Source organism: Saccopteryx leptura, chromosome 4 (genome assembly GCF_036850995.1).
Source record: "Saccopteryx leptura isolate mSacLep1 chromosome 4, mSacLep1_pri_phased_curated, whole genome shotgun sequence".
In the NCBI taxonomy this organism is placed as follows: domain Eukaryota; kingdom Metazoa; phylum Chordata; class Mammalia; order Chiroptera; family Emballonuridae; genus Saccopteryx; species Saccopteryx leptura.
The window spans coordinates 5,471,804-5,542,887 of NC_089506.1; the positions used below are offsets into that span (position 1 = coordinate 5,471,804).

At 48.0% G+C, this 71,084-nt stretch overlaps 3 protein-coding genes and 1 long non-coding RNA gene across 5 annotated transcripts in view; 3 read left to right on the forward strand and 1 right to left on the reverse strand.

The window, feature by feature from the left end:
* The first annotated feature begins 1,034 nt into the window (after positions 1 to 1,034).
* LOC136404029 (beta-defensin 107-like) lies at positions 1,035 to 3,411 on the forward strand. Its single transcript, XM_066383514.1, has 2 exons — positions 1,035 to 1,104; positions 2,856 to 3,411. Exons 1-2 carry the CDS (start codon positions 1,035 to 1,037, stop codon positions 2,996 to 2,998), a joined length of 213 nt encoding a protein of 70 aa, XP_066239611.1. The 3' UTR covers positions 2,999 to 3,411.
* Positions 3,412 to 13,228: 9,817 nt separating this feature from the next.
* LOC136403587 (ubiquitin carboxyl-terminal hydrolase 17-like protein 6) lies at positions 13,229 to 14,659 on the forward strand. The gene has a single exon (XM_066382486.1). It carries the CDS (start codon positions 13,229 to 13,231, stop codon positions 14,657 to 14,659), a length of 1,431 nt encoding a protein of 476 aa, XP_066238583.1.
* A 9,313-nt stretch (positions 14,660 to 23,972) lies between these two features.
* LOC136404034 (uncharacterized) lies at positions 23,973 to 60,659 on the forward strand. The gene is made up of 3 exons (XR_010751217.1): positions 23,973 to 24,327; positions 47,246 to 47,327; positions 60,117 to 60,659. It is a non-coding gene; the product is annotated as an uncharacterized lncRNA (long non-coding RNA).
* Positions 60,660 to 69,834: 9,175 nt separating this feature from the next.
* LOC136404030 (zinc finger protein 705D-like) overlaps positions 69,835 to 71,084 on the reverse strand; it is a 12,348-nt gene continuing 11,098 nt past the window's right edge. The window contains exons 5-6 of one of the 2 annotated variants that reach the window (XM_066383516.1): positions 70,950 to 71,032; positions 69,835 to 70,488 (exon numbers count right to left, since the gene is read on the reverse strand). In XM_066383516.1, the coding sequence (XP_066239613.1) occupies positions 69,886 to 70,488; positions 70,950 to 71,032 (686 nt within the window). In that variant the 3' untranslated portion in view covers positions 69,835 to 69,885. Of the gene's footprint in view, positions 70,492 to 70,949; positions 71,033 to 71,084 lie in introns of both variants that reach the window. The other variant, XM_066383515.1, reaches the window with a different exon arrangement.

Here is a 71,084-nt window from a genome sequence, read left to right on the forward strand (position 1 = left end):
CGTTTCGGCGTGTGCCTGGCCGACGTGGCCACGTGTTCTTTCCATCTTTCTCCGTCTCATGCAGAAGCCATCCGTTAAGGAAAAAAAAAAAAAAATCAGTGGAGTAAAAAGATAAAGAGATATTCAAACTGTCTGCTAATTTTTTGTGTCAATTTCGGTTAGGTTGAACTTTTGAGGGAATTTTTCCATTTGATGTTAGTTGCCAATGCTTTCGGTGGGGAGGTGTTAACGATACTCGTTTTAGTCAGGGAAGGCTTTCTCATGTGCGTGGTCTTTGACCACCATCAGCTGCATAAAAATGAATTCAGGGCATTGGAGCCCTTCCTTACCAAGAGATCAAGAGCCCACAAAGCCTGTGCCAGGATTCTCAGCTCGTGTGGGAGTCTCTTGTCTTACTTTAGGCCCAAAGAATGCTCCTTTGTCTTTGCTGGAGTGTGTGTGCGTGTGTGTGTGTGTGCGTGTGTGTGTGTGTGTGTGTGTGTGTGTGTGTGTGTGTGTTGAATGGCACCCAGCCAACCCTGCTGTTGTGTCTGTCCTCTGCACAGAGGGGCAGGGTCCCTTCCTCTACAGCATGAGATGGTGTCTGTCGCCCTGCACTGGCCAATTTCTAAGCAACGGTTATTCCAGGCACCGATTAGTAACTGCCCGGCAAGTTTGGTAAGAGAGTAAGTCACCTGGGACATATTAGATAAGGAGAAAAGGACCGGTGGCTATCGATCTTACAGAGACGGTGGTACTTGGGGTGGGGCTTGAAGAAAAAGTAGAAGACGCCTGGGCAGAGAGGCAGACCAGAGTATTCTAGGCGAGAAGGCAGGGTGCTCTGCCTTCCTCCCCCACAAATGTGATGCAGGTAAAACCTGGCCCGTCGGCCCACACGGTATTTAATGGGGCGTGCAGAACAGTTGATTCTCACTGACCGTTACAGACCCAAGTTGACCCCTCGCCCTTTGGGAGCCGTCAAACTCATTTTAATCAACTGCTTGTGAACAGAGCTGGGTTCCGCCTCCAGCGCCTCCTTGACCCTCCGTCCACCGATGCCGGGCGCCATGAGGATCTTTGTCTTCACGGCCGCTGCCCTCATTCTTCTTGCTCTGACTTTCTCAGGTAAGAGAGAAATCCTTAGAGATGAGAGGAGGGCAGTCTGATCAGGCTCTTCTGTCCTTTGAGAAGGAAGCTCAGCTTTTAGAAAAAATGCATGACTCACCCCCTGTTTTAAAAAGGACCCAAGATGAACCAGTTACTGGGAATCCTTCCCTGAGCTCAGACAACATAATGGGACCGGGCTGACCCAGACCATCCGCAACCAGACAGGATCTAGTTAATTTCCCTAAAAGCTCCACAAGGAGCTCCGACTTCTTGCCACCGAGAGCTCATTCCTTCTCTGTCATCTCCTCCCCACCCCCCACCCCTACCTTCAGTGTCTGCCAAAGGGATTGCTGTAAAATGAGAGACAATCTCAGCGGCTAAATTCCAATTTGCTATTCTAAACGTGTGACTATTTTATGCACTTTTAAAGATGCTCTAACAGGAAACACTTACAGGTAAGTAAAGAATACTAAAAGTAAACAAACAAACAAACAAAACACTACGTAGAAACAGCTCACCTGTTTTCACTTCTCTCATTGGTCCATACAGACACCCAGCGCCAGGAACTGATTAGATAAGTACCCACACGCCGGGCTCAGGCCCAGAGGTTCCTAGAACTAAAAGTCGGGAGGGAAAAATAACTGTTTGGGGCCAGTTTTAAGAACCTCTCTGCTTATGTCAACTGCTTCAACAGTGCCACACGTATCCTCTGTGCTCTGATCCTTAGCTAGTATTATTGTTTTCATTGTGATCATGATGGTTCTTACTATCTGCCCACTTCAATGTGTAAACACCGTATCCATGTTTCGTGAGCTGACTGCTCAGATGCCTGATACGTTTCAATGATCTATATAACTCACAATGTCCCAGGTCAACTTTGGACTGTTTAACCATTTTCCCTCTTTCACTGAGTAGAAATCTGAGTCTTTGTAATTCTTTTTCCATTGGTCCGAGTCCTAACTTGGACATTAACAAGCCTCATGCCTCTTCAACATGATGATCTCTCATATATAGGACAGCTAACCCGCACCCTTCCCCTCCCAAAGTTGTTCTTTCCAAGAATGAATATTCCTCTTTTAGAGGGTAACTTCCACTGTCTTCGACTATTTCTCCTCTGAGAATACGTGATCACCACTTTTCTCCAATCACTCCTCTCTGAAATATTCTCATTCTTTTCCACTTAGTCCCTTTGTTCTGAATGAACACACATTGCTTCTGTCGCTCTCGATGTGCCTCCCTGGGCTATTCTGTGGACCCTCTTTGTAGAGGGGGCTCGTCTCATGTTCCTTTTATCTTTGGACCCGAAACTGTGAAACTCCACAGCCACACACCAGTGCGTATGGTTCATCCTTGATCCGCCAACAACGTAAATACCATATCATCTCCACTTTTTGCTAAATACCAGAGATGATTAATTTGGAAATATGAAAAAAAAAAAAGGCATTTATTGGAAAGTTTTGTTTATTGAAACTAAAAGTATATTGTTTCTTTCCGAAAAGAACCATTCTGTTCTTATACCCTAGAAATGAGTAGGACAGAGGGAACTTTTTTTTTTCTGTGTGTCTGTTTTTCCTAAGAGACTGTCCAGCCAGGACACTGCAGAGATGGTGCAGGGGTCTGAGCTCAGACACAGCCGTTCAGGGGTCATCTGCAAACTGGAGGGGTCCAGTCTGTCTCCAGCGGCTGCGTCGTCGGGGGTCTGGCTGCTGGGATGTGTCTCGCCGCCATTAATTACCGGGTCACTGAAAACGGTTGCTTTCTCCGCTTAGCCCGGGCGGGAGTGCACAGACAGCTGCTCTGTAAGAAGATGCACGGCCGCTGTGAAGCCAGCTGCCTTACCTTTGAAGATAAGCTCGGCGGCTGCAGAGCTGACCTGACACCGTTCTGCTGCAGAAAGAGGCAAAACAATTGAACGGTCAGCAGCAGCTACAAAACAACGAAGGCAGAGACGCTCCGGTGGCCGTGGGCTCCTGGCGGCGAGCCTCCCTGGGCCTCTCCTCCTCGACCTCCACGCCGTGGACTCCGGGACGCGGTCGGTCCCCTTCCCAGCACTGCGAGGACTGCCCTTCCCGGGTGGCGGGCGTCTGGGGGGGGCGTCTGGGGGGTGGGGGGGCTTCATCCTGCTCGCCGGTGAACCCGCAGCCGCTGGTGGACGGCCTACAGACTATTCGATTGATAGAGGGAGTTAGAGGGTTAAGGGATTAGACAGATAGGTTGAAAATGTTGACCTGACCTGGCACTGAGCGGTCAAGTTCTCGTCCTGGCTTCAAACACCTGTGTGAGCCGGGATGTCTCTCCCGAGAGTCTGATATCTGTGATCTGAGGAAATGAGGCGACTGCCTCAGCAACAGTACGTCCTGCACCCTCCCTTCCTTCAGCAGGTGTTCCGATGGTCCCCAGCAGGTGTTCCGATTGCCCCCCCCCCCGTTCCCTGTCTGATCTAGAGCCTGGTCAGGCTCCAGAGCGACACCGGCCCACGTCAGAACCCCAGCTGGCCCTGGACGGAGGGGCCCCTTCCCTCTGGGCCCCTGCAGTCCGGATTAGTCAGAGTGCACGGTCCCCAAGACCACTGCGTCTCACACTCTCGTCCCAGATGGGGAGACCCGGGCTCAGGGAGACCCCACAGTCACTGGCTTACTGGCTCTAGAGCAGTGGTCCCCAACCCCCCGGCCACGGACCAGTACCAGTCCGTGGGCCATTTGGTACCAGTCTGCAGAGAAAGAATAAATAACTTACATTATTTCCGTTTTATTTATATTTAAGTCTGAACAATGTTTTATTTTTTAAAAATGACCAGATTCCCTCTGTTACATCTGTCTAAGACTCACTCTTGACCAGGGGTCCCCAAACTTTTTACACAGGGGGCCAGTTCACTGTCCCTCAGACCGTTGGAGGGCCGGACTATAAAAAAAACTATGAACAAATTCCTATGCACACTGCACATATCTTATTTTAAAGTAAAAAAAAAAACAAAACAGAACAGGAACAAATACAGTATTTTAAATAAAGAACAAGTAAATTTAAATCAACAAACTGACCAATATTTCAATGGGAACTATGCTCCTCTCACTGACCACCAATGAAAGAGGTGCCCCTTCTGGAAGTGTGGTGGGGGCAGGATAAATGGCCTCAGGGGGCTGCATGCGGCCCGCGGGCCATAGTTTGGGGACCCCTGCTCTTGACGTTTGTCTCAGTCACGTGATATTTAGCCGTCCCACCCTAAAGGCCGGTCTGTGAAAATATTTTCTGACATTAAACCGGCCCGTGGTCCAGAAAAGGTTGGGGACCCCTGTTCTAGAGTCAGGTGTGTGCTTTTTGCTCCGTGTCCTTAGCCTGTCCATAAAAAAGTGTGCCGGACATGGAGAGACGAGAAGGGTCCATTCCAAGGTAGAAGCTGAAACCAGCTGCAAAACAAAACAGACAAAACAGAAAATCAAACTGTCCCCAAAGCCCCCCGCCCCCACCGTGATCCTGTGATACTGGCCCCTGTGGGGCAATGGTAACAGCAAACTGAGGTTTGGCTTTGCCCTGATTTGCCTAAGTTTGGGGCTCAGTTTTCAGGCAGAGCAAAATATCTGCCACAGGCCATTTTCACTACGGCAGATAGCACACCCTTCAGAGTGAAAGAGAAGCCCCCACCTCAGTTCTGTGCTAGAGAATTTCCTTACCTATTTAATGAAGCTTGCTTCCGATGGAGACATCAGTACAAGAGAAGAAACTAAAACACCATTTCCTGGAACAAGAAAACACATGAAAGGTTTTAGAATAAGAAATTAAAATGTGCTTTTTAAGAAGCCGTGTCCCGCTGTTGCTGTCTGTCTGCACGGGGCCCGGTGTCTCCTGGCCGTCACGCAGGGGGACCCCGGGTGTGGAAGTGGAGGAGCTGGCCCGGGCCCTGCGGCTCCCCCGGAAACCCCCGTCCGTGGTTGCTGTCTGTCTGCACGGGGCCCGGTGTCTCCTGACCGTCACTCAGGGGGACCCTGGGTGTGGAAGTGGAGGAGCTGGCCCGGGCCCTGCGGCTTCCCCGGAAACCCCTCGCCCGTGGTTGCTGTCTGTCTGCACGGTGCCCGGTGTCTCCTGACCGTCACTCAGGGGGACCCTGGGTGTGGAAGTGGAGGAATGGGCCCAGGCCCTGCAGCTCCCCCGGAAACCCCTCGCCTGTGGTTGCTGTCTGTCTGCACGGTGCCCGGTGTCTCCTGACCGTCACGCAGGGGGACCCCGGGTGTGGAAGTGGAGGAGCTGGCCCGGGCCCTGCGGCTTCCCCGGAAACCCCTCGCCCGTGGTTGCTGTCTGTCTGCACGGGGCCCGGTGTCTCCTGGCCGTCACGCAGGGGGACCCCGGGTGTGGAAGTGGAGGAGCTGGCCCGGGCCCTGCGGCTCCCCCGGAAACCCCTCGTCCGTGGACTCGGGTGAAGAACCAGCTGCCTTCGACACTCTCAGTGTATGGAAGCTGCTCCCTTCCTTTGGCTCCCTTTCTCTCCTCAGTGCCACGTGCCTGTTCTGTCCCCAGTGTTTTCACACCCCTGTTTGCTTCAGGACCTAGAGAGATGTCCTCTGCCTGCATCATGCTTCTGGTCGCCGTCTTAATAAAGAGACCAGTGAGCTCGCAGCCACACCGGTCAGTCACTGTTCTCTCACTGTGGACGCTGGGACGGACCCCGGGGATGCTGGGAGCAGCCCTCAGCCGCTGGGTCCTTCCTGAAACTGGTTCCGCTGGACCCGCCTCCTGCTCCACTTCGCCCTCCCTCCGTCACCGCCAGGTCGTGTTTCTTCTCGTCCTTCCCTCATTCTCAGACCCTCTGCTCCCTCCTCCCACTCCCCTCGCTGCAAACTCTCTCCGGGGGGCAGGACTGCGGGTCGTCCTCCAGCTTCTCCGGCTCCAGCTTCTCCGGCGTCTGGGCAGACTCCCGAGCACCCCCAAAGGAACGGCCGCACCAGGCTCTGTCACCTTGGTCGTCAGAGGGCCAGCTGGGCTGTGATCGGCTTTGCTGTGCTCCCTGACTGTCCCGGGGCCTGCTGGTCCACGTCTCCTCCCCGGGGCCTGAGCACAGGCTGCAGGCTGCAGGGTGCCTCCTCCTCATTTGTCTGAGCCCGGGTCCCAGAGCCCTCCTTCCTGACAGGGCTGAGCATCCCTCCTGGGGTGCACGCAGCTCAGAGGTCTGAGCCCCAGCTGCGCTGTGTCCCCTACTCACAGGTCCAGCCTCCAGCTGCACGCCACTAACTGCCACCCCTCCGAACAGGGCCTCTCCCCAACTGCTCCTCCAGACCTCGAGGTGCTGACAGTACGGTACGGTTTTCATCTGCGCGCCCTATCAGCCTTCCCGTTCCAGGGTGGCCAATGCGTCGTATGGAATCCCTTCTCTTTCAAACACCAGCGTGGTCTCTGTGTCTGAAAAAGCCCCCGAACTTCCAACCCTGACTTCTCGCTGAAGGTTAGTAGGCGGCTGGTCTTCTATCGGCAGATTTCTGTAAGGCGCTTCAAAAGCAACTTGCCTGTATTGCAATGTGTCACTATCTTTCTCAAACTCATCTTCATTTAACAATCTCAATCTTCACAAATATGATTGTCCTTTACTGAGACACTCGGGTTAAAAATGGCTTACTCAGGAATGCTTACACCCCCTCAGAAAGCACACGATTGACTCATCACATTAATCCACATGCATGGCTCATTTACATTCACACACTGTGGTGTAATATCCTACCTCAGGACCTCACCGCTGTCAGCCCCAACGTTGCCTGCTCTGCTAACCTACCGGGGCCTCACGGCCATTATCGTCACTACAAGGTTCACATGTAATGTCGGGATTGGGTCTTACAAGGAGTAAGGAATGGTTCCACCTTCTCATGTTGCATACGTGTGCGTGCGTGACCACATGCATACACTGCCCCTGCGCACACATCATGCCCGTAGTTCAATCATACAAACCAATAATGAGATTCACACTCAGATATATCAGAATACTTCGGACTCTAAACCGCTAGAGCTGGACACAGCCTTGGAGAGAATCCAAGTCCGTGTGTCCAGAACGAGACCGATGATGCTTAAATACAATATTTCTTTAAAAAATCCGTGCTCTGAGCTCCACTCTAAACACATTCCCATTGGGGACCCTTAAAACTAAGAATCTGAATTTTAAAATCAACCCACGCAATGATGTTTGAGAGCTATCGATCCCTGAACAGAAGGGCGTCTGAGACTCAGTGGTGACCCAGCCCTCCATGAGGGGAAGAGACGGAGATTTAGAATTTCACACCAGTGACCTGGCCTTTCGGGTCCAATCATACTGCCCTGTCTTCCCCTTATCCGTCGGAAAAGGACACGCTGAGAGAAGACAAACAAAATGGCTCTCCTTCTCACTCAACTCAAGGAACAGACGCTCAGACGTGCGTGAGGAAGACGGACAGGCGTAGAGCAAACCGGCTTCCCGTGTGGCCAGCCTGACAGCCTCGTGGGACACCTGGGAATTCAGAACTGGCGTGGGGGTGACGGGTTTTGACTGGAGTTACTGGAACCAGGAGAGAGCTCACAGACTAACGTCCTGTCCTCGGTGAAGCTTGGATCGCTTTATACGTCTAGACTGCAACTGAAGGATTGTTGTTGATATGTGTCTGTTGTATTGCCAATATCTCGGGAGCTTCTGTTCCTATTTGACAATTATTTTAATTCAAAGCTGCCGCTTCCCATTATTCTGGGGAACAGAGCATCCTAAAGAACAAAGCCTGTCTGCCTTCTCTTGAAGACTGTCCCCTGCTCATGGGGGACCCCGCTGTCCCCTGGACATGCTTAATAAGGTGTTAAAGTGGCCTCATTATCCAAACAAAGACATTCCACTGGCCCTAGCCACCTGCTGACTGAAATGAAGCCATCTTCTGCCTCCTGTCTCTGTGGACACCGTCGCCCACCAGAGAACCACTGTCGCTCTCCTTTGCCATTTTATCCTTTTTTGAATCGAGTCCCAGGTAACAAAGAACATATTTATATCAGCCTTGGTACGTTAAGAGAATCTGAGAGCTTGAGAGACTCCTACACACAAGACAGCATTCCCAGGACCTGTACACACCAAGGAGGGACCCCCTGGCAAAGTCACCTCCCCCGGAATGATCTCTCCTGATGGTGTGGACCACACACGAGGCCAGGTGAACACTGACCTAGACACGATGCAGTGAGAGGCTCTGCAGGTGTCTGGAACCCTCTCCGTTTCTCCACTGAAACTGCACAGGAGCAGGGTCATGAAAAGTGGGCCATTTTCCTCATAGTTCTTTATCTCCAAAACTGCTCTGCGTGCATTCTCCAAGAGTGAGCGATTTTAAGCTCCTGGCCAGAGAGGGGCATGACAAAGCTCTGTGGACTCCAATGCAAGTGGTAGGAGCCTGCTTGTTGGGACCCCTCTGAGCTAAGAAGACAAAGCCAACGCTCCTGCTCTTGAGCGCTTGACTCTGTCCCTATGGCTTTACTTCAGCCCTTGGCTTTCCCCGCTGCCTTTTAGCCTCCTGTCTTTTCACCTAGAACCCACGCAGAGAGATTCAGGCTGACGCTGCCACAGGAAGCGCCCCTGACATTCCAGGTCCAGACAAGGACTGGAGGTATTCCTAGCATCCTTCCCAAACAGCAGCTTGGGTCGGACTTCCCGCTGGTGTCCGAGCAAAGGACTGAAAACACTAAAGAGCACAGGCCAATATCTAAAACTTCTGGCCATATGTGTTCCAGGGGGAATGAGCAATATTTCCATACCTGAGATAAACTGCCTGTTCGCTTTCCCGAGGGGCAGGGCCACAGGGCTTAGTGAAAAGTAGGTGGTGGACAGAGAGGTAACACTGGGGCTTAATTATTAATGGCAGTAATTCAAAAGGGGAGGAGAACGAGAAGGGTGGGGACGGTGGCCGTGGGGAGCCTGTTATCTGTCAGGTATTGCAGACGTACAGATAAGTGATCACAGTCTCTGCTCTGAAGGAGACTATGCATCTTCAAGCAAACGATTCTGAAGAAATCTCTATTTTAGCCGCCTCCCATTTTACTCAGCAAAAGGTATTGGGTTTATAAAGGACAAAGAAACTAGGGTTGGTTGTGGAAACTACAGGAAAGTGTTTCCATCAAGTAGGACAAACACAGTTTAAAGGAACGGAGGAGATGCCACATTTCTGGATTTGAAGATGCAGGAAGAGGAAGGCAGTTCAGACCCTGGAGAAGGCGAGAAAACAGATGATCCTGTAGGGCACCAGGGGGCGCTCTTCCCTGCTGATGGCCTTGAGGTTAGCAGCCCCGGAGGACTCATTCTGGACTTCTGGACTTCAAAGCTATCAAAAAGCCCCAGCTGGGTAAATCAGTTGGTTAGAGCATCATCCCAACCTGCCAAGGTTGTGGGTTCGATCCCCAGTCAAAGCACATACAAGAATCAATCAATGAATGCATAAATAAGTGGAAGAACAAACTGGTGTTTTATTTTTTCTCTCTCTCTCTCCCGTCCTCTCTCTCTCTAAATTAATTTACAAAAACATTTAAAATATTTCTCTGGTTGGAAGACAGTTTACAACAGTTACAGCAGCAGTAAGAAGCTGTACAATGTAGGAACGGGGGCTCCAGGGGGCACCGCGAGGGGAATGCCCAGGCTGAAGGTGACACAACGCCTCACTCTGACAGGCAGCCACGTGCACCCCAGGCTGAGGGTGACACAATGCCTCACTCTGACAGGCAGCCACGTGCACCCCAGGCTGAGGGTGACACAGCGTCTCACTCTGACAGGCAGCCACGTGCACCCCAGGCTGAGGGTGACACAGCACCTCACTCTGACAGGCAGCCACGTGCATGGACAGTAGCAGTTGTAGGCGTGACATTCAGAACCCTCCAGAGCCTAGTTCTACCAGAAGACGAGACGGACAGACGTACCTGATGAGGATGAACTTCTAAGAGGAGATTCAGACAGCGGGCAGAGAGTTTAAGGTCGAATTAGAAATAGGTACTTATAAAATTAGATATATTACAAACAGGAAAAGGATAAACTCTAAGGAAAAATAAAGTTGGATAGAAAAGGAAGTGTGAGGCAGAGCTCTGAACAGAATCATAATCGTTATAAGGTATACCCTGAAGCCTGGACCTGTCCTAGCAGACGGAAGGGCTAGGCTGGGAAGGGTTCTTGGATAATGTACCATGAGAGCCAGGGGCAGTGGACGCTGTGCCCAAGTCTGTGAGTTCTCTCTCCACACAGCGCTATGTGCTCTAGCCTCGACTCTGCGCAGAATCCCTCCCTCTCCTCAGTGCAGGGATTTCCTGGGTTGTGCCTGATTGCCCCTCTCTGAACCCATCCCAGAATCAGTCTCCACACAGCCAGCTGGGCAGCTGCAAAGCAGTCCTGGTCGACCAGAACCAGCACAAACCTTTCTAAATGCCTTGGGGAACCTCGGGACCATTCCCGGCTTCCTGGAGACGATGGAGAGTTTTCTACCTCAGCTCAGGACCTGAGAACCCACTTTTCCAAAAACAGAGACACAACCAGGATCCCTGTGACCCGACTGAGCCCATAATAAGATTTTCAATTCCCTTCCCAGCCCCAGAGAACCCTTGTGATCAGCTGGAAGACACAGGGAGCCTGTCCCTGGATGACCAGAGTCACCAAACTGCTGTCTAAGTCTAGCAGGGGACCGAGGTGCAGCTCCTTCGGTTTTTTTCCTTAGAAATTTCTACCTCAGCTCAGGACTGGGAACCCCCATTGGGCGTCTGTGGCAAGCCCGGGTCCCTGGAAATGGTGAATGTCCCCTCCTTACTCCGGGAAAGTCGGGAGATGACTAGAAGGCCCGGGAGGGCCACCGCCTGCCAACACCAGTGACCTCAGAATTTTCTAGGTCCTCCAGAAAGGACACTTGCATGTCTCGCAGAGAGAGGAGGTTGTGCTTCAACAGCTTTGATACTTAAACGAAGGCCAGCCAGTGCACAGGAGTTCCCAAGGTCCCGCAAGCCCTTGACCTGGCTGCTTTCCGGCTGCATCAGGCTGCCTGATTTTGCCTGGTGGGATCATTTTCTTTGTGAACAACTATGGCTCTGAGTCAGAAACGGCCTCTGCAGATGGCCTGGGTACTTGCTGTATACTTGGGGGGTGGAGTTGTACTCCAGTCTCTTAGTTAGTATTCGTGTTAATGTCATTGTCTTCATCCTATCTTTGCTGTTGTTGTTCCTCTTTATTTTTATTACTATCCCTTACTGTGGATTATTTCGGTGGTCGGTGTTATGTAACCGTGAATTCAGTCTCCTTGTTCCCCAGGAGGGTCCGACATCCTGGACCGTGGCTGATGCCTTGCTGGAGCCCTGCCAGAGCCCTGAGACTGCGGCTCTGCCCAGTACCTCATGGTCCCACTGCTGGGACTCGCTCCCTGACCCCCTCCTGCAGCCCATACCCAGCGTGCTGGCAGGAAGCCCCATGGATGGACAGTGTTTTCAGGGGGTGCTGAGCCTGTAGAAAGACGTCCGAGTGCCCTCCGGGGATCAGCAGCATCCTGTGCAGACCCGGAGCACCCAGTGAGGCCTCCTGGACACACGAGAACCCCCTTCCCCCCAATTTTTTTTCTAAATCCCACTCGGATGCCTGGGACTGCTCTTGCCACCCAGGAAAGGCTGGAAGACGCAACGCGTTATCAGCTGCCTAAGAATGCTCCAAATTGTCTACCATAGCCCAAAGCCTGGGACCCACTATTGCCAAAAGGGGAGGCACAGCACTGTTGTTCTGGGCCGTCTGAGGCTCTCTATGTATTTACTGTCCTCTCCTCGGCCCAGAAAACGGTCGTGCTGCCCCGCAAGGCACGGAGAAGGCAGCCCATGTCTGCCAGCCTGATCAGGCAACGGCTGAATTTTCCAAGTCCTGCAAAAGCTTGTGAAACAATTCCGCATGCCAGTGCCGCCCCCTGCTGGTCGGGGAGCACCACGCAAGGCTCCCTCCTGCAGCCTCCTCTGTGGAGTGCAGGTCCAGGTGTCTGGACTTCCACCCGCTTGGGCAGAACCCGGGGCAGAAGGTCCGCCCAGGCTGGCTGCCATAATGCTAGGGGCTCAATGGGAGCTTATGGATGCTGGCATTTAATTCAAGTCAAATCTTGTGTGTGTGTGTGTGTGTGTGTGTGTGTGCGCGCGCGCGCGCGCATGCGTGTGTTACTGCAGATGTAAATACAGGAGCAACGTGTTAGACACCAACATTTCTACAGGGTGACTGCTGTTCCTGGGACTTCCTGAGTCTCCTTTTCTTACTTACGGCTCAAGCTTGTATGTATCATTTGCATCTTACCCGAGATTCCCATCGAATCAACAGGAAAACTGATTCCATTTGAATGAATCATTTTTGAAAACTAGATGTCACAGAGGACGTCTTATCCAGGACAGCTTATTACTCCCACCAGGTGGCCCTGTTACATTACCATGAGCAAGGTGGCTTAAAGGGACAGAAACATATTCCCTCACAGTCCGGGCGCCGGAAGTCTGACATCAAGGGGGCGGCAGGGCCACGTGCAGTCCGCGGACTCCGGGGAAGAAGAGCCCTCGCCTGGTCTAGCTGCCGGTAGCTCCGGGCACTCGCTGGCTTAGGACAGCAAATTCCGGTCCCCGCCGCTGATGCCCAAGGCCAACTTTTCTGTGTCCCTCTCTCTGATACGAATAACAGTCTTTGGATTTAGGGTTCAGCCTAAATTCAGGATGACCTTTGTTGAGATCCTTCCATGAATTACATCTGAAAGGTGCCGGTTGGTCTCCCTGGGCAATAAGAACAACCACGCCCTAACCCTTAAATCCAATCACGCCCTGGAGATGCGTGATTGGTGGGCCGTGTTCCAGGTGTCACCATGCTGCGGGGCTATAAAAGGACCGGTGAGACGGCCCACCCCCTCATTTCGGGACCTTCTCAGCCTGGGAAGCTTCGTTCTTCAACTGGCGCTTTCAGATGGGAAATCTCACCGAGAGGACCTCCGCGGACATGGAGGCCGTTTCTCTGCACCCAGAGGAGGAGTCTCCGTTCGGCGTCTTTCCGCCACTCGAATCTGCTTCGTCCACTGCAGGTGGTGCCGAAGTCCACGGGGGACCGTGTGGAGCCGAGAGACCACCCCTGCCGTCCCAGGCCGAGTGCTGGGGGCGTGGTGATCTGGCTCCCACCGAGAACCTTCTGCACTGAATGAGACCCTCCGCGGTCGGGGCCGGGCTTTGGAACCTGGGCAACACCTGCTACGCGAACGCGGCCCTGCAGTGCCTGACGCACACCCCGCCCCTGTCCAGCTACATGCTGTCGCGGCGGCACTCGGACACCTGTCGGAAGCAGGCGTGCTGCATGCTCTGCGCCGTGGAAGCTCACGTGACCCGGGCCCTCCTGCATCCTGGCGACGTTATCCAGCCCTCGGAGGGACTTCTCATGGGCTTCCACAGACACGGGCAGGAAGATGCCCACGAATTTCTCATGTTCACCATGCACGCCATGCAGGAAGCGTGTCTGTATGAGTGCGCGCAGCTAGACCGGCCCTCCGAGGACCCCAACCTAATCCGTCAGATATTTGGAGGGACCTGGAGATCTCAAATCGAGTGTCTCCACTGCCACGGTGTTTCTGACACTCTGGACCCTTACCTGGACATTGCCCTGGATATCCAGGGGGCTCGGAGTGTGAGCCAAGCTTTGGATCTGCTGGTCAAGCCCGACAAGCTGGATGGTGACAATTCCTATCATTGCGGTGTTTGCCTCAAGAAGGTGCCTGCTTCTAAGACCTTGACTTTGCACACTTCCTCGAAGGTCCTTATCCTGGTGTTGAAGTGGTTCTCGGATTTCACTGGCATGAAAATGGAGAAGGAAGTGCACTATCCGGAACACCTTGACATGCGGCCGTACCTGTCTCAGCAGGACGCGGGGCCGCTGGCCTACGAGCTCTATGCCGTGCTGGTCCATGCCGGCTGGACTTGTCACAGCGGACATTACTTCTGTTACATCAAAGCCGCGGATGGCCAGTGGTTCAAAATAGATGACACTCAGGTAATCGCCTGTGATGTTTCTTCTGCCCTGAGCCAACGTGCTTATGTCCTGTTTTACATCCAGAAGAATGAATTGGGAAGAGACGCTGGAAGTGCCTTCCTAAGTGGGGAACCGAGATGCCGCAGGACTGAGCACAGAGTCATGGGTTCAACCCGATGGGGGCCTGCGCGCCACTCCCACAGCATGGGAGAGGGTTCGGGCAGACCCACCACCTTAGAGGAGTGGCGATTGTTCCAGAAACAATTCCGACCGAAGCCTGAATTCAACCTCAGGAAGATCGAATGTGTCCTGCCTGCCAACGTTGCTGTGATTCACCAGGGCACATACAGAGGTGGGATGCCCAGGTGCCGTTCTGCACAGGAAAGCAGTCTGCATGGCCATCCAGCCAGGGGCGTCCTCCCTCAAGGGACCAAGGACACTGGCCAAGTGCCTTGTCCCAGAGGGAGAGCCAGGGCTAACAAGAGGAAGAAGAAGAAGAGAAGAAGAAGAAGAAGAAGAAGAAGAAGCAGAGGTCTCTGGACACCTTCCAGTGACGCAGCCGCAGCTGACATGCACGTGCCTGGTGGAGAGCATCGGATCGATGATTGAGTCTGGGGACGTTCGGGTGGGCTGTGCCTGGAGGGTGGTGGTGAGTGGGGCACGAGGTCTTTGCAAAGTTGGATACTTTGAATGTAATCCAAATAGTAAATACAGAGTGCTCTTCATAGACGTGGAGAACGGAGTGTTTTTTTTCCATGTTTTCTAGGGGAGTGGGTTTTTTATGTGCTTTGGTGGGTCCTGGGTGTGTTGGCACAGGGGCCCCGAGGTGGGTGGTTGCAGGCGGTGGTTGGACTCAGCACATCTGTCCCTCCAGCTGTTAGAACAGGTTACTGGCCATGGGCACCAGAACCGGAACCGATAGAGGAGGCTGGTGCACAATGTGTAATTTCACAACATTGACCACTGCTGCCCCATTCGCGTGGGGCACAGAGACCCAACCCTGGTTTCATTTCCGGGATGTCCCTGACAGGGGTCTGAACGTCCCTCTCGTGTGCCGCCACGATGGTGAGATCTCTTACGGACACTGCTGTTGTCCTCAGATCAAAGGTTTCAGGACTGGGATCATTCGTAAGTAAGGTCGGGGTAGGCGTCTTCTTTCAGCCGCCCCCACCATGCCTTCACCCTACCTTGCACCCAAAGGGTCCTCTGTCAGGTGACAAAAGTGTCCCCCTCCGCCGGGTAATGAATCAAATTCTGGAAGTTCATGGATCTACACTTAATTTTCAAAGTCAGACTTTTCTACAATTTTGTAAAGATGTCATCTTCTAAAGCAGGGGTCCCCAAACTTTTTACACAGGGGGCCAGTTCACTGTCCCTCAGACCATTGGAGGGCCAGACTATAAAAAAAACTATGAACAAATCCCTATGCACACTGCACAGATCTTATTTTAAAGTAAAAAAAAACAAAACGGGAACAAATACAATATTTAAAATAAAGAACAAGTAAATTTAAATCAACCAACTGACCAGTATTTCAATGGGAACTATGCTCCTCTCACTGACCACCAATGAAAGAGGTGCCCCTTCTGGAAGTGCGGCGGGGCCGGATAAATGGCCTCAGGGGGCCGCATGTGGCCCGCGGGCAGTAGTTTGGGGACCCCTGTTCTAAAGGAAGTGATCTTCAAATGGATTTTTTTTTCTTTTGGTTAGATTAGCCCTGGAGGCCTGAGACAGCCACGTAATGGCCCAGGAAGAGCTAGGATCCCTGGTGGGTTCTCTAAGTCTCACATGTTAGGGACCAATAGAGGGGACAGATGCAGGGCCAGAGAAGAGAGATGCATAGAGGGACGGAGGCCAAGCAGGGGTCCTGGGGGTGGGCTTCTGCTTCTGGGGGCCGCCAGGCAGCACAGCAAAGGACAGGATTCAGGTGTGTGTGTGTCTGTGTGTCTGTGTTTGTGTCTGCCTGTTTGGGAAACTTCACCATCAGAGAGATAGGCAACCATCTCCCAGAAAAAGACTACTCAAAGTTTTGTAACCACAACCCCAGAAATAATTCCTAAGCACCGTGAGCAGAAACATAGTGATAAGTAACCAGAATAATGATCTAAAGGACAGAAGGAAATAATGTTAATAGTGATATCAATAATAAGCTAAGAAGATGAAAATTAGATTAAAAACTCCCTCCGTATAGAACAGTGGCCCAGTGAGGCGACTTCTGAGGTTTTTAGGGCTTAGTGTGCTAGGACTGCACCATGTCCCATGGTCCCTGGTGACAAAGCAAGCAGCAGGACAGTGGAGTCAAGGCCCTGGAGGACCTGTGTGGTGGGGACAGTCCCCTGCAAACCCCTCCAGCAGAGGCCTGGAGGGCCCAGGTGTCGGGCTCCCCTTGTCTTGCCTTCTGGGGGACACTTGGCGTGTCCAGCTGTGTTCTTGCTGTCTCAAGGGGGGACTCCCCACTGTGCAGGCAGGTCTCCTAAGCTGTATCCAACCCTCCCCCGGACTCGGAACTGCCCCCTGCATGGCCCGTCACACGTGTCGATGGACCTCACCTAAGGTGTCCTCACAGTCACCGTGGCACTCCCCGCAGACGAGGGACACCTGTGTACTCTAAGGCAGACAACAGAATACAGTTCTCGCCGTCCTCACAGGATTACATTTTCCCACCCCGCCCTACAGTGGAATAAGCCGCGGAGATGTTTTAGAAAAATAAGGACTTATCTGTTTCAACCAAGACAGGTGCTCACTGCCTTGGCCTCCGCCGAGCCCTGGGGGGACAGGGCTAGCTGGTGAGAGCACGGCTCAGCCCAGTGGGTCCCCGGAGCGGTTGCCCTTGGGGTTCAGGTTCAATATGGGTGTTGGTTGAAAGACAACATTTCTATTGCTGGGGAGAAAGGGGGAAAAGCTCCTTTGTGAGAACCTTCATTTTGCTTGGGGCAAGCAAATCCAATTAATTATTAAAGAACACAAAAAACAGCTTAAGAGGTGGCTGATGGGATTAGGGATTTACCACCTTCAGACTTATTTTCCCAGCAGCCCCTGGGCAGTGGTGGGGGAGGGGAAGCTATGTTCGCACCTGGGGAGACTGGAGGCTGTAACCTCAGGAATTAGCTAAGATACAGAACCTGGCCTGGAATTCACTGCTTTTCTCCCACAGCTCACTTTAAAGATTTTGAAACAAAATTCAAACAGCATTCTGTGGCCCAGGTGGGCAGGGCTGCCTGTCTCCTGTCCAGCGTTGCTGCTAGAGGCAGAGACATGGGCTGGAGGTCTCTGATCCTGCCCCGTGACCTTGCATAAGCAGGGACAGGCACTCTGAGACAGCCAGCACCTGGGGAATGAAGGTCACAGCTGGGTCCCCACCAGGGCTGACAGGGAGACAGGAGCCCTGGAGGGAAATGGATGAGGGAGGTGGGCTCTGTAGGAAGAGCTGGTGGAGGAAGGGCTGTGAGCACCTGGGGTCTGGGTCTCTGTCCACGGGCCCCGGGCACAGGCCTGAATGTGTGCTCAGAACCACGCAGGGACACCGGGCTCCACACTCAGCTTCAGCACAGGTTTTATTGTTCAAACATCTGCAAGTATTGTTATATTTACAAGGTTAGATTTCTTAGAGAATTCTACTGTGCATATAGCCAGCTCACTTTACTCTCCTACAATTTATGCCACATATTTATACACAAGTGTTTTTTCAAAGTCTCAATTACTTGCAGAGTTCTATGTTAAAGGATTCATTCACGAACTTCCACACACACACACTCAAACTTTCTGATAGGAAATGTAACTGAATTTTTCTCTGCTTTTATTTTCCCAACTCAGAGAGAAAATCTTACATTTACTACGCAGTGTGATCTCTGAAGGACTTCCCTTACTAACCCTGAGCGTGTTTGTACAATATGAGTCTTCAGGACAGCGCCTTGTTGTTCATGAGCAAAGGGTTTCTGATGATTTTACACTGAATGACCCCCCGGGGGATGGTTTGTGAGAATCTGTGGTTTTTCTCCTGACACTCTGATCTCGTGCTGGTGTTTCCCCTGCTCTGTGTCCCTGGTGCGCACGGAGCCCCTGAGGGTCCCGGGAAACTGGCGGTCATGGTGTCGGGCAGCACAGATCTGGATCTAATGTGAGCAGTTAAAATTGCTAATAGATTCAAGGCAAGGATGGAAAAGAAACCCAACTGGGAGGGTGAAAAAATATCGACACAACTTTAAAGGTCAACAGAAGCTTTGATGTGACTGTAGAAGTTGAAGGGAATGAGGCCAGCTCACATCCTAGTGTCCGGGGAGCTCAGCAGAGCCCAGCCCTGCAGGAGATGGTGAAGCCAGAGGGACGCTGAGGTCAGGTCCACAGAGCAGCCAGGTCCTCTCCTTCCAGTGTCCCCAACCCTTTAGTTTCTTCTCCTAGGGGCCACACATTTATCCTGAGTTCACTGTCATTTATCCTGGAAGACAGCTGGTAAATCTAATCACAGCTACACTCTGAGGACTCACACTGGCTGCACCCATGTTCTATCTGGTGTGGGAGCTCTGTGGGTGACATCACCTAGATACCCCTGTAAATGTGTGAGTGACATGGAAGGTGTGGACTGTGAGTCCCAGGGAGTGGGAAGCACAGAGGCAGGAGGGACACTGGCAGAGGGTCTGAGAGAGTGATGGTGCTTTGGTGTCTCCTTCTCAGTCTGAGGGGACCCCCGCCAGGTGTGGTCAGGAGTCCTGTCTCTCATCACGGGCCAAGCTCTGAAATCTGTGGGTGTCTCTGCTGCAGACACGTTCTCACCCGTTCTGTCCCGTGGCCTGTCCTGAAGGGAACCTTTGTCAAGTCCTTTTTTGGTTCTTCTCCTGTTTCTTTTCTTTTTTTTTCAGTAACATATTTCCTAGCAAACCTAGGGATCTGATCACCACCCACACCCTTAGGGGCCAACGGAGCTCCCTCACCATTCACTTAGGCCCTAAGTCTTAGGGGATTCTGAACCTGACCTCCACTGTTATTTTACTTTCAATATTAATATTAACATTAATATTAATAGAATTCATAACAGTGTCATTGTTTTAAAAATGGCCAGACAGGCTCAAGAATAAAAACCAAATATACTAAGCTTTTTGGCAGAACTGTATTAATCTTGTAAAGAACCGTAAAACACAACTTTAATATAATATTTCATAAACAAAAGGTACAAAGTCATGAGCAGACTCCTGTCCTGCTTCCCACTGAAGTCACGCAGCACAGACAGTCCCCTCAGGACTGGCGAGGTGACTGTACATGGGTCCCCCTGCTGGTCCAATCCCCGTGTCCTCAAGACAGGCAGGGCTCACCTCCTGCCGACCCAGACAGACCTGCCTGTTCACATGAGATTGAAGGGCTCCTTTTACATGTAGACTACTTTTCTATACAATTGATTAATTTTTTTATAAAACTTTTCACATGCTAATTCTATATATAAAACTATAGTTCATAAAAATAAAAACTACCATTTGAACAATCACTTCACCTACATAATTCAAAAGTTCAATAATTATAACTTCAGATAAGCATTTGAAAATATTCACACACAAAAAAGAAAAGAAGCCCTGGCCACTTGGCTCAGCGGTAGAGCGTCGGCCTGGTGTGTGGGGACCCGGGTTCGATTCCCCGCCAGGGCACATAGGAGAAGTGCCCATTTGCTTCTCCACCCCCCCTCCTTCCTCTCTGTCTCTCTCTTCCCCTCCTGCAGCCAAGGCTCCATTGGAGCAAAGATGGCCCGGGCGCTGGGGATGGCTCCTTGGCCTCTGCCCCAGGCACTAGAGTGGCTCTGGTCGAGGCAGAGCGGTGCCCCGGAGGGGCAGAGCATCGCCCCCTGGTGGGCAGAGCTTTGCCCCTGGTGGGCGTGCCAGGTGGATCCCGGTCAGGCGCATGCGGGAGTCTGTCTGACTGTCTCTCCCCGTTTCCAGCATCAGAAAAAAGAAAAAAAAAAAAAAAGAAGAAAAAAAAGAAAAGAAAAGAAAAGAAAAAACCCAGTTACATCACTACTTGGAATAACGCCCACACACAGAAGTTCATAGCAGAACATTTTATATACACAACAAAAAGATGCACTCATTGCACGTGTTTGTCCCCAACATGGTCTGGGTCTCCACCCTCTGTCCACACAGCCCTGCAGGGGAGTCTCTGATCACCAGCAGAACCTGCTCCTGGTGACGTCCCCTCCGCAGGTCAACAGTCACCTCCAGGTCACCCAGCCTAGAGAACAAGTCTTTGTGTCCCGGGGTGTCTCACTGGCCATCACTCTCTTCAGAGGAAGAGGACACCTGAAGGTCCTCACAGAGGACACTCAGAGGGACCCGGGTACAGGGTCCCTCTGCCTCGTCTGGGATGGACAGGCTGTGACCAGGAGGGGCTGGCTTCTCAGCGGGAAGGACGGAGGGAGCTGTTATGAACCTGGAGCTCCACAGGCCCCTGTCTGACCTCATGAAGACCATGCGGAGGGGCTGGCCGGGAATGTGTGGACTGGGTGTCACCTGGGATCCGTGGCAGGCCAGGACAGTCCTGAGGAGAGGGCCCTTATGGGGAGGAGGGCCAGGGCGCTGTCCCTGAGCAGGTGTCAGGCTGGGGTCCTGAGGTTTCCCTGCAGGTCTAACTCCAGGGGACAGGCAGGAGGATGGGCAGTCTGGGGAAACCTCACGTCTGGTCCCAATGAGCGCTTCTTGGGGGACAGGCAGGGCTGAGTCTGTGCTTCTTGTGGGGGTTCTGGCTGGTCTGGGTCGAGGTCTGAGCATCTATCTTGCTAGGAGTCTGGACCCTGAGTTTGGAGTTCTGGCCTAAACATTGTGCCACCGGATGCCGGATGGTCTGTGTGGTCACGTCCGGGTTTCTGGTCTGTGACCCACTGGTGAGACTGAGGTCTATGACACATCTCTTCTGCCTCATGTGTACGGGCGTCAGCCTGTTCAGATGCTCTCAGGGAACATAGCACACAGATTAAACATTAGGATCATGCACCATCAAGTACAAAATAAAATTTAAAAATGCAAAGCAAAACCTAAGAACTTAAAACAAGATATAGACAGTAAAGATGCCCCAGCAGTTCATGGAAAGATGATGAGATCCTTGACCTCAGTGCTGGACAGTACAAGGACATTACAAAGTCCCCTTGATACCTTTTCTGACATCATATAAAAACCCAGAAAACTTCTTACAAATGTCTCCTGTTAATGACGTTTGTGCAAGACACGCCCTTTAACACCCCTTACAAAAAATAGATGCAGTAATGGTTTTGGAAGGCCTTTTGAGGACTAACCAGTCTGGGCTGTTATTTGAGAGTAAGGTCTGCGATGGGAAGATGCCAGTTGTCCCCTAAGAGATGGGCCTTTGGAGGCATTGAGTGAGGACAGGCCAACACTTGCCCCAGCCTGCTGGGGGCACACAGGTAAGTGCAAGACAACTTCAGAGCCACCAAGAGCAATGACACAGGGACACTAAACTCTAGAAGCCATGTCGGTCCACACTGAAGGTTACCATCCCCTCACACGGAAATCATTGTGGGAAGTCAGAGTGATCCCAAAGGGAAAAAAGACACCGGAGAAGGGGGACACTCACCCTCACATAGTCACAGGGTTCTGTCTGATCCTTGAAGGAGTGCTGAGGCCTCCCGGGGGGTCTCCTGGGAAACCTCTAGACCAGAGCCTGTCTCTGCTGCTCCTCGTCCCTGCAGGACACGACAGGTGAGTGAGAGTCCCTGCATTTCTCGTTCCCAATGGAGAGAAGCTTATTGTCAGCCCAGAAACTTTGCCTGTGACCCTGTCATCCAGGGACTGAGGCCTGGGCCTTTGCCAGACTGGACTTCTCTCCCCAGCAGACTGGGGGCAGGTGTTGGCCTGTCCTCACTCAGTGCCTCCAAAGGCCCATCCCTTAGGGGCAACTGGCATCTTCCCGTCGCTGTCTGTACTCTCAAATAACAACCTAGACCCTTGCCTCCTCCTGGAAGTCCTCCACGATTTTCATGAAGTACTTCCATTTGGACTGCGTTGCCTCCTTACCTGCCATTGCAGATTCCCAGATGCTGCCTCCCCCTCCTCTGCCCCCTCTCCCATCACCCCCAGAGCCCTGCAGGATGAGAATGACCACCCGAGTGTGACCCTGGAGGACATGGCAGCTTCCCCAATCTCTCCATGTCCCTGGCTTTGCCCGGACGTGGTGATGCAGACAGTGTAGGAATGGAGACATGGGCTCCAAGGTTGTCACTGCCCCCCCCCCCCCCGGATTACGGCTCCACTCTCCCACATGCTCACCTGGGTCTCTGCTCCATCTCCCCAGCAGCCTGCAGGTCTCAGGGGGTCCATGGCTTGCGGTTCTCCTTCATCTCTTTGGGGCCCAGGGGTTGGGGTGCCTGGGCCCCACCCCAAGGCTTCATGGGACACCTGACACTGTTTGCCTTGTGCTCAAAGGCCCCGCAGTTCTTGCACTTCACCTGTAGGGGGAGCAAGCGGTCACGTCCCAGGCTGAGTTCTATGGGGACTTGGAGGACAGACTCAGGGATGTGAGTATGGGTGATGGAGAGGGACCTAAACACGGGCTCACTGGGCCCCCGGATAGTGAAGATGTTAGGGTGGATCCTGAGACTCATGTTAGTTATGGGAGAACACAGGAAAGATGATTGGAGGACTAAGTGTCAATAGATAGACACAAATAAAAATACATGGACACAAAACAGCTGGAAGCCACACTAGCTATGAAATGAGGTGGTTGTCCTGAGACACAGGAGCATCTGCCTGGTGAGGACGTCCCAAGGCGGGTGGTCCTGGGATGGGAGAAGACAGCTCAGTTATGGACGCGGAACTTGCCTTGTCCAAATCCCGAGTCTGTCGTCTGTGCCATCCCCCCCAATTCCTGACACAGCCAAGTCTCTACTCTTCCTCTGGTCGGGGGGCCTTGTGTGCCATGGGGATCCTCTGTTGCTTTCTCCCTGTCTGGGCCATCAAGGGTCTGCAAGGTCATACTGTAGAGAAAGACCTGCCATCTCCCACACCACCTTGGAAATGCAGGTCTCTTTCTCAGCTATAGAATTAGGAACTTCCTGAGAAAAAAGAGGGGAACAAAGTTTCAAAATCACACAGAGAAAGGAGTTCCTCATGGACCCTCTGTCCCAAATAGGGATGTAGGGATGTCATGACCATTCAGGAAGCACAGCTATCTATCCCCGGAGACTTCATTTCTAAACCTTTGACCATGCTCCCATAATTACGGCCCCCCAGGGCAGGACTCTAAGTGTAAATATTGGAGCTCACCTGGTGAGTTTGGATGAGTCATTTAGGGGAGTTTGTTTAGGTCCATCCCAACCCATCCAAGCAGGACAGAGCAAGACAGTATTTCTCAAGACTGACACCATCATCAGTGCTGCAGGAATACTGGGCCCCCCATAAAGAAGAGCAAACATATAGTATGCTCCCCTCTGGAAAATGGGAAGGTCCCATGGACAGAGAGGAGGGGACTTCCAAACACATATTCTCTGAGACAAAGCTGTTTTCTCCTCTCCTAGACAAGAAGCTTCACAGATGATGGTCTGGGCTATTTTTTTATTTTTCATCTTTCTATCCTCACTGCCTTCAATTAACCAGGTAGTAATGAATGTGAGATGAGTGTGTTAGAACGGAGTCTAAAGAACTCAGTCATTTCGGCTCTCCTGTGGCAAGGTTCAGGAAATGGTAACAACTGTTTGCAGAAATAAAGGTCATTTCTTCTGTTTTCTATGCTCTCTGCAACACCCACTTGGAAAATTTTATAGTTTCTTTGCAAACTTGAAAGCTAATCTAGAAACCACACGATGAACTGTTAGCAAAGGCGTGAAAAGACTTGAAAAATAGAGATGAACTACCATGATAAGTAACCCCTAGCGTGTGCTTCTGTGAAATAGCTTCCTGCACCAGCTGTGGTATAAAAACCCAAAGCTCTGGTCTCTAGGGGCTGCACTTTTGGGACTTCAACCCCAGCAGTCGAATTGTCTGGAATAAATCTCCTCTCAAATTTTCCTGCAATCCTGGTCTGGTGTCTCCTTAAACTCGCGGGCACTTGACAACATTTGGAGGCTCCAACGAGATGCCCAGCACTCTGTGTCACAGGGTTGAAGGCACCCAGGCCGGCTGGCCTGTCTAGGGGGTTGCCTGAAACCCGCTGGGTCTCTAGGAGAGATGCCATCTGAGACACCCCAAGGCTACTGCTATCCAGTGGGTCACGGACAACTTTTTGGCAGACACCCCCCCCCGGTCCAAGATTTGGCAGAGAACTCAAGGAACACAAGCTGACCACTGAAGGTAAGAAATGTAAAGGAGGAAACTCCTTTGCTTTACCGCTGAGAGCTCTTGGTTTTATGGGACCAGTCAAGGACTGCTGTGATTGAGGATCGGACGCGATCAGACTCACGCAATGAGACCTCCCAGGCCAGGGTGTTGGAGGAGAGTTTGAAGTGCCGAGCTCGGAGGAAGGAGTTCTGGCAGCCAGAGCCCGAAGGAAAGGGTTCTAGTTAGGTGAGGAATTCAGACTGACAGAGGGTTGTTCTCCTGGTCTTGGTTGTCAAAGCCTGCTTATTATTTGTCTCTGTCTTGTTGAGATCGCAGTGTTTATGCTGTAATTATCCGGTCCCTACAACCATGATCGGTGATCGGTGTGTGAGTGGGGATCCCTGGTTGCCTGCACCTGAGTTTCCAGTTTGTGGCTCCACAGTGCATAACTACGGAGTCCGAGTGGGCTCTAACCTGCGGTTCCGTGGCGATGCCCACCCGGCTGAGGGTGGTATCAGACACTCTCTGATCCCAGTCGGGGCTTTCTACCGACCCACCCACTGCTCAGAGGCGCCTAAGCTCCCGCGAGGGACCCAACCAGGCGCACACCTGGGAGGCTCCTCACAGGGCACCTGCTTCCCTTGTCCGTTGAACTGTGTTCACAAGCCAAGGGGAACGGTAAATGGTAAATGGTTTGCTCTGTAGGCTCTCTTTGTTCCTCAGAGAAATCTCTTGCGGCATCTCTGAGGTCGGGTCGCTCTCCGGGACCCGCCAGATCTCTTTCCTTGGAGCCCAGACCTCTGGCTACAAGGCCTGTCGGACCTTTCCCCAGACCAGACTGGCCTCTGGTCTCGGCTCCCCTCTCTGCCCCTGCGTGATGCTTGGCACCTCTGTACTCAAACATCCTTTGTTCTGGGTGCTGTTCTTGTCTGTCTGCTCCTCCTTGCCCTTTATTGGTGTACTGATTCCTGCCTCTTGTCGGACGGTTGTCATTTCGCAGGACGGGACCCTAGACCTTAAGAGGGCAAGTGCTCAGAGGCCTCCCTGAGGGTGCCTCCTATGACATTTCAGAGAAGCCTTTAGAGACGAGGGCGGGTATGGAATTAAGTAGTCAAGGGAGAAACTACAGACTGTGTCCAGCCGCCCCCTGGCCTTAGTGCTCCAGGGACTGCCCAACGGGGGAACTTCACACTCTTTGTGAATCAGAACACCCACAGTTAGGGTGGGGTAGCCATAACAGGGCTCATCAGATCCTAGAAATATCGGAGCTATACAAAATAACTAAGCCCCAGGGCCACCCGTTCCAGTTCCCCTAGGAACAGTAGAGGCCCGTGTAGAAAATCCCCTCCCTAAAGAAAGGCTGTGCGCTCAGGGACCGTCATCCTAAATCAAGAAAGAGGGTCCCTATCTTTTTTTTTTTGTATTTTTCCGAAGCTGGAAACGAGGAGGCAGTCAGACAGACTCCCGCATGGGCCCGACCGGGATCCACCCGGCGGCGACGGCGATGCTCTGCCCCTCCGGGGCGTCGCTCTGCTGCAACCAGAGCCACTCCAGCGCCTGAGGCAGAGGCCACAGAGCCATCCTTAGTGCCCGGGCAAACCTTGCTCCAGTGGAGCCTTGGCTGCAGGAGTGGAAGAGAGAGACAGAGAGGAAGGAGAGGGGGAGGGGTGGAGATGCAGATGGGTGCTTCTCCTGTGTGCCCTGGCCGGGAATCGAACCCAGGACTCCTGCACGCCAGTACGACGCTCTACCACTGAGCCAACCGGCCAGGGCCAAGGGTCCCTATCTTACAAACTGTTAAGGAGGATAAGGCGGACTAAAAAGGAAAAGGAAGAACTTTTTCTTGTTTACGTCCCTTTCTCCTCTAGTAAATTATATAATTAGAAGACTTTCCATGGAGAGTAATTTCCCAACTATTAGTAATAGCTCCGAAAATTGACGATAATAGAGACAGTTTAGAGGAGAAACAAACTCAGGTAGTGATAGCTGCGTTAGAACACCCCCCCAAAAAAGGGGGGGTGTACATTAAAAAACTCTCTGTAAATTAAAGTAGCCAATTTTTGGAGCAAATTAGCCAAGTCAAAAACTGCTAGACTTGGAGAAGGCACGGGCCATCTAGAATATTACCACTGGGGACCTACCCGCGGGCGGGCAGCGCGGCCAGGCTGCAGCCAAGCACGAGTAACAGCGGCAGAAGAAATAAAAGCGGCAGCCCGGGTAGTGCCGCCTCCACAGAATTCAGGGCGCACACGGCCCACGCGGTGCTTACTTACACTCCGAGGAACGGCGCCGCGTGGCGGCTTCCGGCGCGGCTCCCCCCCGAAACTCCCGGCGCCTGCCCCTCTCCCTGGGGCCCCGGGGATCCCAGGCACCCGACCAATTCCCCCAGTAGTGCTCTAATAAAGAACCTTATTCTTGGCCCAAGGCCTGTGCCAGGTGATTAGGACAGAAGGTTTTAGCAGCGCGGTAAGCCAGGGGCATTTACCTCCTCTGCTTTGGCTCCGGGGAATCATCGCCCCACCCCTAGAGCCGAACCGAGGGGAAGACTTAAGGAATACTGCCCCTTCTAAACCCATTTCTGCCCCTAGAGGGAAGCACCGCCGGCTGATCCCTGGCCATAGGGGAAGCAACCTGTCCTAGTTTACGTCCCCTTTTCCCCCAGCGACCTATAGAATTAGAAGACTCAGAATCCCCCCTTTCCCGGACAAGCCTCAAGCCTGAGCGGGACTGTTAGAATCCCTGCTGTACACAGCAACCCACTTGGGATGATTGCCAGCAGCTTCTAGTTACCTTGTTCACTGCCGGAGAGAAGGAAAGAATCAAAACTAAGGCTAGAAAAGCGGCTACGGCCCTGGCCAGTTGGCTCAGTGGTAGAGTATCGGCCTGGTGTGCAGGAGTCCCAGGTTCGATTCCCAGCCAGAGCACACAGGAGAAGCGCCCATCTGCTTCTCCACTCTTCCCCCTCTCCTTCCTCTCTGTCTCTCTCTTCCCCTCCCATAGCCAGGGCTCCATTGGAGCAGCGTTTGCCCAGGCGCTGGGGATGGTTCTGTGGCCTCTGCCTCAGGCGCTAGAATGGCTCTGATTGTGGCAGAGCAATACCCCAAGATGGGCAGAGCATCGCCCCCTGGTGAGCATGCCGGGTGGATCCCAGTCGGGCGCATGCGGGAGCCTCCCCGTTTCCAACTTCAGAAGAAAAGAAAGAAAGAAAGAAAGGAAGGAAGGAAGGGAGGGAGGGAGGGAGGGAGGAAGGAAGGAAGGAAGGAAGGAAGGAAGGAAGGAAGGAAGGAAGGAAGGAAGGAAGGAAGGAAGGAAGGAAGGAGGGAAGAAAAGAAAGAAAGAAAAGCGGCTATGTTTAGGAATTAACGGGAGACAACCAAGACCACCTCGGGAAGGTGTTTTCGGTTGCCCAGCCTAAATAGGACCCTCACACCACAGCAGGATAGAAAGCTTTGAACACTTTTCACCAGTTTCTGTTAGCCTGGATCAGAGGTCTGCAAAGAAACCCATCAATAAGGTGTCAGAAGTTATTCACGGTCCTCAGGAGACTCCTGCAGCTTTCAAAAAGAAGCTACAGGAAGCTTACAGGGTCTACACACCCTCTAGACCCAGAGGCACCAGAAAATACTAAGGCAGTCAACTTAGCCTTTCTATCACAGTCAACTCCAGCACATTAGAAGGAAAAGCACTACAAAAATTAGAAGACTTCCGGCCCTGGCCGGTTGGCTCAGTGGTAGAGCATCCGCCTGGCGTGTGGGGGACCCGGGTTCGATTCCCGGCCAGGGCACATAGGAGAAGCGCCCATTTGCTTCTCCACCCCCCCCCTTCCTCTCTGTCTCTCTCTTCCCCTCCCACAGCCAAGGTTCCATTGGAGCAAAGATGGCCCCGGCACTGGGGATGGCTCCTTGGCCTCTGCCCCAGGCGCTAGAGTGGCTCTGGTCGCGGCAGAGCGACGCCCCGGAGGGGCAGAACATCGCCCCCTGGTGGGCAGAGCGTCGCCCCTGGTGGGCGTGCCGGGTGGATCCCGGTCGGGCGCATGCGGGAGTCTGTCTGACTGTCTCTCCCCGTTTACAGCTTCAGAAAAATACAAAAAAAAAAAAAAAAAAAATTAGAAGACTTCCTCGGAACAAGCCTTTAAAGGGTAGAAACATCAGCTGCTAGGGAAATAAAGCTAAACCCTTCAAACGGGACATTGCTTCTCCCTCGATCACATCACCCTGTTTAGCCCCTAAGATGGCGGGTTAGCCAAAGATAGGTAAGATTCCTGAAGGCAGAAACAACCGAACACAGGCACAGTCGAAGAGGGGCCATCGGGAGAAGATTTAAAAACTAACAAAGGTGAGGCTCAAACTCTCACCCTAACCATGCAGAAGCCTGCTCCCCTGAGATAGTAGCTTAGTGGCCTTCGTCCACTGTCCAGGGCACCAACAGAGAGGAGGAGCTCCCGAGAAGCTCAAGAAAACTGAGCGGCTGATGCTACTACCAAGAAGGTAGCCGGAAAACCAGGGGGGCCTGGAGGAATTTTAGTAAACTTAAAATTTGCCAGCAAGGAAGGGATAACTAAGAATAAGGAACGGTAATTCGAAACACTAGGTCAGAGACATTTGTACCTACTCTCCTAGACAGAGTAATTATTAGGTCAGCTGCGTGAAGCTACTTATCTAGGCCAAATTAAGCTAATAGAATTATTTAAGAAAAACTACTATTTGTCAGGCTTAGAAGCTATTATAAAACAGCAGAGTGTCCAAGAGTTTAGTCTGTATTCAAATAAATACTACGCAAGGTAGAGAAATTATGAAAAGAATTAGGGAAAGACGAACTCTCCCAGGTGAACATTTATAAATAGATTTTTTACTAAATTAAAGCCACCAGTGCAAGGATATAAGTACCTATTATTTTTTCTTGACACCTTTTCAGGATAGGTAGAAGCTTTTCCTACTAGAAATAAGACCGTAGTAAGAGTTGTTTAAAAAATTACTGTATAAGAAGATTATTCCCACATTTAGCTTGCCTATTAATATTAGGTCTAATAATAGGCCTACATTTGTATCTAAGGTCTCACAGCTAGTAGGAAAAGCACTCAAAATTAATAAGAAATTATTACATTGCACTCACAGGCCTAGAGTTTGGAGCAGGTCGGAAAAAATAAACCAAACTCTGAAAGATGTCCTGGCCAAATTTATTCTAAAAACTGGTGAAAACTGGAACTAGCTTACTCCCCCTAGTTCTGCTAAAAGCTAAATACACCCCTTTACTAGGCAGGATTTACACAGTCTAGAATTGTATTAGGCAGGGCAACACCCCTTCTCCCGAAGCTCCCTAAGAGACCCCCACAGAGATGGTGCAAACGGATCCCATCAATCCCTGTAAGTGGACCCTGAGAAGGACGACATGTCCTGCTCCATCCACAAACCAGAAGCTGGCTACTCTACCTATGACAGAATCCCGAGGAACTTCGCCGTGGGAATCAAACTCCTTATAATTAAACTTTAGGGAGGGAGGGAAAAGCTAGGGTCAGGGGAAGGCCCAAACAAGTTATCTTAAAGTTTAATATATACGTTACTACAAGTCAGACGGGGGAATAAGTCCCTTGACCAGAAGAAAAGCTACTTAGAGAGAGGACACCTCCAAGAAGAAATATGTTTTAAAAAGGAAATTACTTATTACTAGCTTGGTTGTCACTAAAGGTTAAAGGTTTTAGAAATGAGCAGTTCTGATGAACTAGGAAAATATTATATAGTTTTAATAATAAAACAAAGTATAGAAATAATTTTAAAGAAAAAAAGGAAAATTGTTATAAAAGCTAAATGTTTAAGGTTCATAAAAAGTTAAAGGTTTATATAAGTTACAGAGGTTTGTACAAACTATAAAAAGTAAAAGGTTTGTACAAAAAAAGTTTAAAATAGAATAAGCCTCTATTGTGTATTCTAGTATATATTATGCCTCACGTCTGTTTACATAGAGGAAATAGTTTTACAAAATAGAAAGAAACTAAACCTGCTGTTCCTAAAACAGGGAGGGCTTCGCATAGCCCTGAGGAAAGCCAGCTGCTTCTATGCCCAACTCAGGAGAAATTCAAGACAGCTCATCAATAGTCCAGAATAACATAAAGAGGCAAAAATTAGACAAAAATCCACTTAATAGTTCTCCAAAGCACTTACTCTCCTATCCCTATAGAGGAAAATAAATCAAGGATTTCATTAAAACTTAAATAAAACCAGTGGAGAATGTAACAAGATGCCAAGAAATTGTAAAAATTGTTAGCAGAAATAAATGCCATTTATGGTATTTTGTATGCTCTCTGCAACCACCACTGGAAAAAATTTTTATATTTTCTATGCAAACTTGAAAACTAAGCTAGAAACCACAAGACGAGCTGTTAGCAACAGGTGTAAAAAGACTTGCAAAATAGAGATGAACTACCATGATAAGCAACCCCTAGTGTGTGCTTCTGTGAAATAGCTTCCTGCACCAGCTGTGGTTAGGGCTTATAACAACCCAAAGCTCTGGTCACTAGGGGCTGCTGATTTGGGACTTCAACCCCAGCAGTCAAATTGGCTGGAATAAATCTCTGCTCAAATTTTCCTGCAATCCTGGTCTGGTGTCTCCTTAAACTCGCCAGTCACTTTGCAACACTAAGTGCTCTTAGCCTGGCCCACCCAGTTTCCATAACTGCTCACCCAGCGGCTCCCACTGTCCCAGCTATGGGGTCCATTTCCTTTAGAATTCACTTCTGGGGTTAATTTAGCATTCGGAAGATGTTGATTTTCTCTGTGCTCAGATTTACTATGAAACTTAAGGAATCCTCACTCCTCTGCCTAGAGCCCCGTCACTCCCTAGTTTTCATGCCCTACTCTAATGAACAGTATAAAACCCAACTGAAAGGAAATACCTCCAAAATAAAAAAAAAATTTAATTAAATTAAGAAAATCTACCTGAGATCCAGCTGTGATCGTCGAATCCATCAGCAGATCCTCAGAACACTCAGTGAGGGAACTTCTCTGCCCGAGGAGATGAAGCTTCCAGGGAAACTGAGGACGGGTCACTGGGGACATTTCCAGTTCTTCTGACCTTTTAAGCTGGTCCGTCACAGTTCTCAGGACTTTTCATCTTAGAGGGACTCGTGTGCTTACGGTCAGGAATCTGTATCCTCTGAGTAGCCAGATGCATGTGAGGTGAGCCGTGTAGTAATGCACTGAGGGTCGCGTTCTGTGGCCCTGAGCCCCTCCGCACTGTGGGCAGCCATCGCCGTCGACCTCTCTCGGGCTTGTTATGTTGTCGCACTGCAGCTGTTTCTATGACACACTAGTGTTCTCCTGTGTAATGCACTGACTGAAGACCCTGTCTGCCACCACTGCTCCCTGTCTCAGGGAAGCTGACCGCTCTAGGGAATTCATGGCGAAGGAGCCCACAGAGCTATCTCTTTGGGAATGGCTTGTTCTGCACTTTGCCTGGTGACTCATGATGAGTTGAAGTCACACCCCGCAGAAAGATGGAGCTCTATTTTCTGCTTGCACCGCCCTCTTCCAGGGGTGGATGCTGCCTCCCCTCTTTGGGGTTGTCACCCGATTCCTTCTGCAGTTCCTCTTCGCTCCGCCAGGGGACGGGTTTGATTAAGAGACACAGAAGGAGGCAAACTAGCATCACCCTTTTGCCAGGGTCCCTGGGTGCGTCCACGGAGTGAAGGTGCTCTCGTGTCTCCATCCCAGTCTGGGGGGACCCGCCAGGGGTGGTCTGGAGTCCTGTCTCTCATCCAGGGCTGAGCTCTGAAATCCGTGGGTGTCCCTGCTGCAGACACATTCCTACCTGTTCTGTCCCGTGGCCTGTTTTGAAGGGGTTTACACCTAATTTCTAAAGCTGTCTTGAAATCTTTGGCATTTTTTGGCCAAAATGGTGATTTTTTTCCTTCTTCTCCTGTTTCCTTTTTCCTTCAGTAACACATTTTCTAGCAAACCTAGGGATCTGATCACCATCCACACCCTTAGGGGCCATTCGAGTTCCCTCACCATTCACTTAGTGGATCCTATGCCCTGACCTCCACTGTTATTTTACTTTCAATATTAATGTTAGTGGAATTAATAACAGTGTCATTGTTTTAAAAATGACCTGACATGCTCACAAAGAAAAAAAAACCAATTATAATATGCTACTTGGCAAAACTTCACTATTCTTGAAAAGAACAGTAAAATACAACTTTAATATAACATTTCATAAACAAAGGTAGAAAACTATGGGAAGACACCTGTCCTGCTTCCCACTGAAGTCACCTAGCAAAAACAGTCCCACTCAGGACCAGCGGAGTGACAGTGTGTGGGTCACCATGCTGGGCCTTTTCCCATGTCCCCAGGACAGGCAGGGCTCACCTCCTGCAGACCCAGACAGGGCTGTCTGTTCACATTAGATTTAAGGGTTCCTTTGAAAGTAGGCTAATTTTCTATACAATGGATTTAAGTCTAAAAAAATTGTTTCACATGTTAATGCTAAATAGACAACCTACAGTTTATTTTTTTTGAAATATTTTCACTCATTTATTTGTTTATTTTTATTTTCATTTTAGTTAGAGGAGGGTAGGCAGAGACACACTCTTGCACGCACTCTGACTGGGACCCACCCGGCCAGCCCACGATGGGTCGATGCTTTGTCTATCTGGGGCCATTAGTGCATTGCAACAGAGCCATTTTATTAGCTCCTGAGGTAAGGCCATGAAGCCATCCTCAGAACTTGAGGCCAACACGCTCAAATCGAGCCATAGTTGCAGGAAAAGGAGAGACAGAGAGAATAAAGGGAGAGGGAGAGGGGTGGAGAAACTGATGGGCACTTCTCCTGAGCCTGACCACAAATCAAACGCATGTATCCACATGCCAGCTGGCCCTATTACAGAGCCAACCAGCCGGGGTCCAAACTACAGTTTATTAAAAAACTAACATATGAAATATCACTTCACTTGCATAATTCAAAAGTTTTATAATTATCACAACTTCAGATAATCATTTAACAATATTTACTAAAAAAAAGGAAAAAGAAAATAAAGAACCCAAATTGTTCCTCCACTACTTGGAATAACGCCCACACACAGAAGTTCATAGCAGAACATTTTATATACACAAGAAAAGACACAGTCATTGCACGTGTTTGTCCCCGGCATGATCTGGGTCTCCACCCTCTGTCCACACAGCCCTGCAGGGGACTCTCTGATCACCAGCAGACCCTGCTCCTGGTGACGTCCCCTCCGCAGGTCAACAGTCAGCTCCAGGTCACCCAGCCTGGAGAACAAGTCTTTGTACCCCGGGGTGTCTCACTGGTCATCACTCTCTTCAGAGGAAGAGGACACCTGAAGGTCCTCACAGAGGACACTCAGAGGGACCCTGGTACAGGCTCCCTCTGCCTCATCTGGGATGGACAGGCTGTGACCAGGAGGGGCTGGCTTCTCAGCGGGAAGGACGGAGGGAGCTGTTATGAACCTGGAGCTCCACAGGCCCCTGTCTGACCTCATGAAGACCATGCGGAGGGGCTGGCCGGGAACGTGTGGACTGGGTGTCACCTGGGATCCGTGGCAGACCGGGACAGTCCTGAGGAGAGGGCCCTTACGGGGAGGAGAGCCAGGGCGCTGTCCCTGAGCAGGTGTCAGGCTAGGGACCTGAGGTTTCCCTGCAGGTCTAACTCCAGGGGAACAGGCAGGAGGACGGGCAGTCTGGGGAAACCCCACCTCTGGTCCCTGCGAGCGCTTTTTGGGGGACAGGCAGGGGCTGAGTCTGGGCTTCTTGTGGGGGTTCTGGCTGGTCTGGGTCAAGGTCTGAGCAGCTCCATTGCTGAGAGCCTGGATGCTGAGTTTGGAGTCTTGGCCCAAACTGTGTGCGGCCTGATGCCTGGTGGTCTGTGAGGTCATGTTTGGATTCCTGGTCGGTGACCAAGTGGTGAGACTGGGGTCAGGCACACATTTCCTCTGGGTCGTGTGGACGGGCATCGGCCTGGTCGGACGCTGTCAGGAAACACAGCACAGATATTACACGTCAGGATCAGGCACCATCAAGTACAAAATAAAATTAAACAATGAAAAGCAAAAGCTAAGAACTTAAACCAAGATATAGACATTAAAGCTATCCCAGAAGTACACGGAGGATATAAAGGTCCTTGACCTCAGTGCTGGTCAGTATTAACTACGTTACAAAGTCCCCACCTCCCTTTGATCTCTTTTCTAACATATTCAAAAATCACAAAGCTTCTTCCAAATGTCTCCTGTTAATGATGATTGTGGAAGACCCACTGTTTCAAACCCCTTCCGGGAGAGTGGACACAATCATGGGATTTGGAAGGCCATTTGAGGACTAACAAATTTTGGCGAGTAATTTGAGAGTACAGATCTTGATGGCAGGAAGCCAATTGTCCCCTAAGTGATGGGCCTTTTGAGGTGTGGAGTAGGGACAGGCTAAAACCCACTCCAGCCTGCTGGGGGTGCACAGGCAAGTGCAAGGCAAAACCAGAGGTACTAAGAGCAATGACACAAGGACACTATACTGTAGAAGCCATGTCGGTCCACACTGAAGGTTACCATCCCCTCACACGGAAATCATTGTGGGAAGTCAGAGTGATCCCAAAGGGGAAAAAGACTGGAGAAGGGGGACACTCACCCTCACATAGACACAGGGTTCTGTCTGATCCTTGAAGGAGTGCTGAGGCCTCACGGGGGGTCTCCTGGGAAACCTCTGGACCAGAGCCTGTCTCTGCTGCTCCTCGTCCCTGCAGGACACGACAGGTGAGTGAGAGTCCCTGCATTTCTCATTCCCAATGGAGAGAAGTCTACTGGCAGCCCAGAACCTTTGCCTGTGTCCCTGTCATTCAAAGAGTGCAATCAAGCTAGACTTACCTCCACTCAGAACCTTGCCTCCTCCTAGGAGTCCTCCACGTTTTCGTGAAGGACTTCCATTTGGACTGTGTTGTCTCCTTACCTACCATTGCAGATTTCCAGACACTGCCTCCCTTGCCCCTCATTCCCTTCACCCCCAGAGCCCTCCAGTATAGGAAAGACCACTTGAGTGTGCCCCCTGGTGGACATGGCAGCTTCCCCAACATCTCCATGCCCCTGTCTTTGCCCGGATGTGGTGATGCAGACAGTGCAGGAATGGGCACACTGGATTCCAGGCCCCCAAGAGATTGGTCCTATCCTCCCACATGCTCACCTTGACCTCTGCTCCGTCTCCCTGGCAGTGCTGTTGGGAGGTCCTACAACCTGCAGGTCTCGGGGGCTCCATGGCTTCCGGTTCTCCTTCATCTGCTTGGGGCCCAGGGGCTGGGGGGCCAGAGCCCCGTCCCAACGCTTCATGAGACACTTGACACTGTTTGCCTTGTGCCCGAAGGTCAGGCAGTTCTTGCACTTCAGCTGTAGGGGGAGCAAGCGGTCACATCCCAGGCTGAGTTCTATGGGGACTTGGAAGACAGACTCAGGGATGTGAGGATGGGTGATGGAGAGGGACCTAAACACGGGCTCACCAGGCCCCCGAATATTGAAGATGTTAGGGTGGATCCTGAGACTCATGTTAGTTATGGAAGAACACAGGAAAGGCGAGTGGAGGACTAAGTGTGAATACATAGTCACAAATAAAAATATGTGGACACAAAACAGCTGCCTATGGCACTAGCTATGAAATGGGGTTGTTGTTCTGAAACTCAGGAGCATCAGCCTGGTGAGCACGTCCCAAAGCGGGAGGTTCTGGGATGGGAGAAGACAGCTCAGTTCTGGATGCAGAACTTGCCAGGTCCAAATCCTGAGTCTGTCGTCCATGCCCGCCCATGGGTCCTGACACAGCCAAGTATCTACTTACTCCTGGGTCCTCCTCCTCGGGGCGGGGAGCCTTGTGTGCCACTGGGGCCCTCTGTTGCTTCATTCCTCGCTGGGCTGTCAAGGGTCTGCAGGGCCCGCGCTGTGGGGAAGGACCTGCTATCTCCACTCCACCTTTGAAATCTGAGTTCTGTCTTTCTAAGCTAAGGATTTAGGAAATTTGTGAGGAAAGAGAGAGAAAAAAATAAACACAACATTTAAATCACACATAGAAAACAGTTCCTCGTTGACCCTCTCTTCCACATAGGGAAGATGGGACAGCATGATCACTCAGAAAAAACGCTGTCTCTCCGTGGGGGACCTCATTTCTAGACCTTTGACCATGTTCCCATAATTACCGGCCCCAAGGGCAGGACCCTAAAATTAAACACCTGGGGCTCACCTGGTAAGTTTGGATGAGTCATTTAGGGAAGTTTGATTATGTCCATCCCAACCCATATGAGCAAGACAGTATTTCCCAAGACTGACACCATCATCAGTGCTGCAGGAATACTGGGCCCCCATATAGAAGAGAAAAATTATAGTATGCTCCCCTCTGGAAAATGTGAAGCTCCCATGGACAGAGAGGAGGAACTTCCAAGTATATCTTCTCTGAGGCAAAGTTATATTCTCCTCTCCTAGACCAGGAGCTTCACAGATGAGGGTCTGGGCTATTTTTTCTTCTTCATCGTTCTATCCTCAGTGCCCAAATGAATTAGTTTGTAACTGATTTGAAATGAATATATTTGAACGGTTTCTGAACAAATCAATCATTCTGACTTTATGGGCTCTTAGCCTGGTCCACCCGGTTTCTATAACAGCTCAGTCTCCAGCTCCCACCTCCCCAGCGATGAGTCTATTTCCTTTGGAATTCACTTTTGAGGCGACACTTAGCCTTTGAAAGATGTCCATTTTCTCTTTGCTCAGATTCTCTTTGAAACTCAAGGAATCTTTACTCCTCTGCCAAAAGCCCCGTCACTCCCTAGTTTTCCATTCCCTACTCAGTGAACAATATACGAACCCAAATGAAAGGAAATACACCCCTCCGAAAATGTAAACAAAAATAAAAGTAAGGAAACCTACCTGAAACCCAGCTGTGAACTGTGAACGTCCAGTCCGTCAGCAGATCCTCAGAACACGCAGTGAGGGAACTTCTCTGCCCGACGAGATGGAGCTTCCAGGGGGACCGAGGACGGGACACTGGGGCTTTTCCCGTTCTTTGGGGCTTTTAAGATGGTTGGATGGTTGACAATCACGAGTCAGGAGACACGTGAGAGGTGCCACCCAATTAGCATAATACCCGTGGATGGAAGGCGGTCTTTCAGGAATGCCCTGTCCTTGGTCCGTTAAGGTTCTCAGGACTTTTCATCTTAGATGGACTCGTGTCCTTATGGTCAGGAATCTGTACCTTCTGAGAGGTCAGATGCATGTGAGGTGAGCCGTGCAGTAATGCGCTGAGGGTCGCGTTCTGTGGCCCTGAGCCCCGCCACACTGTGTGCAGCCATCACCGTCGACCTCTCTCGGGCTTGTCATGTTGTCTCACTGAGCTGTTTCTATGACACACTAGTCTTCCCCTGTGTCATGCAGACCTCCTGGGCCCCCACTGACTACCGACCCTGTCTGCCACCATTGCCCCCTGTCTCAGGGAAGCTCTAGGGAATTCACGGCGAAGGAGCCCACAGACCTGTCTCTTGTTCTGCACTTTGCCTGGTGACTCAAGTCACCCCTTGCGGACAGGTGGAGTTCTATTGTCAGTGAGCCCAGAAGCCTTCGTGGGTGGATGCAGCCTCCCTTCCTGGGCGGTGGCGCCCAATTCCTTCTGGCTTTCCTCTCCCCTCCACCAAGATAGGGGGTTTGATTAAGAGACTTAGACCAGCCTGGCCTGTGGTGGCGCAGTGGACAGAGCGTCAGCACCTCGAGTGCTGGGGTTGCCGGCCCGAAACCATGGGTTTGCCTGGTTGGGACACATATGGGAGTTAATGTTTTTTGCTCTTCCCTGCTCTTTCTATTTCTCTTTCTTTCTCTCTCTCTAAAAATGAATTAAAAAAAAAAAAAAAGAAAGAGAAACAAAAGGAGGGAAATTCGCATCACCCCACTGGGGCACTTTGTGGGTCCACTGACTTTCCAGGCCTTCAAGGCAGGTCCACAAGCCCAGCTCCCACCGCCACTTCCAGGTGGGGTCTCCTGTTTCCCTGCTGTGGGCCCTCTGGGGCGGGGTCTGCTTTTGGGATGTGCCTGTCCTTGAACTCCCAGTTCCAGGGAGTCCTTCTATGTGCCTTAATTGTCTGTGACCCTGCCCCCGTGCTGACCCTGCTAAACCATGCTGACCCTGCTAAACCATGCTGACCCTGCTAAACCATGCTGACCCTGCTAAAGGCCCCGGAATCTGGGCCCCGCCCTTTGGGTCCATCCTGGGGGGGCAGCAGGGCACGCAGGGACTTTCCCCAAGTGGCGGGGGCCCAGCCTGCCCCCCCTGCCCCCAGAGGCTGCCTCTGCCCTCTCCCGCTTCTGCTCCGAGGGGCCCCGGGCCTTCCTGCCTCCTGCCCGGGCAGTACCGTCCACTCTCAGGGCCGCCCTCCCATGGCTGAGGGTCTCAGGCCCAGCCTGAAAAATGAGTCCCATTTCCCCCGGGAATTCTACAAAGCGGTGCTCACCTACTTGGTCTCGTTCTTTTAATTATTAATCGTTCCTTTGGCTCCTCACGGCTTCACATAGAAGCTGTTGGAATTTTGAGTGCCATCAACAATGGTTTCTCCTGAATATTTTCCCCAACTCTGACTATGTGTTGATTCCCACTTATTTAATGTCGCTTATTTCAATCAGGGGTGTTTTACAGGGTTTTGTCCCAAACATTCTACACAAGTATGTCTAACTGAACCTCTTTTTGGCTGTGTTGTCTGTTGTCAGTAATCATGGTCTAGTTTATATTATATATTAATGAAGTGTGTGAGTGTATGATTATATATTAGAGCCATTCATTTCATACATACTCTGCAGTGAAGGACATCTTTATGACTTCCGATGTGATTACTCCACTACTTGTACAGTGTTTGCCTTTGGAGTTTAGGTTCAATATGAGTGTTGATTGAAAGGTAGCATTTGCATCTCTGAGGATAAAATGAAAAAATTCCCCTTGTAAGAACCTTTATTTTGCTTGTTGGAAGCAAATACAGTTAATTATTAAACACACACACACACACACACACACACACACACACACACACACAAACAGACACAAAAACAGCTCAGGAGGTGGCTGATGGGATTAGGCATTTTTCCTCCTGCAGCCGTGTTTTCCCAGCAGCCCCTGGGCAGTGGTGGGGCAGGAGGAGACATGTTCGCACCTGGGGAGACAGGAGGCTGTAACCTCAGGAGTTAGCTAAGATACAGAACGTGGCCTGGAATTCACTGACTTTCCCCAACAGCTCAATTTAGAGATTTTGAGACAAAATTCAGGGAGCATCTTGTGGCCCAGGTGGGCAGCGCTGCCTGTCTCCTGTCCAGTGTTGCTGCTAGAGGCAGAGACATGGGCTGGAGGTCTCTGATCCTGCCCCGTGACCTTGCAGAAGCAGGGACAGGCACTCTGAGACAGCCAGCCCCTGGGGATGAAGGTCACAGCTGTGTCCCCACCTGAAGATGAAGGTCAGAGCTGGGTCCCCACCAGGGCTGACAAGGAGACAGGAGCGCTGGAGGGAAGTGGATGAGGGAGGTGGCTCTGTAGGAAGAGCTGGTGGAGGAAGGGCTGTGAGCACCTGGGGTCTGGGTCTCTGCCCACAGGCCCCGGGCACAGGCCTGAATGTGTGCTCAGAACCACGCAGGGACACCGGGCACCACACTCAGCTTCAGCACAGGTTTTATTGTTCAAATATCAGCTAGCATGGTTATATTTACAAATTTGAATTTATAGAGAATTCTACTTGGAATATTGACAGGTAACTTTACTCTCCTACAATTTATGCCACAAATTTATTAATAGGTAATTTCTGAAAGTCTGAATTACTTGCAGAATTGTATGGTAAAGGAATCCTTTACTAATTTTGACACACACACTCATACTTTATGATAGAAAATGTAACTGAAATTTCCTCTGTTTTGATTCTTAGATGGCTGTCTCCTCAGGATTGGACTCTTAAGGTTGACTAAGCAGTGTGATCCCTGAAGGGAATTCCCTTCCTGACGCTGAGTGTGTTTGTACAATATGAGTCTTCAGGACAGCACCATGTTCATGAGCAAAGGGTTTCTTATGATTTTACACTGAATGAGGCCCTCCCCTGGGGGGGATGGTTTGTGAGAATCTGTGGTTTTCGTCCTGACACTCTGATCTCGTGCTGGTGTTTCCCCTGCTCTGTGGTCCTGGTGCGCACGGAGCCCTGAGGGTCCCTGGGAACTGGCGGTCATGGTGTCAGGCACACAGATCTGGATCTAACGTGAGCAGTTAAAATTGCTAATAGATAAAAGACAAAAATGGAAGAGAAATCCAAGCGAAAGAGTGAAAGAAATATCTACCTAATTTTAAAGGTCAATAGATGCTTTGATGTGACTTGTAGAACTTTAAGGGAATGAGGCCAGCACACCTTAATGTCTGGGAGCTCACCAGAGCACAACCCTGCAGGAGCTGGTGAAGCCAGATGGACACTGAGGTCAGTTCCACAGAGCAGCCAGGTCCTCTCCTTCCAGTGTCCCCAACTGTTATTTCTTCTCCTAGGAGCCATGCATGTGTCCTGAGTTCATTTTCATTTGTCCTGGAAGACAGTTGGTAAATCTAATCAGGGCTACACTCTGAAAATACACACCAGCTGGAACCATGTCCTATCTAGTGAGGGAGCACCAAGGGTGACACTTCCTGGCTACCCCTGTAACTGTGTGAGTGACACTGAAGGTGGGGACTGTGAGTCCCAGGGACTGGGAAGCACAGAGGCAGGAGGGACACAGGCAGAGGGTCTGAGAGAGTGACGGTGCTTTGGTGTCTCCATCTCAGTCTGGGGGGATCCCCACCAGGTGTGGTCAGGAGTCCTGTCTCTCATCACGGGGCCGAGCTCTGAAATCCATGGGTGTCTCTGCTGCAGACATGTTCCCACCCGTTCTTTCCCATGGCCTGTCATGAAGGCACTCTTTTTCAAGTTCTTTTATTATTATTATTATTTTGTCTTCTTCTCCTGTTTCCTTTTTCCTTCTGTAACACATTTTCTAGCAAACCTAGGAATATGATCCCCACCTACACCCTTAGGGGCCAATGGAGTTCCCTCACCATTCACTTAGGGGATTCTGTACCCTGAACTCCACTGTTATTTTACTTTCAATATTAATGTTAGTAGAATTCTTAACACTGTTATTGTTTTAAAAATGGCCTGGCAAAAAAAAAAAAAAAAAAAAAAAAAAGACCTGAAATAAAAACCAAGTATAATATGCTATTTGGCAGAACTTTACTAATCTTAAAAAACAAAACAAAACGTAAAACACAACTTTAATATAACATTTCTTAAACAGAAGGTACAAATTCATGGGAACACTTCTGCCCTGTTTCTCAGTGAAATCACCCAGCACAAGCACTCCCCCTCAGGGCTAGCAGGGCATCTGTATGTGGGTCCCCCTGCTGGGCCTGTCCCTGTCTCCCAAAGACAGGCAGGGCTCACCTCCTGCAGACCCAGACAGGGCAGCCTGTTCACATTAGATTTAAGGATTCCTTTGAAAGTAGGCCTCATTTTCTATACAGTGAATTTATCTCTTAAAAAATTACTTCAGCCTCACCTGCGGTGGTACAGTGGATCAAGCGTCAACCTGGAATGCTGAGGCTGCCGGTTCAAAACCCTGGGCTTGCCTGGTCAAGGCACATATGGAGTTGATGCTTCCTGCTCCTCCCCCCTTCTCTCTCTTTCTCTCTGTCTGTCTGTCTGTCTCTCTCTCTCTTCTCTAAAATGAATAAATAAATAAAAATAATTTAAAAATATTTTAAAAAAAAATTATTTCACATGTTAATGCTATATGTACAACCTACAGTTTATTTTTTCTGAAATACTTTTACTCATTCATTTGTTTGTTTATTTGTTTGTTTATTTTTATTTTCATCTTAGTGACAGGAGGGTAGGCACAGACAGACTATAGCAGCCATCCTGACTGGGACTCACCCAGCAAGCCCACTATGGGTCGAGATTCTGCCCATCTGGGGCCATTAGTGCATTTCAACCAGAGCCATGTCATGAGCTCCAGAGGCAAAGCCATGGAGCCTTCCTCAGTACTTGGGGCCAACTCGCTCTAACCGATTAATGGCTACAGGAGGAGAAAAGGAGAGACAGAGAAAGAGAGAAGGGAGAGGGGGAGGAGTGGAAAAGCAGATGGGTACTTCTCCTGAGCATGACCAGAAACCAAACCTAGCACATCCACATGCCAGGTTGACTCACTACCACAGAGCCAACCAGCCAGGGTCCAAACTACAGTTCATTAAAAAACTAACATATGAAATATCACTTTATCTCCATAATTCAAAAGTTCCGTAATTATAACAACTTCATATAACCATTTGACAACATTTACTAAAAAAAAAAAAAGAGAAAAAAAGAAAATAAAGAACACAAACAGTTACTCCACTACTTGGAATAACGCCCACACACAGAAGTTCACAGCAGAACATTTTATATACACACAAAAAGACGCAGTCACTGCACGTGTTTGTCCCAAACATGGTCTGGGTCTCCACCCTCTGTCCACACAGCCCTGCAGGGGAGTCTCTGATCACCAGCAGACCCTGCTCCTGGTGACGTCCCTTCCGCAGGTCAAGAGTCACCTCCAGGTCACCCAGCCTGGAGAACAAGTCTTTGTACCCCGGGGTGGCTCACTGGCCATCGCTCTCTTCAGAGGAAGAGGACACCTGAAGGTCCTCACAGAGGACACTCAGAGGGACCCGGGTACAGGCTCCCTCTGCCTCATCTGGGATGGACAGGCTGTGACCAGGAGGGGCTGGCTTCTCAGCGGGAAGGACGGAGGGAGCTGTTATGAACCTGGAGCTCCACAGGCCCCTGTCTGACCTCATGAAGACCATGCGGAGGGGCTGGCCGGGAACGAGTGGACTGGGTGTCACCTGGGATCCGTGGCAGGCCGGGACAGTCCTGAGGAGAGGGCCCTTACGGGGAGGAGGGCCAGGGCGCTGTCCCTGAGCAGGTGTCAGGCTGGGGTCCTGAGGTTTCCCTGCAGGTCTAACTCCAGGGGGACGGACTAGAGGACAAACAGTCTGGGGAAACCCCAAGTCTGGTCCCTGCGAGCACTTCTGGGGAAACAGGCAGAGGCTAAGTCTGGGCTTCTTGCAGGGGGGTTCTGGCTGGTCTGGGTCAAGGTCAGAGCAGCTCTCTTGCTGGGAACCTGGATGCTGAGTTTGGAGCCCTGGCCCAAACCATGTGCGGCCAGATGCCAGGTGTCCTGTGAGGTCAAGTACGGATTCCTGGTCGGTGACCCAGTGGTGAGACTGGGGTCTGCCACGTGTTTTCTCTGGATCTTGTAGATGGGCGTCGGCCTGTGCAGATGCTATCAGAGAACACAGCACAGGGATTCCACGACAAGATCAAACAACATCAATATCAAAATAAAATTAATCAATGAAAAACTAAGAACTTAAAACAAGATCTAGACAGTAAAGATATCCGAGCAGTTTATGGAAAGATAATCAGGTCCTTGACCTCAGTGTTGGTCAGTATTAACTACGTTACAAAGTCCCCAACCCCCAATAATACCTTTTATGAAATCATATTGTAAAACCACAAAGCTTCTTACAAATGCCTCCTGTTAATGACCTTTGTGGAAGACCCACCCTTTCACACCCCTTCTGGGGAGTGGACACAATCATGGGGTTTGGGATGCCATTTAAGGACTAACAAGTCTGGGCAGGAGATTTGAGGGTAGGGATCCTGATGGCCAGATGCCAGGTGTCCCCTAAGTGACGGGCCTTTGTAGGCATGGAGTGTGGACAGACGAACACCCACCCCAGCCTGCTGGGAGTGCGCAGGTAAGTGCAAGGCCACATTAGAGACACCAAGAGCAATGACACAGGGACACTACACTGTAGAAGCCATGTCGGTGCACAGTGAAGCTTTACGATCCCCTCACACGGAAATCATTGTGGGAAGTCAGAGTGATCCCAAAGGGGAAAAAGACCAGAGAACATGGACTCTCACCCTCACATAGTCACAGGGTTCTGTCTGATCCTTGAAGGAGTGCTGGGGCCTCCCGGGGGGTCTCCTGGGAAACCTCTGGACCAGAGCCTGTCTCTGCTGCTCCTCGTCCCTGCAGGACACGACAGGTGAGTGAGAGTCCCTGCATTTCTCATTCCCAATGGAGAGAAACCCATCAGAGTCCCAAGCTCGTTGCCTGTGTCCCTGTCATTCAGGAAGTGAGGCCCGGGCCTTTGCCAGACTGGACTTCCTTTCTACTCAGACACTTGCCTCCTCCTGGAAGTCCTCCACAATTTTCATGAAGGGATTCCATTTGAACTCCGTTGCCTGCCTACCTGCCATTGCAGATTCCCAGATGCTACCTCCCCCGCCCCCGCCCCATTCACCCCCACAGCCCTCCAGGATGAGGAGGACCACTGAGTGTGAGCCCTGGAGCACAGGGCAACTTCCCCAACCTCTCCATGCCCCTGGCTTTGCCTGAACGTGGTGATGCAGACAGTGCAGGAATGGGGACATGGGCTCCAAGGTCCCCCCGAAGTATGGCCCTGCCCTCCTCACGCTCACCAAGGCCTCTGCTCTGTCTCCCTGGAAGTGCTGTTAGGGGGCCCTGCAGCCGGCCTGTCCTGGGGGCTCCATGGCTTGCAGTTCTCCTTCATCTATTTGGGGCCCAGGGGCTGGGGGGCCAGGGTCCCGCCCCAATGCTTCATGGGACACCTGATACTGTTTGCCTTGTGCCCAAAAGCCCAGCAGTTCTTGCACTTCACCTGTAGGGGGAGCAAGCGGTCACGTCCCAGGCTGAGTTCTATGGGGACTTGGAGGACAGACTCAGGGATGTGAGTATGGGTGATGGAGAGGGACCTAAACACGGGCTCACCAGGCCCCCAGATATTGAAGATGTGAGGGTGGATCCTGAGACTCAGGTTAGTTATGGGAGAACACAGGAAAGGCAATTGGAGGACTAAGTGTGAATACATAGACACAAATAAAAATTTTTGGACACAAAACAGGTAGAAACCACACTAGCTATGAAATGAGGTATGAGTAGCAGGAACATCTGCCTGGTGAGCACGTCCCGAGGAAGGTGGTCCTGAGATGGGAGAAGACAGTTCAGTTCTGGACGCAGAAGTTGCCATCTCCAAATGCTGAGTCTGTTGTCCGTGCCAGCCCCCCTGGGTCCTGACACAGCCAAGTTTCTACTCACCCTGGGATCCTCCCCTCGGGACAGGGAGCCTTGTGTGCCACTGGGGCCCTCTGTTGCTTCATTCCTCGCTGGGCTGTCAAGGTTCTGCAGGGCCCACACTGTGGGGAAGGACCTGCCATCTCCACTCCACCTTGGAAACAGAGGTCTGTCTTTCTCAGCTACGGAATTAGGAAATTTCTGAGGAAAGAGAGAGAGAGAGAGAGAGAGAGAGAGAGAGAGATAAAGATAAATACACTCCATATTTCAAATCACACATAGAAAACGGTTTCTCTTTGACCCTCTCTTCCACATCGGCAAGACGAGACAGCATGATCACTCAGAAAAACCATGTCTCTTCCTGGGAGACCTCATTTCTACACCTTTGACCATGCTCCCATAATTACTGGCCCCCTGGGCAGGACTCTAACAGTAAACATCTGGGGCTCACCTGGTGAGTTTGGATCAGTCATTAAGGGGAGTTTGATTATATCCATCCCAACCCATCGGAGCAGAACAGAGTAAGAGAGTATTTCCCGAGACTGACACCATCATCAGTGCTGCAGGAATACTGGGCCCCCATATAGAAGAGCAAAATTAAAGTATGCTCTCATCTAAAATGTGAAGCTCCCACAGACAGAGAGGAGAAACTTCCAAGTACATCATCTCTGAGACAGGGCTATTTTCTCCTCTCCTAGACAAGGAGCTTCACAGATGGGGGTCTGCACTATTTTTTCTTCTTCATCTTTCTATCCTCAGTGCCCTAAATGAATTAGTTCATAACTGATTTTTTTTTTTTTTTGTATTTTTCTGGAAGCTGGAAACGGGGAGAGACAGTCAGACAGACTCCCACATGTGCCCGACCAGGATCCACCCGGCACGCCCACCAGGGGCGAAGCTCTGCCCACCAGGGGGCAATGCTCTGCCCCTCGGGGCATCGCTATGCCGTGACCAGAGCCACTCTAGCGCCTGGGGCAGAGGCCAAGGAGCCATCCCCAGCGCCCAGGCCATCCTTGCTCCAGTGGAGCCTTGGCTGCGGGAGGGGAAGAGAGAGACAGAGAGGAAGGAGGTGGGGGGTGGAGAAGCAAATAGGCGCTTCTCCTAAGTGCCCTGGCCAGGTATCGAACCCAGGTCCCCCACACGCCAGGCCGACGCTCTACCGCTGAGCCAACCGGCCAGGGCCTCATAACTGATTTGAAATTAAAATGTTGAATGGAGTCTTGCCGGGGTCCAGCCCTGGGGAGAATGCAGGGTTCCCACAGGAAGAGACAGTGTCGGCACAAAACGAGTGAGAGAGCTGAATTCTTTAGCATTCTCTGCCAGGCATCTGTGCCAATGGCTAGTGCAGCTTTATTTTTATACACACACACTAAGTTACAATCACATGGTATACAGAACACATGATTAATAATCGTTTTTCTTTCACTATGGTTACATATTTCTAGGTGATGGTTAGTACATTTCTATAAGTTATAAATCAGGTGGTAAGTCTTTCTAAGTACAGTTATACAGTAACTTGAAAACAGCAACAATGGTTTTTGTGCAAGCTTCTAAAACAGGGATCGGTAACCTTTTTGGCTGAGAGAGCCATGAACGCCACACATTTTAAAATGTAATTCCATGACAGCCATACAACGACCTGTGTACATTACGCATTACCAATAAAAATTTGGTGTTGTCCCGGAGGACAGCTGTAATTGGCTCCAGCCACCTGCAACTATGACCATGAGCAGTAGGAAATGAATGGATTGTAATACTTGAAAATGTTTTATATTTTAACATGACTATTTTTTTTTATTAAAGATCTGTCTGCGAGCCAGATGCAGCCATCAAAAGAGCCACATCTGGCTTGTGAGTCATGGGTTCCAGACCCCTGTTCTAAAAGGTCAGTATTGATTAATAACTCTACCTTACCTAATGGCCTATTGTCTAGTCAAATGTTATTTGTCTACTATATTCATATACTAGTTAAGTTCTAACTTTATTTTTCTCAGAGTGTTCCACCACCTGCAGGTCAGGAATGCAGGAGGAACGGAAAGGTTTTCTATTCTATTATATGAAAAGGCTAGGGAGGTAACGTAATGGATTAGGTGAAGGCTGGAAGGTGCTTTTGTGTATAGTTACTGTTTTCTACCTACTCATCAGTCACAATCTATTTTTTCCTAATAAGATTTATAGGAGGGAATTTTCCCACAGTCTTAGCCCTTTTCGGGGGATATCATAGCCAGTCTCCTATGTCTATGGGCCCAGGCAAGGGGGTTCATAGGCTTTTCTGTGGAACTCACAGCCTCTGTCTCATTTCCAGAGAAATTACTACAAATCTGCAGGGAAAGCATGGTGCTATTATCCCTGTGCCATCAATGATAGCACACACACCCAGAAAAGGGGGGATAAAAACCAAGTTAATTCAAAAAGTTGAAGGGGAAGTATCGTTGTGTCTCTCCTTTGGGGTGACTGTCAGCCAGCAGTTGTTGATGGGCTACTGACATCTCCCCATTTTTTTTTTTTTTTGTATTTTTCTGAAGCTGGAAACGGGGAGAGACAGTCAGACAAACTCCCGCATGCACCCGACCGGGATCCACCCGGCACACCCACCAGGGGCGACGCTCTGCCCACCAGGGGGCGATGCTCTGCCCCTCCAGGGCGTCGCTCTGCCATGACTAGAGCCACTCTAGCGCCTGGGGCAGAGGCCAAGGAGCCATCCCCAGTGCCCGGGCCATCTTTGCTCCAATGGAGCCTTGCTGCGGGAGGGGAAGAGAGAGACAGAGAGGAAGGAGGGGGGGGGCGGAGAAGCAAATGGGCACTTCTCCTATGTGCCCTGGCCGGGAATCGAACCAGGGTCCCCCGCATGCCAGGCCAACGCTCTACTGCTGAGCCAACTGGCCAGGGCCCTTTTTTGTTTTTTAAATGAAGCTTTTGTATTTTCAAGGCTGTTTCCTGGAGATAGTTGTTTAAGAGTGGGAAGATGACTGGAAGGACAAGAAGAGCGATAATTACCACAGCTATTATAATGCCTATATCGGTAGCTGAAGAGGTCAGGCTATGCATAGAAAGCATACTTTTAATATTTTCAACAAATTGATCAGCTATTTCTGAGGCAGAGACTAAAGAGCCCGAGTGTCCTAAATTTTGTATCTGCTGATATAATTCTTTTAAATCTAAACTAATATCAGTGTTATTCCATACACCTAATAAATGACTATGTATCTTATTCCATGTTATGAAAGACTGATTGGATTCTAGAGGAGTTACACATATCCATCTAAACCCTGCATGGCATCTAAGAGTCATCCTAACCTTCATAGCTAACAGCTCATTTCCTATGTGAATAAAAGCCTCCTCTAAAGCATTCATTTTCATCTCTATCTTCTTATCTATAGTCTCCTGTATTGCTAAAGCGAGAGATTTATTATAAGATAAGCTATTTATATGATTTCCAGTGTGAATTGATTGAGCTAAAGAGGTGGCAGAAGCGGCTACAGATCCTATAATAGCAATAAGAGCAGTAATTCCTAAAATTAATTCTGCAATAAATCGCTTTTCTCGATGGTGAGCAAGCGCTTCAGAAGCAGCCTGTAGTGCATGCAACGCCGGGTCATCATACCACGGCTGAGACAGACTAACAGATAACATCACATAAGGCGGCTGCTGTAAAATAAACATGGCCTGAGCTTTGGTGTCATAAGATAGACAGTTTGTTAAAACACAGTAAGAGCAGGAAATGATAAACATAGAATTGTAAGTGATAACAGAAAGATTAACTGTCCATTGTAGCAATCAAGAGTACATAAGGAGCCTGTACACAAGCCTGAACAAAAATATTCTGAACAGGATAAGGGTGAGGCCTAACCATATGCGTGGGTGCGGCAGCTGCAATTAGCTGTCAAAGCTTTGTTTGATATCTGGTGGTTGATCCATCCTGATATGTCAGCTGTGCAGGTATCCATCCAGTAGTTTGCCAGCGTGTGATATATTTATTTAAAGGATCATATTCATTTGTCCAATTATATACATATTTTATTTTCTGCACTAGCATTCTATAATCATCCGGAAAATAAGGCCTAGACCAATCTTGTATAGTAAAATTAACAGCACTTGCTTTATAATTCATATAATTGGAATATGCACATTCTTGTCATGGGGGGAAACCAAGTCTATTCTTCACAGACCACCAGTAAGGCTCTTGAGCTGCCTTTTCTGGAGGATAAAGTTTACACGGGTGAAATCTCTTAGGGGCAATGCAACAGGATTATAGTCATGGGGCTCAGGGCCTCCAGGCATTAAAATTGTGAGAGAACTTAAGTCTCTTGTTAGGTGTCCAGTTTTATTACTTTTAGGAGAGTCAGTCAAAATAGTCTTAAGTGTAGTAAGAAAACACTCAGAAATCTTAAGAGTATTATTAAACATAAAGGTACATTATCTGTTTTTCCATGGAATGAGAAATTTGAATTAGTTTTATGCATAGTAAAAGAACTAGATGACCCTCCCAATTTAGTATGATTATTAAATACAGGTATATCAACCATCTCCTCCCCAAGTAACAGGCTTAACTAATGGTGGATTTAGAATATAAGCCCAATAAGATTTGTTTAATCCAGTAGCCCCAACAGTAAGTATCTGAATTGAAATTACAGCTAGCATAGCGACAAACATAGTAGTAGGGTTACGATGTACATTTTGTTGGCCACAAATTAAATCAGCCCTCTCAGACAGCGCCTTCCACTGGCCCCAAGTTGGTGGGTTGATGGTTCGAGTAGAGCAAGTAGAGCGAGCCAGCCACTGACCACAATAGGGAGGTCGTCTACCTTCCTGTAGTGACAGTCGTTGCATCACTCGGGTAATAGGATCATATGGAGAGTTTCTTTTTTTTTTTTTTTTTTTTTTTCATTTTTCTGAAGCTGGAAACGGGGAGAGACAGTCAGACAGACTCCCACATGCGCCCGACCGGGATCCACCGGGCACGCCCACCATGGGGCGACGCTCTGCCCACCAGGGGGCGATGCTCTGCCCATCCTGGGCGTCGCCATATTGCGACCAGAGCCACTCTAGCGCCTGGGGCAGAGGCCACAGAGCCATCCCCAGCGCCCGGGCCATCTTTGCTCCAATGGAGCCTTGGCTGCGGGAGGGGAAGAGAGAGACAGAGAGGAAAGTGCGGCGGAGGGGTGGAGAAGCAAATGGGCGCTTCTCCTGTGTGCCCTGGCCGGGAATCGAACCCGGGTCCTCCCCACGCTAGGCCGACGCTCTACCGCTGAGCCAACCGGCCAGGGCCTGGAGAGTTTCTTGACGGCCTTTGCTGGAGAGTCACCAGTGACGAGGGTGGCACAGGAGCCTCCTCTGGGCTGGATGAATAAGGAGGAGGATGGAGATGAGGAGGGGCAGGGTCGGCAGTGGAGGCCTCTGGTGAGACATGGCGGATAGCCGGTCTGGGATTCAGAGAGGAGAGCCAGCGTCCTGTGGAAATACACAAGCACACCCTCTCCCCTGGGTCAGAACCACATCTGGCCCCTTCCATTGACCTGTTAATAAATCCTTCCAGTTTTCCATTGGTTTAGGGCTTATCCAGGTCTGGATTCCAATGTCTCAACATGCGAGTGTGGCCTTGACAGTCTGAATTAAGATTGTTAATCACAAACAAAGCATGATTTAAGAGCTGATGTGGGGAATTATATTTTAACTCACCTTCCTGTAGTTTTTGAATCTGCATTTTCAGGATCTGATGGGTCCTCTCTACTATACCTTGTCTCTGTGGATTGTAAGGGATGCCAGTAACATGTGAAATGTTAAAGGTATCACAAAACCTTTTAAAGGCAGCTGTCGTATATGCAGGGGCATTATCAGTTTTAATGGCCGTTGGCATGCCCAAAATAGCAAAGCAGTGGAAAAGGTGTTGTACATCCTTGAAGGCCTCCCCAGTTCGTGCAGTACAAGCAACAACATTTGAAAAGGTATCAACACAAACATGCTCATAGCAAAGTTTACTGAAAGATGGAATATGACAGACATCCATCTGCCAAAGGTCATTGGGTCGGAGTCCTCGTGGGTTAACTCCAAAACTACGATTAGGAAAGTGAGCAGGGTAAGTGTTACAGCTACGCACGATAGCTCGAGCAGCTTCACGAGATAGTTGAAACTGCCATCGGAGTGCAGATGCATTCTGGTGATGTAAAGCATGTGAAAGTTTAGCTTCTTCCACTGCTGTAAACACTGCTTTCTGCTGTGTAAGAAAATCAGCAAGTCGATTTCCCTCGTGTAGTGGTCCTGGAATAGAAGTATGAGAGCGAATGTGGCCGATAAAGAAAGGGAGAGTTCTGGAATGAATCTGCTTTAGTAGGCTGTTTAAAAGTGAAAAAATAGTGGTTAGATGATGTGGCAAAGAAGCAGTTTCAATGTGAGGAAATATTTTAACTATATACTGTGAATCAGTGAACAAATTAAAGGGAACATGTTCCAATTTCTGAAATGCTGTTATAACAGCAATAATTTTTGGTTTTAGCGCTGATTTCTCCTGAGTTTCAGTGATAACATGCTCATTCCCTATGATTGTTACAGCTGTACCATTAGATGAGCCATCGGTAAAAACCAGTGCAGCTGGTGGCGGCAGTGGATTTCTAGATGTCTTAGTGGGAAAAATTACTGATTGTCTTTTTAAAATTGCAGCAATGGGTGAGCAGGAAGATGAAATAAAACCTGCCCTGCAAAATTACTAAAAGCAATTTGCCACTCTGAATTTAGCTGTAATAATGCTTGAAACTGATCCTTATTATAAGAAACAATTACCTCCGTCATTTCTTTATCAAACAACTCTCTGCTGCGGTTTCTTTCTTTAATTATAAGAGTAACCACCAAATCAGGATAGGGCATAACAACTTTCTTGTGAGAAACAGGCAAGTGAAGCCACTCTAGAGGGCCGTTCTGCCACAAACATCCGGTGGGAGTGTGTTCAGTGGCTAAAACCACAAGCGGCCACGGCTTCTCTATTTTAACTCCGACTAAATGTTGGCTATTAATTACTCTTCTATTTTTCTTAGAGCTTCTGCTGCTTCTTCTGTGAGCTCTCGAGGAGAAGTTGGATCAGCATCTCCTCTCAAAATGTCAAACAATGGCTTAAGCTCTGCTGTAGTTGATTTCAAATAGGGTTTAATCCAATTAATGTCTTCTAATAATTTTTGATAGTCATTTAGAGTTTTTAAATGCTCTTTTCTTAATTGTGACTTCTGAGGACTGACAATGTCTGTAGACAGGATATGCCCTAAATAATTAAAAGGTGGCTGTACGTGAATTTTTTCCAGGGCTACTTTTAATCCAAAATTCTGTAAAGACTGAGTTGTTTCTTATAAAATATTATGTAATTTTTGCCAATCAGGCAGAGCAAGTAAAATGTCATCCATATAGTGAATTAAGTAAAGATCAGGATATTTTATTCTTATTGTTCTAAAGCCTGATTCACAAATTTTTGACAAAGCATGGGACTGTTTTTCATTCCCTGGGGCAATACCTTCCACTGATACCGCTCATAAGGTTGTTTAAAATTTTCTGATGGCAAACTAAATGCAAACCTTTGACAATCCTGTGTAGCTAATGGTATAGTAAAAAAGCAGTCCTGTAAATCTATAACAATTTGTAGTGGAATAATCCATTGCATGACCTTGGATGGGAACACAGCCAACAAGAAAAGAAGGTTTTGCCAAGAGAATTGTTTTGTGACTCGAAGGCGGGTCACTGAAACAGGTCTATGTGACTGAAGGTGGTTGCTGGGCTTTCTTCTCAGTAAAACATTCTTATAAGATTTCTGTTCCCTTCAAGGCTATCAATCCCTTGAGATAAAAGAAAGAAATGTTGTGGGAACCATAGAAGCAATAGCAGTTAATGCCTTTTGATATTGTGTTGTTATTAAGCTATCATGCAGATGTATTCCATGTATCTTTAAGTAAAGGTTATGCTTGATGCTATGCCAATTTCTAAGTAAACAGCTTTTTGAAATCTTGTGAATAAAAATAAGACACAGCGTGAACTCAGAGCCATCTGCCTGAGCAAGCAGTGGTCATTTGCTAGTTCATGAATATTTCATCTGCTTATCTGGCTCTTTTTGCGCCCCCGACTCAAAACAACATTTGTCGCTTACCATGGGACCTTAAGAAGAGATTAGGAATAGGCAAAACCGAAAGGGTAAGTTGGATGCGCTGTGTATGTGAAACTTTCGGGAATAACTAGCAAAGTCATGGGGAATTCTCATTCATTATTAGATGACTATGTACCAGTTTTAAAATCTCTTTTAAAGGGATCTGGAATTTAGATAAAAGACAAGGTTTTGTTACGTCTTCTAAATGCTATTCAGAAACATTGTTATTGGTATACTTCTGAACATCGTAATCAATTAAATTTGAATGTTTGGCCACAAGTAGGAAAATCTTTATGCCATGCTCATCAGCATGGAGATCCACTCGATGCTGAAATGTGGGCTGCTTATAATCTTACTGCTACAGCTCTTGGCCCCTTGCAATCAGATGGAGATTTCTGTTAAAGACTTGAGTGAGATTATTTATAATGAGCCTGAAGGACTTGATTCAGCACAGAATGAGCAGAATGATGACTTGGACAATACTGTCTCTGCTTCTGAGGTTACTGATAATCTTAATGAAATTCAGCCACCCACAGGCTTTCATCCCTCTTTCTTAAAAAATGAGGGAGCCCCTATGGATGATGTTGCCTGTCTAAAACATTTATTAAATAAATTACAACTTACAGTAGAACAACAGGAGATTGGAAATCAGTATACTGCTTATCCTGTTCAAAAGCAAAATACATGTCAGCCTACGGCTCCTCCAATTCAAGGTCAAGAATTCATTGGTACTGGCAGGGGAAGGATTTTTCAATTCCCTGAAATCTCTGAAATGCAACAGGTGCTTATGCGTCATGATGATTTAGAATCTAATTCTAGTAATTTTTCTGCATCTATTTTTTCAATTATTTGACAGCAGCTTTTCCGTTCTAATGCTCAACATCCTGGGGAGAGTATAATGTTCAATTCGACCAAATTAAATTTACTTTCGTAAACTAGTCAAACAATCTGTTGCTACATATGGACCTCAGTCCCCATATGTTCAAGGTCTTATCTCTTCCTATTGTAATAATCATTTAATCATTCCTTTGGATTGGGATTTACTTGCTAGTACGGGAACCGGGACAATATTTACAATTCAAATCTTGGTGGAGAGAGGAGGCTCTTCAAATATCTTGCATAAATGCCAGAAATAATCCCCTGGGAGCGAGCAAAAGCTCACCAGCTTGGACCCAAGGTCGCTGGCTAGAGCAAGGGGTCACTCAGTCTGCTGAAGGCCCGCAGTTAAGGCACATATGAGAAAGCAATCAATGAACAACTAAGGTGTCGCAATGCGCAACGAAAAACTAATGATTGATGCTTCTCATCTATTCATTCCTGTCTGTCTGTCCCTGTCTATCCCTCTCTCTAACTCTCTCTTTCTGTCTCTGGAAAAAAAAAATGCTCATCTGCACTGGTGCTTATGCAGATGCAGCTGTGGGACAACAAACTAGTTCTACTGATGCTGTTATAGCTCGGATTAGATCGCTTGTCTTAAAGCCTGGATGCAGATCACTGGAGCTGGGGACAAGGGAGGAAAGCTTGCAGCTTTACACCAGTTGGTAGAAACTCAATTAGAATTAGGACATATAGAAGAATCATGAAGTCCTTAGAATTCTCTAGTCTTTGAAATAATAAAGTAAATAAATACTGATTTTCTTTGGTATTTTAGCTACAATCCTCTGAGCTATGGTTTTGTTTCTTTCTTATCCTTTGTCTGGAAACTGAGGCAGGGGACGTGTGTTGGGTCTGACTATAGAAAATATCCCAGCAGCTGCCAAGAGAATTTTTTTAGGGAAATTTTGTCTAGTCTCATCCATCATCAGTCCCTCTGTCAGAAAATGCCCTGATTAAAATCAGGCAGGCATCTTTCTAGTCTGACTGTGCTCTGAAATCCTGGGTTTCTCTTTGGTTTGTCTGGTCTGGTTTGTCTGATTCTAATTTCTGTTTAGTTTTTGTTTGATGTTGTCTAAAATGTTATTTTTAAGGCCCGAGTTAAGTGTTTACATGCAAAAATGAAAAATGCTGGCTTTCACATTGAAAAAATAGTTTCATCTATATATTTTTTTGCTTTAAAATTAGAAATTATAAGGAGGGCTCATTTAAATTTAAATTGAATGGAATATGAATGCTTAAGACTTGCTAATTTGGTTAATACATTGTAAGGTGTATTCAAAGTTTGAAATAAAATAAGAATTCAAGTATTAGGATTAAGTAAAGTTATATGTTATAGTTGTGTTTCTGTGTTGAAAATTGTCTTGTTTGTGTGTAAAATATGCTCAAATCTGTAAAACGAAGGAATTAAGTAAAATTAAGTCATTTTAAGAGTTTATCTCAAGCTTCTTCAGGCAGTTGGCTGCTTGTAAGGCCACATCCTGAAAAGGGAGGCACCGAGGAAAGCGGGAATTTAGTTCCTCTGATGCCCTATACTAGACTTAACAATACAAGAGACTTTTAGATATAGAAGCTGATGCATCTCTTATTGCTAAGCAACATTAGTTTTCTTTTAGCCCACTTAGGCAGTAGTCACTAAGCTGCAAGTCTTAGGGAAAGTCCTTAACAAAGCTCTAAGGTTTGTTTTTTTTACAATAGGAAAATAACAAGGGTCATTTGGCCTCTGATAAAGAAAAATATTTATCTTATAAATAATTAAAAGAGCAACTTTTTAAATTACAGTCTAAACTTTCTGACAAGAAGTTTTTTATACTCACTATGACCAAATTTCTGTCAAAGCTCTTAGAGAGTTAAAAACGGCTTGCTCCCAGTATAGAACTGTCTTTATATGCAGGAACTGCTATCCTCCTTCATGGACTCTGAATGTTTTATCTCAGAAAATTTAGAAATATTAGCTCAGACTGTTCTTTCAAGAGCAAAAGAGTTACAATTAATGACTTAGTAGAAGAATCAGGCTTGTATTAAAGCTAATCAGAATGCTAATGCTAACCCTCTTATTAATATTACACAAGATGAACTTTTTGAATGGACAGTTTGCTAATTTACAACAGCAATGTAGGCAAAATGTAAGGGTGAGGATTTGCTCTTATCTCCACAGACACGGGAGACCAATAGATACCTTCCAGAAGACTGAAGCCTCAGTATAAGTCAGAAATAGAAAAAAAGGGAGATTTGACAATTAAATAAACTTACCCAGGAGGCAAAAAAAAAAATGTTTTACTTAAGACTAAGACTTCAAAAAACATCTTTGACTCTGTGTCTAGCAATGCTAGCTGTTGTGTCTATAACAATAAGCAGAACTAACTATTCTTACTAAGTTTATATTACCTCCGCAAGCAATGTTGAATAGCCCGACACTGTATCAACATTATGTAAATCAACCTTTAGAAAAAATTCGTCAGATATATCCTCAATCTTTAATAATCCATTATATAGATGACGTATTAGTAGCTTGTGAAAATAATGCTGAACTTTCAGTCATCCTTAAAGATGCTTCTGAAACCTTGAATCAGTATAGCTTAATTATAGCTGAAGACAAAATTCAAACATCCTGTCCTATTAACATTGTTACTGATTCACAATATGTAGAACATATATTTAACTTACAGAAACTCTTTATATTTCAAATGGTAGTCCTAGATTGCACAAATTGTTTCAAGAGTTACAACTTTTATTGTAAAAACAAAATTCGCCTGTCTATATAACTCACATTCGTTCTCATACAGCTTTACCAGGATCTATGTCTAATACAAATAATAAAGTTAATCAATTACTCATTAGAGCAACAGAAATAGCTACTAAATTTCATACAGAGACTCATACAAATAGAAAAGGTTTAATGCAAAAATTTAGAATAACCAGGCAAGAAGCTCGGAATATTGTTGAAAACTCTCCTCAGTATAGTATTATAAATGCTCCTCCATTACCGAGAGGAATGAATCCTAGAGGACAACACTGTAGCAAATATATATTACTCATATTTCTTCTTTTAGAAAACTATCTCATGTACAGTTTTATTAATATTTATTCTTCCTTTTGATAGGCCACACCTTTGCCTCGAGAAAAGGCTGATTGTGTCATTCAACATCTTAATTGAAGCTTTTAATGTTATAGGCATTCCTAAAGCAATTAAAACTGACAATAGTCTGGCCTATACATCTGCTAAATTTCAACAATTCTTAGCATTTTAGAATATTAAACATACTACTAGAATTTCATATAATCTAAAAGGACAAGCAATTTTTTTTTTTTTACAGAGACAGAGAGAGAGTCAGAAAGAGGGATAGATAGGGACAGACAGACAGGAATGGAGAGAGATGAGAAGCATCAATCATCAGTTTTTTGTTGCAACACCTTAGTTGTTCATTGATCGCTTTCTCATATGTGCCTTGACCACAGGCCTTCAGCAGACCAAATAACCCCTTGCTGGAGCCAGCGACCTTGGGCTCAAGCTGGTGAGCTTATTGCTTAAGCCAGATGAGCCCGCGCTCAAGCTGGTGACCTCGGGGTCTCAAACTTGTGTCTTCCGCATCCCAGTCCGACGCTCTATGCACTGCGACACCATCTGGTCAGACAACAAGCAATTATTGAACACAGTAACTGCACTCTAAAAATATGTTACTTAAAAAGGAGAGAGAAGGAAGATTATTCTCTAGAATTATGTTACACAAAGCTTTATTTACTTTAAATTTCTTAAAGGCAGGAGAAAACAATTTGACTGCTGCAGACAGACATTGGACAAAAAAATAACAGTTCTAAGATTAATCAACCTGTGAATTATAAAAATGAGTTGGATCAATAGGTACCTAGTGTAGTGCAACATTGGGGAAGAGGGTTTGCTTGTGTCATTGCAGAATCCAGTGAAGTCCTCTGGATTCCTGCTCATAGAATTAAACTAACAACATGAATAAGAACAACAGATTCTTTCTATATCCACCTATTATTGCTGAGATAGAAGAAATAAATTTCAAAAGAAGAATCTTAAAGGTGGTGCTGCTTGGTATTGAAAAGGCTAAAATACCAAGTTGGGGTCAACTTAAAAAGCTGATCTTTAATGGTAAAAAAAAAAGATGCTACAAACAAGCTACTAGAAAAGAAAATAATGCTACTAACCTGTTTTTAGCAATGATTGCTTTGGTAACAATTCTGGTAAATAGAGCTGAAAATTTTAGTTATTAGGCATATGTCCCTAATCCTCTATTAAGTAGAGCTATTCATTAGAAAAATAATGCCTTTCCTATTTTTGTTAATGATTCTAATTGGCTCTTCTAGGACCTTTTAATGATATAGGTTTCTTAGCACCTTTGGAAGAACGCATGAAATTAGAAAATTATACAACAGGAGTTGAGGAATTACCTATATGTATAGGACATGAGCCACATTGTCTGAAAATAAAAGCTCAAGCTTGGCTCTCTATTGTCAAAAATAACAGTAAAAGGGAAGGGAAAAAATTGTTTGTTACAAGGATACGGATTTAAAAGTAATACTTCTGTACATAAAACATCATAGATTAAAGTACTCGTGGTTACGCCTGAGTTAAAGGGCAGGGTGCTGATTTAAGGTGGCATAAGAACAATGGTTTAATTACAGCTGGTGGTCAAGGTAATCATCCTATCATATGGCATGGAGGAGGGATGTCACCTCAAGCTCCTCATATAAAATTTGGTCCTATACAATATCATTTGTAGAAAGTAGCCACGCACTTAAACATATGTCAGTGTAGAAAGAAAAAAATTTGGAGAAATTATCCTTCTAGTCCTATTATGTTAATCTTTAAGAAAAATGAAACACATTTCATATCTGCTTGTGTTTGATTGCCTTACATGTTTATTATAGGTGAAACCAAATAGACAGCTAAAAATTATTCAATAACTTGCAATAAGTGTGTTTTTTATACATGTATTAACACTTCTATTTTTTAAATGAAAATAGTCCAAGTCTTTACATTTTAAGAACCAAACAGGAGTCTGGATTCCAGTACAGATGCATCGGATGTGGCAGGGTTCCCCTTCCATGATGCTGTTACAACTTCTTATTAAGTCCTTGAAGTGAACCAAGAGACTGGTTTAACTGATTATCGCCATCATTATAGGACTAATAGCTGTAACCACCGCAGCTGCTGTATCTGGAGTTACATTACATCAAAGTATACAGACTGTGGACTTTATACAAAATGGCATGAAGATTCTGAACAACTGTGGACTTCTCAGTAACATATAGATAATAACATTAATACTAAAGTTAATGATTTAGAACAGACTATGATTATGTTAAGATATCAAATTGTTAGCCTGCAAAGACAAATTCAGCTAAGATGTGATTAGAATGTAACTACTTTTGGTGTAACCCCTATTACTTAAAATCATATTTATTTCCCTTAGGGAAATGTTAAAAAGCATTTGTTAAGTTATGATAATATAACTAAAGAAATCATTAAATTACAAAGACATATTCGTGAAGCTTTTCAAAGAAAATTAGAAACTCTAACAGGTCAACCTATATTGAAAGGATTGATGGATAATTTATCACAATTAAATCCTATTGAACATATTAAAGGATTTTTGGGATCCACTGTGGGACGCTTTATAATAGTATTAATTCTATGTTTTCTTTTATATATAGTCTGACGACGAATCAAAGCAAGAGAAATAAAGGATGAACAACAGAAGACTGTGTTTTCTGTGGTGCTTCATAACATTCAGCATAAAATAAAAAGAGAAAAATGTTGTGGAATAATCCATTGCAGGACCTTGGATGGGAACACAGCCAACGAGAAAAGAATGTTTTGCCAAGAGAATTGTTTTGTGACTCGAAGGCGGGTCACTGAAACAGGTCTATGTGACGAAAGGTGGTTGCTGGGCTTTCTTCTCAGTAAAACATTCTCATAAGATTTCTGTTCCCTTCAAGGCTATCGATCCCTTGAGATAAAAGAAAGGAATGTTGTGGGAACCATAGAAGCAATAGCAGTTAATGCTTTTTGATATTATATTGTTATTAAGCTATTCTGCAGATGTATTCCATGTATCTTTAAGTAAAGGTTATGCTTGATGCTATGCCAATTTCTAAGTAAACAAGTTTCTTGAAACCTTGTGAATAAAAAGAGGACGCAGCGAGAACTTGGCGCCATTTGCCTGAGCGAGCTGTGGTCCTTCGCTAGTTCACGAATATTTCGTCTGCTGATCTCTCTCTCTCTCTGCGCCCCCGACTCACAACAACAATAATTACACTGTAGTCATGAGGCACTACGACTGGTGAGGGGAGTCCAGGTTGTAGTGACCCCATATCCTCCATAGTGGCATTTATAGCCCTAAGGTCCTGTAACAGTCTCCATTTTCCTGATTTCTTTTTAATAACAAAAATAGGAGTATTCCATGGACTATTAGAAGCTTGTATATGTCCATCCTGTAATTGTTGCATAACTAATTCTCTGGCTGCCTTAATTTTTTCTGAATTCTGGGCCCACTATTCTACCCATACTGGGTTGTTAAGACTTCCAGTTAATGGGGTTGGCAGCTGATAATTCAGTGGCCCCAACTATAAATTTGTATATCCTATACCATGTCTTCCTTGATTCTCCAGCACCAGCACCTGAACTGTATAAACTTGGCCCTGCTGTTTCTTTCCTAGCCCACGATTAGGGTCAAAGCCCATCTGCAACACTTGTGCAGTTACTTTTGAATCCGGGCTATACAGTTAAACACTCATCTGTTCTAAAATGTCTCTCCCCCAGAGAGATAATGGTATACTTGAAATTACATAGGGGCAGAAATTTCCTTGGTTACTGTCTTCATCCTGCCAAGTTAATATTTGAGAAGTTTTAGCAACACTTGGAGCCTGGCCAAGTCCAACCAATGAGGTTGGAGTTAGCTAGTCGGCCAGGCTCGAGGCCAATCTTTGCTAGCGATACAGGAGACGTCTGCCCCAGTATAGATACGAAAAGCCCCTCATTTCCCTTCCTGAGATTTTCAATTTCTTTAATGGCTGGGTTTTCTTAATTTCTTGTATCCAGAATACAAAATCACTGGAGCCAAAACACCTTCTCCCGTTTTTGTTCAGATATAGGCTTTCCAACTGCACAATAAGGCAACAGTAAAAGCTGGGCAACCCTTTGGCCAGGATAAATCTCAAGCGTTTTAATTGGGGGAGCAATCATTACTTTTATCTCCCCTTCATAGTCCGAATCAATTATTCCTGGCATAACATATATTCCTTTTAAAGATGTAGAACTTCTGCCAATTAATAATCCAACCATTCCTTTAGGAAGGGGACCTTTAATTCCTGTTGGTAATGTAACCACAGGACTGTCAGGTGTTAATATGGCTGAGGCGGTTGAACAGAGGTCCAGTCCTGCGCTGCCTGGAGTTGCCCTGGAGAGGTCTAAGACTGACCGTAGTTGGCAGATGGATTCAGGCTGGCCCCAATTGTTATCGGGACCTGGGGCTGGTCCCCTTGCCAGGTTCCCTGATTGCCACTTTGATTACTTGCCAGATTTTGGTTTTGTGGGGGTTGCCATCCTGTCCCTAAATTTGGTACTAATGGCTGTCTGTCCGTTTTTGTGAAATTTAGAACGGCACTGCTTTGCCCAATGTAGTCCTTTTTGACAGCGTGGACATAGAGTCTTAGGTAATGGGACATTATTATTGGCATTATTAATTATGGGGACTGTCCCTTGCACTCCAGGGCCAGCTTGCCCACTCTTGTTAGGGCATTGTCGGCTAAAGTGGCCCGTTTGGTTACAAGTAAAACCGGTAGGGCTTCCCTTAGAGCAGTGGTTCTCAACCTTTCTAATGCCGTGACCCTGCAATACAGTTCCTCATGTTGCGGTGACCCCAAACCAAAAAATAATTTTAGTGGCTACTTCATAACTGTAATTTTGCTACAGTTATGATTCGGAATGTAAATACCTGATATGCATTATGTATTTTCCGATGGCTTTAGGTGACCCCGCCGGGGTCGTGACCCACAGGTTGAGAACCTCTGCCTTAGAGGAAGCCTCATTGTTAGAGGGCATTTTTTTCTTGATACATATTTTAATAGATTGAGGATACATTTCTCCTTTTAGAGCTGCAGCAATAGTCACTCCCTGAATAAAGGCAGGATTTACATCCTGACAGGCTTTGATGAACTTCCATATTGTTCCTTCTCTCCTACTGATGATGACATGGCCAGGCAGGTGGAATTAGCATTTTCATAAGCCAATTGCTTAACTAAGATATCCCCTGCTGTCTCATTGGAAATAACTCTTCTGACTGCCTGAATCAACCGAGCAACAATATCCTCACAAGGTTCAGCACCTTTCTGTTTTATCCCACTGCAGTCACATCTCCACTAGATGGAGCCGGCAACCTTCTCCAAGCTGACACAGCGCAGCCATTCACCTGCAGCAAAGCTGGTTTAGAGAGTTTTAACTGGTTACTAACATCAGCAAAATCTCCTTCCCCTGTGATTATTTCTCTAATTAAGGGGTTATGAGACCTCCGATTCCTAACTGTCTGTTGTTTAGCTTGCGCCTCATATTCAGCTCTCCAAAGGAGGTCATTTCCTCCAGATAAACAGGCTTTTAGCTACCTGTTCCCAATCATAAGGAGTCATCCAATTATGAGAAACTGTTTCCACCAAGGACATAGTATAAGGAGAGCTGGGTCCATATGGACGACAAGCCATTTTTAACTCTTTCAATAATTTATAAGAAAGCGGCTCCCATGTAGGAACCTCCTCATCATCAAATTCACCAGCCACAGCCACAGGGAAACATAATGCCAGATCAGTTTCCCCCTGGTCGCAAGAAGCTTGAATTGCCTTCTGCAACCCTGTCAACCCTGATTTTTCCTTTTTATTAACATCTGGTCATTGCACTGGTAGAGGCAAAGGCATTCTAATAACCTTATTTTCATCCTTTTTGTCAGTCTTGGGGGGATGTAATATAGGCAGGACTATTTTTGAACCCCAATCCTCACTATCCCTATTATATTCAACTGCCTCATCTTCTAATGCAGCCTCATCAGATGGTGATAAATGGTCTTCATTATCATCCTGATGTTTACTCAATTTTAAAGAGGCCATTCCATAGTCTGCACTATCTAGAGACTGCCTTCTATTTCTAATTAATGGAGTCTCTTCTTTTGGAAAAGCAGTTGCTTTTGAAAATTGATGTGCCTCATGTTCTGGATCTAAGGCATCTTTAATCAAGCTCCATAATGCAAATGGATCAACTGGGACCTTTTCTGGCCCATGTAGCTCATAATAGAGTTTCAGATTTTCTCCAGCCTTAGCCCATGTGTTGAGACTCAGCGTTCCTCCTTCTGAAAACCATGGAGAACATTCTTGTACAACATGCAGAAAATGAGCTACTTGTTAAGGGGAAACACTATCTCCTTTCAGAGAAAGTGTATGCTTATATGCTAAATAATTCCTGTAATGAGTCTTCTTTCTTTAGACTCAGTAAGCCCATGACTTCTCAAAATCTCAAGTTCTGTTACTTTCCACCTATCCTCACCTTGTCTTCCTTACAGGGGGGTCTTCAGCACCCTGACTGGAGTCCTATCCATCCTGAGACAACGAGGGGGGCTTACCTGTGGGTCTCTGTCCAGGCACCAAATGCCGGGGTCCAGCCCGTGGGGAATTCAGGAGTCCCACAGGAAGAGACGGTGTTGGCACACAACGAGTGAGAGAGCCGAATTCTTTAGCATTCACTGCCAGGCATCTGTGCCAATGGCTAGTGCAGCTTTATTTTTATACACACACACTAAGTTACAATCACATTGTATACAGAATACACTGATCAATAATCGTTTTGTTTCACGATGGTTACATATTTCTAGGCAATGGTTAGTACATTTCTATAAGCTATAAATCAGGTGTTAAGTCATTCTAAGTACAGTTATACAATAACTTGAAGACAGCAACAATGATTTTGTGAAAGCTTCTAAAAGGTCAGTATTGATTAAAAACTCTACCTTACCTAATGGCCTATTGTCTAGTCGCACATTATTTGTCTACTATATTCATATACTAGTTAAGTTCTAACTTTATTTTTCTCAGAGTGTTCCACCACCTGCAGGTCAGGAATGCAAGAGGAACGGAAAGGTTTTCTATTCTATTACATGAAAAGGCTAGGGAGGTAACGTAATGGATTAGGTGAAGGCTGAAAGGTGCTTTTGTGTATAGTTACTGTTTTCTACCTACTCATCAGTCACAATCTATTTTTTCCTAATAAGATTTATAGGAGGGAATTTTCCCACAGACTTAGTCCTTTTGGGGGGATATCATAGCCAGCCTCCTATGTCTATGGACCCAGGCAAGGGGGTTTATAGGCTTTTCTGTGGAACTCACAGCCTCTGTCTCATTTCCAGAGAAATTACTACAAATCTGCAGGGAAAGCATGGTGCTATTATCCCTGTGCCATCAATGATAGCACATACCCAGAAAAGGGGGGATAAAAAACCAAATTAATTCAAAAAGTTGAGGGGGGAAGTATCGTTGTGCCTCTTCTTTGCTGTGACTGTGTCAACCAGCAGCTGGTGATCGACTTCCGACAGACTCTGAACAAATCAATCATTTTGACTTTACGTGCTCTTAGCCCGGTCCACCCAGTTTCTGTAAGAGCCCAGTCTCCGGCTCCCACCACCAGAGCGATGGGTCCATTTCCTTTGGAATTTAATTTTGAGGCTACACTTAGCCTTTGAAAGGTGTCCATTTTCTCTGTGCTCAGATTTACTATTAAACTTAATCCTTACTCCTCTGCCTAAAGCCGGTCACTCCCTAGTTTCCATGACCTACTCTATGAACTCTATAAGGACTCAAGTGAAAGGAAATACCTACAAAATAAAAAGAAAAAAAGAAAATTAAGGAAACCTACCTGAAACCCAGCTGTGATCATCTGGTCCCTCAGCAGATCCTCAGAACACTCAGTGAGGGAACTTCTCTGCCCCACGAGATGGAGCCTCCAGGGGGACTGAGGACGCCTCACTGGAAGCATTTCCAGTTCTTCTGACCTTTAAGCTGGTTGATATCACATGACATTGGGAAGTGACCATCCAATTAGCATAATGCCCTTGGAAGGAAGGCTGTCTTACAGGAATGCCCTGTCCTTGGTCCATTACAGTTCTCAGGACTTTTCATCTTAGATGGACTCGTGTCCTTACAGTCAGGAATCTGTACCTTCTGAGTGGTCAGATGCATGTGAGGTGAGCCGAGTAGTAATGCGCTGAGGATCCTGTTCTGCGGCCCTGACCCCTCCGCACTCAGTGCAGCCATCGTGGTCGACCCCTCTCGGGCTTGTCATGTTGTTGCACTGCAGCTGTTTCTATGACACACTAGTCTTCTCCTGTGTCATGCAGGCCTCCTGGGCCTCCACTGATGACAGACCCTGTCTGCCCCCGTTGTCCCCTGTCTCAGGGAAGCTGACCGCTCTAGGGAATTCACGGGGAAGGAGCCCACAGATCTGTCTCTTTGGGAATGGCTTGTTCTGCACTTTGCCTGATGACTCATGCTGACCTCGAGTCACCCCCTGCGGACAGGTGGAGCTCTACTGCTCACGTGTGCAGCCTTCTCCCGTGGGTGGATGCAGCCTCCACTCCTGGGTGGTGTCGTCGGATTCCTTCTGCCTTTTCTCCTTCCTCAGCCGGGGTCCGGGTTTGATTAAGAGACACAGAAGGAGGGAAACTCGCGTCACCCCATTGGGGCACTTTGTTGCTCCACGGACCTTCCTGGCCTGCAAGGCACGTCCACAAGCTTTGACCCCACCAGCACCCGCCCAGGTGGGGTGTCCTGTTTCCCTTCTGTGGGCAGTCTAGGGGCGGGGTCTGTATTTTGGGATGTGCATGTCCTTGAACTCCCAGTGTCCTTTTCATGTGCATTTGTTAATTGTTGGTGAACCTGCCCAAATGCTGACTGTGCTAAAGGCCCTGGAATCCGGGCCCCGCCCTTCGGGTCCATCGTGTGGGGGCAGCAGGGCACACAGGGAATTCGCACAGGTGCCGGGAACCAGCCTGCCCACGCTGCCCCCCAGAGGCTGCCTGTGCCCTCTCTTCCCACTTCTGCTCCGAGTGGCCCCCGGCCCACCTGCCTCTTGCCCTGGCGGTACCGTCCAATCTCAAGACCTCTCTCCTGTGGGTGACGGTTCCACACTCAGCTTAAAGAAGGAGTCCCTTTCCTCCGGGAATTCTACAAACCTGTGCTCACCGTGTGTGTCTCCTTGTTTTAATTATTAATTATCTCTTTGACTCCTCACTGCTTCAGATGGAAGCTGTGGGAATTTTAAATGCCATCAACAATGTTTTCTCCTGAAAAATTTCCCCAACTCTGACTATGTGTTGATTCCCACTTATTTAATATCGCTTCTTTCAATCACGGGTGTTTAACAGGTCTTTTTCCAGAACAATCTACACAGGCATTTCTAATTGAACCTTTCTTTTGGCTGTGTTGTGTGTGGTCAGTAATCATGTTCTAGTTTATATTATATACTGATGAAGTGTGTGGGTGTACGATTGATTATATATTAGAGACATTCATTGTATACCTACCCGGCAGTGAAGGACATCTTTATCACTTATGCTGTGATCACACCACTACTGGTTGAGTGTTTGCCTTTGGTGTTCGGTGCAGTATCGTGTTGGTTGAAGGAGAGCATTAGCATCCCTGAAGACAAAATGGAATAATCCTTTTTGTGAGAACCTTCATTTTGCTTGGGGGAAGCAAATAGAATTAATTATTTTAAAAACACACACACACACACACACACACACACAAAAGAGGTTAAGACATGGCTGATGGGATTCAGGATTTATCCTCCTGCAGCCTTGTTTTCCAGGCTCAGACAGCCAGCACCTGGGGATGAAGGTCACAGCTGGGTCCCCACCTGGGGACGAAGGTCACAGCTGGGTCCCCACCTGAGGATGAAGGTCACAGCTGGGTCCCCACCTGGGGATGAAGGTCACAGCTGGGTCCCCACCTGGGGATGAAGCTCACAGCTGGGTCCCCACCTGGGGATGAAGGTCACAGCTGGGTCCCCACCTGGGGATGAAGCTCACAGCTGGGTCCCCACCTGGGGATGAAGGTCACAGCTGGGTCCCCACCTGGGGACGAAGGTCACAGCTGGGTCCCCACCTGGGGACGAAGGTCACAGCTGGGTCCCCACCTGGGGACGAAGGTCACAGCTGGGTCCCCACCTGAGGAAGAAGGTCACAGCTGGGTCCCCACCTGGGGACGAAGGTCACAGCTGGGTCCCCACCTGGGGACGAAGGTCACAGCTGGGTCTCCACCTGAGGAAGAAGGTCACAGCTGGGTCCCCACCTGGGGACGAAGGTCACAGCTGGTTCCCCACCTGGGGATGAAGGTCACAGCTGGGTCCCCACCTGAGGACGAAGGTCACAGCTGGATCCCCACCTGGGGACGAAGGTCACAGCTGGGTCCCCACCTGGGGACGAAGCTCACAGCTGGGTCCCCACCTGGGGACGAAGGTCACAGCTGGGTCCCCACCTGGGGACGAAGCTCACAGCTGGGTCCCCACCTGGGGACGAAGCTCACAGCTGGGTCCCCACCTGGGGACGAAGCTCACAGCTGGGTCCCCACCTGGGGACGAAGCTCACAGCTGGGTCCCCACCTGGGGACGAAGGTCACAGCTGGGTCCCCACCTGGGGACGAAGGTCACAGCTGGGTCCCCACCTGGGGACGAAGGTCACAGCTGGGTCCCCACCTGGGGATGAAGGTCACAGCTGGGTCCCCACCTGAGGAAGAAGGTCACAGCTGGGTCCCCACCTGGGGACGAAGGTCACAGCTGGTTCCCCACCTGGGGATGAAGGTCACAGCTGGGTCCCCACCTGGGGACGAAGGTTACAGCTGGGTCCCCACCTGAGGATGAAGGTCACAGCTGGGTCCCCACCTGGGGATGTAGGTCACAGCTGGGTCCCCACCTGGGGATGAAGGTCACAGCTGGGTCCCCACCTGAGGAAGAAGGTCACAGCTGGGTCCCCACCTGAGGATGAAGGTCACAGCTGGGTCCCCACCTGAGGATGAAGCTCACAGCTTTGTCCCCACCTGAGGATGAAGGTCACAGCTGGGTCCCTACCTGAGGATGAAGCTCACAGCTGGGTCCCCACCTGAGGATGAAGGTCACAGCTTTGTCCCCACCTGAGGATGAAGCTCACAGCTGGGTCCCCACCTGGGGATGAAGCTCACAGCTGGGTCCCCACCTGAGGATGAAGGTCACAGCTGGGTCCCCACCAGGGCTGACAGGGAGACAGTGTGCTGGAGGGAAATGGATGAGGGAGATGGGCTCTGTAGAAAGAGCTGGTGGAGGAAGGACTGTGAGCACCTGGGGTCTGGGTCTCTTCCCGCGGGCCTCGAGCACAGGCCTGAATGTGTGCTCAGAACCACGCAAGGACACCGGGCACCACACTCAGCTTCAGCACAGGTTTTATTGTTCAAACATCTGCAAGGATTGTTATACTTAAAAGGTTAAAATTCTTGCAAAATTCTAATTTCAATATTATCAGATCACTTTCTTGGCCTACAATTTATGCCACAAATTTATAATTAGGTAATTTCTGAAAGTCTCTATTACTTGCAGAGTTGTATGTGAAAGAATTAATTTAATAACTTTCACACACACACTTATAATTTCTGATAGAAAATGGAACTGAAGTTTTCTCTGCTTTGATTCTTAGATGGCTGTCTCCTCAGGGGGGGACTCTTCAGGTTGACTAAGCAGTTTGATCCTGAAGGACTTGCCTTCCTGACGCTGAGCGTGTTTGTACAGTGTGAGCCCTCACAGACAGCACAGCCTTGTTTAGGAGCAAAGTGTTTCTGCTGATTTTACACTGAATGACCCAGCGCGGGGGGACATTTTGTGAGAAGTCCTTGGTTTCCCTCCAGCCATGTCTCCATCTGACCCCGTGTTACTCTTAGTTCTCTGAGATTCTGGTGGATGTGAAGCCTGGTACTGGGCAGAATGTTTTTTTAGGGTGATCACGGACTTAGGGTTTTCTCTATAAGAACTTTATTCATATTACTAATATATTATAAATGAAGCATTACACGTTATCTTCTCTGAAACTATTTTTCAACTGCCTTCCTGGTCTGGAGTTGTTGCTGTCACCATCTATACGAGAACACTTACAGTGAGTCTGTGTGACAGCAGAACAGGAGTGAAGGCTGTGGCATTTGGGTACCGTCCCTGTGGCTGCACTCATATATAAAATGCTGTCTGGACTGCGTTGTATGACGACAAACAGATCTGTCACATTGCTTGCAGAGTGTTTCTTCAGTATGTGTGTCTGCTGGTGCTTTCTAATGCTAAAGATATGATTGGTGTTTCTTCCACAGTCTTGTCCTCTGTGGTGCCATGTCCTTCAGGGTCAGAATGTCTCTGAAGGCTTTCATGATTTCCTTTCTAATGTTGGGATTTCTCGTGCCGTCTAAGGGAAAAACGACGTGTGAAGTCTCTTCCACACAGCCCACAGGAATATGGCTGCTCTCCAGTGTGGATCCTCTCATGCCGTCTAAGGTTACAGTGTTGAGTGAAGGCTTTCCCACACTGCTGACATTCATATGGTTTCTCTCTTGTGTGCGTTACGTTATGCTGCCTAAGGTTACTACTTTCAATGAAAGCCTTCCCACACACGAGACATACATGTGGTTTCACTCCCAAGTGGATTCTCTTGTGGCGTTTAAGGTCACAGCTCTGAATGAAGGCTTTCCCACACTGGTGGCATTGAAATGGCTTCTCTCCAGTGTGAATCATCCTGTGTCGCCGAAGACTAGTGAAGTTGCTAAGAACTTTCCCACACACATGACATGCATATGATTTATCTCCGGTGTGAGTCTGATTGTGTGTACTGAGGGAGGACTCTTCACTAGGTGACCTTGCACACTGCTGGTTGACATCAGGTTTCTTTCCCACGTGAGCTAAGAAACATTGTGTCAGGGCACATTGATGAGTAGATTCATCACTCAGTTCAGTGAATTCGATAAGACCCTCTGGAGGGTGAGATCTCTGCTTTGTGGAAAGAGATAAAAAAGTGTTAATTGTTGGTACATATACATCCGCACATTCATTTCTTTACAAAGAAATCCTGGATTACCAGACACTCAGTCTGTGCTGAAAATATTTCCAAAATTAGTTGTACACACATCTGCCACTCCCCTGAGGGCACAAATATTGTCTCTTTTGTAGCATCCCACCCACAGAGTATCAGATATGTTTAGAAGACTAGTTTGTTTCAATGACTAGTAATGAGAAAAATTTATGACATAGCCTTTTTTATATCTGAAGATACTGTTTTGGATCATGTTAACTTCTTCACTGATTTTAAGATATCCAAATGTTTTTTTTGGAAAGAGGTAAATTCCAATTTAATTATATTGTTACATTCAGGTGTTTTGCTCAAGGCTTATTTATCTCATTGTCGCATAATATAACTGCACATGGATAACTATTACACCTGTGAAACTTACCACTGACATCATGGGAAATATTCTCTGCTTGCATATCTGTTGCTTGAGTATCATGTCTTGTTTTCTAAGGGGATTTCTTGTGCCTAAAATGTTCAAAAAGCAATAAATTGTCCCAACAGAATTAGGGAAATGGAA

Excerpts from the sequence above, each read along its gene's own strand:
- LOC136404029 (XM_066383514.1), top strand. The coding sequence starts at position 1,035 with ATGCCGGGCGCCATGAGGATCTTTGTCTTCACGGCCGCTGCCCTCATT. Across the intron at positions 1,105-2,855 it reads TCTTGCTCTGACTTTCTCAG|CCCGGGCGGGAGTGCACAGA; the intron begins GTAAGAGAGAAA and ends TTCTCCGCTTAG.
- LOC136403587 (XM_066382486.1), top strand. The coding sequence starts at position 13,229 with ATGAGACCCTCCGCGGTCGGGGCCGGGCTTTGGAACCTGGGCAACACC.